The sequence below is a fragment of the Notothenia rossii genome (assembly GCF_949606895.1).
Source record: "Notothenia rossii genome assembly, chromosome: 4".
NCBI classification, from domain to species: domain Eukaryota; kingdom Metazoa; phylum Chordata; class Actinopteri; order Perciformes; family Nototheniidae; genus Notothenia; species Notothenia rossii.
In genome coordinates this window covers 18,945,896-19,006,843 of record NC_136902.1, presented here as the reverse complement: position 1 = coordinate 19,006,843, position 60,948 = coordinate 18,945,896, and the positions used below count along the sequence as shown (strand labels likewise).

The following is a 60,948-nucleotide window of genomic DNA, read 5'->3' as shown; positions in this document are numbered from 1 at the left end:
AGGCTCAGGGTGACAGTTAAAGGTCAGTTTAACTGTCAACAGTTAAAGGACCCCTATTATACTATTTTTCATCTCGGATATATACAAAATATGTCTCTGAAGTGTTTGGTTCCAAATACCAAACAGATCATTGTAGCATCCCATAATCCCCTCTGTTTCAGGCCTGTTTCAAAAGTGCTGATTCTCTGTGTTACTTTAGATGAAAATAAGGAGACACTCCCCATGCCCCCAGGAGGAGATTTAGGTGATAAGGTGTGTGTGTGTGTGTGTGGGGGGGGGGGGGGGGGGGGGGGGTGATTGGTTATTGGCTACACAAGCTAAAAAAAATCATGACATCAAGTGGCCAAAATCTGATCAGCTCATTTTCAGACAGGTTTTTAAATGGATCAGGACGAAAAGTGAGTGAATCTTTTTTCCTGAAACTTTCAGAATCTCTTTGTGAAATATGTCAATCTACTGGATTTGCACCGCATCTTGTAACCAGATCATCTATTCATATAATATTCTGCTAGCAAATGTTAGCATGCTAAGATGCTGAACTTTTATGAAGACCATCGTTAATATACATTAAAAAAAAACTCAGTGTGATGGACAGCCAACTTTGGTAATGATCTTAAAGCTTTAGAAACAAGGTAGTAGGTGTGTGTTCTGATTGTAGAGAAGGGACAATTCCTTTGTCTAAAACAGACACTAAATAAGATGATGTATTTAAATGGTAGGTCTCTGCGACATTCTCTGCTATGGAAACTATTAATCCTGGTGTTGTCAGACTGAGGTTAAGCGAGGGGTTGACTGTGGTCAGTGGTTACTGCACTCTCCTGTCAAGAGCCAAATGAATAGTCTTTGGAGGCATCACTGTTTACCTTGGAAGAGCAGGTTGTGTTCTGAGGGTTTCACCGTGTACTGTTAACTTGTCCAATGTACTATTTGGAATATTTTGGGATTCTACTGTTGTACCCGTCATGAATAAATACACATAAACCCCTAATAAAATGACTAGACATCATATTAACGGTCCTGTTGTTCACACACACTCTCGACTTGAACATGAAAATGCACACACTTTGAAAGATTTAGCGCATATTCGTGTTGTAACTGACCAAATAGAGAGGGTCTGTCTGCAGGTTTCACCCCACAGTGAAAATCCTAGTTTGGCTCAACACTCAGCCAGTGGGACCTGCTTTGCTACGCTGTGAGTGTGAAGATGTACACGGTGCAGACGACATGTGCAAGCAGTTAATGTGCGTACAAACAGTATTGTTTGTACAGGGTGTAAAACGGGTTCATTGTCATCTTCTCAGAGTTCATGTTTGTTTTCATACATAGATGCTAGTGGAGCTTCGCCAAACATGGTTGGCTCCGGAATGAACTGTCTACCAACCCTGTCTCTTGTTTGGAAATGACCCAAGGTCAGTCTGATTCAGTCAGGAGAAGGCTTAAAGCTGACAGTGGATCACAAATTCATGTGTCAACCCACATGACTATCTATCACATGTGTATGAAACTGTATTCCAGTATCTGTTTTTTGCCACCTGTCTACCTTCCATCTCCTCCACAAATGTCTGTTTTCCACCTGATGTTAGCAGACAGTTATGAAAGGGTGAAGAGACAAGAGGGAGCAGGGCGGGTCTGTGTTTTTCATGGTGCTAAGAAACGAGGACCTCTGTTAACAATGTGAGAGTTTATTTTTTTTACCTCTACGCCTCCTAGATATTCCTTTTCCTCCTGCTCTCTCTTCATAGCATCCACTCTGAGTTGAGGGCAAGTGGAATGTGGTTAGAGAAACTGCACTACAGCTTTTTCTACATGTATTTATGGGGATAAATCGTCTGTTAAACAATTTCTTCCACAGTTTCTTTCCTTTGGCAATACCGTCTCTCCTGGACTTCAGTCTTGAAGATTTAAAAGTTTTGGACTTATTTCTACAAGAGCTCAAATTGAGTCAACTTTTAACAATGCAGATGCCAGTGATATGGATCAGGTTCATTTGTCTGTGTGGCACAGTTTTTTGTGGACACAACTCTTTACACGACATGGATTTATACTTGGAAACCTCTTCTGAGTCACATGAATTAGAAACGGCAGCCGTTCAACAAACAGAAGTTGATAGAGGAGTGACCTCACTAGATACATATGCTTCGAGTCGAACCCTCCCTGCAGGTAAGTTTATTTTTGATTCTTTCAAGAGCTGCCTGTCTGCATGATCTGACTAATACATGCTTTCAAAACTAAAATAGCTTGACATTATTCACATAGATTGCAGAGTGAATTTATTTTTCTTATGTCTTGAATTTGTTTGTTTGGTCTGCTTTATGACTGGTGAAGAGGAGAATGGGATTGAGCATCTCCAGATGGAGGCAAGGCAGCAGAGGGAGCATCAAGGAGACAATTTTAGGATGCTGGAGTCCAGACAAAGGAGAGGTGTCTGGTGGATGAGGAAGCACGCAAACGCAGTGGAAGCCAGTGCCTATAGAATAGTATGAAACTTTACTATTGACACATTATTATCCTGGTTAAATAAAGGTAAAATAAAAATTAATGTATATCTTCCATGTGGGCAGTTTGTTTAAACATATTACACCTCTGTTGTATGCTGCTTTGCTCCTTTGTTGAATCATTTGAGTGACTTGAGTAATTGCAGGCAGGGCTGGGGGAGCCTCTGACGGGCTGGAAGAAGCGCGGGAAAGGAGAGGAGACCAGCACCCTCATGACTGAACTGAAGGAGCTCCATGATGAGAAACAACGACTGATGGATCAAGGGAATGCAGGAGAGGGAGAGGAGGAAGAAGAAGAGGAAGAAGAGGAAGAAGAAGAAGAGGAAGATGATGATGATGATGACGATGATGATGATGATGATGATGATGATGATGAGGTTTGATTTTGTATTAATGATATTGTTTTGCTTTTGCCCTTTGAATAATCCATGAAAATAGTTTTCTTGCTGTAATTTCTTTCTTAAATCTTCTGCATCAGGAAGAAGAAGAAGAGGAGGAAGAAGAGGAGGAGAAGGAGGAGGAAGAAGAAGAAGAAGAAGAAGAAGAAGAAGAAGAAGAAGAAGAAGAAGAAGAAGAAGAAGAAGAAGAAGAAGAAGAGGCAACGGAGATCCCCAGCAATCAAACAGAAACATACTCCACTTTTACAGAGTCTCCTCTTAGAGAGTGTCAGACTGCTGACAGAGAAATCAGCTGCAGGGGCGTCGGCATGACTCACCTGCCAATCATCCACAACCTGCTGGCCACCAATCTGGACATGGCGGGTGTGTGTGTGTGTGTGTGTGTGTGTGTGTGTGTGTGTGTGTGTGTGTGTGTGTGTGTGTGTGTGTGTGTGTGTGTGTGTGTGTGTGTGTGTGTGTGTGTGTGTGTGTGTGTGTGTGTGTGTGTGTGTGTGTGTGTGTGTGTGTGTGTGTGTGTGTGTGTGTGTGTGTGGGGGTGTGTGTGGGTGTGTGTGTCTGTGTGGGTGTGTGTGTCTGTGTGTGTATGTGTTTGTGTTTGTGATGGATGGTACAGAATAGAAGAGCTGTGATATTGATTACATAAAAAATTGTTAATTATTAAGTAATATTATTTATTAAAGAGTCCAGTTGCTCTAAGTACAACGTTGATGCCATTAGCCATTTTATTTTATCTTTTGAAAAATCACTTGTCCAATCAGTAATACAAATGATTTAGCAAGAAACAAATAATAAATTTTAAAATAAAAGCTATAAAAGTTATTTAAAATGCTTCAAAGCAAAAGTTTGTGTACAGATTAATACATGACATGACCTGTGAGAGAATTGAGTGTGAGATGTCGTATACAACCACTACATGTGCCACATCATATATCTTACTATGTGATTTGTCTTTAAAGAGAACAACATCAGAATCATCACTCCACAAGATTTCTCTGGCGTGCCGAACCTGGACACGCTGGACCTGAGTAAAAACAAACTGGATGATGAGGCGTTGAGCAGTAACCCGCTGTCTGTGAGTAACACCTCTCTTATTCACTGTCATTTTCCACAATCCAGTCTTATACTCATCTGCCAACACATCACATCTATAAAGCGCGCATGTCTAATCATGCTTGAATAAAAAAATCTCACTTGCTACATTATGGTGCTACTGGGCGATACCTGCTCTTGCTTAACAGCTATTTTCTGAATTGTATGAGTTATAGTTTTGTGTGAAATTGATGCCGCCAAAACCAGATCCATCCATCCAACTTTAATACTTGTATCAGACCTGAAACACCAGTCCAGCCTGCTTTACCTTCTGCTATGGGAGTGTTACAACTGTAGCTTTTCCATTGAATGAACATGCTTACTGTCTTCAACTAAGGGAGTGTTACACATTTAAAAATAGGAGAGGCATAGCCCACAGGTAAACAACCAGTCATGTTCAATGTAGGTACTCAGTTCGTGTTTTAGTTTTCTTCATGAAGCTATAGGTGGTAATCAAATCAATCAACACTTTTCTGATTGCCAAGTGCCTGAAAAAGTTTATTTTATGCCAAGACAGGGAAAATAAATGTCACATTTGTATTTACAAATAGCTTAAATTATATTTTAAAAGCTGTATTTTACGCGGAACTGCAGTTTTTACTTTGACATATCCACTAGGGGTTAGATTCACAGATTCAATCAACATTATTTTAGACACAGAAGTTAACATGTATTTAATGTGAACCACCAACATGGATATAAAGCAGGAAACACAGTATTAAAAGAACGGCCGCTGCAGTAAAGCTCTGCAGCAATTATTTTGCTTTCATAGGTGGCAAATTGTTCTGATAATGACACAAAAAGCTCCCTCTTTTGGAGAATCTGCATTTTGCTAAACGTGAATGAATGACTTTCTGAGTAACAAAACAGTTAAAAACTTAACTTTGCATCTAATTAAAATAAAAAGCAGGCTGTATCCTGTATCCTGTATCATTACAGTAATAAAAGAGCACGGAAAATGACATTAATCCTTTTCTAAGAATAACCTCGGGTCTAACCTCTAAATGGCCACAGGCCGAGCTCGGATCCTGACCACACCGAGGCAGCCCACCACACTCTGACCAATCATCTCACGCTAACATCAGCGCACTCTCACAGCATTGGCTGGACAGGCCTGTTGGGAAACAGCTGCAGCCAATAATGTGGAGAATAAAAGCAAATTATTTTTGGATGAAATCTTTTTTTCTTCTTGATTTTTCTGCTCACGTAACAGTAATGACAGAGGACTGATGGACTGGCTTGAGGGATGCTGCAAAAAGATTCAGTCCACTGCTTTTAGTTGACACACATCTACCACAGTGGCTTTCACTGAGGAGCCACACAGAGCGGCTTTACTAAAAATACAATATGATAGATGACATAAAAGAGATTCACAGATTTGGTCAGTTTCTGTGAACTCTGGGATTGTGTCCTTCTCGGCAATTCGGGATAGAAAATTATGGATTTTGAAGACAAGTATATATTTTGTTTGTTTTATCTTTCTGACCCCTTTTTTTTTGCTGCGTGTCATACAGGACTTGACCTTTCTGAAGAAGCTGAACCTAGATGGCAACAAGCTAACAAGGATCCCAGCGCTGCCTCCATCTCTGGAGCAGCTCAGGATCAACAACAACCAGCTCAGTACACTCACCCCTCGCTGTTTCAAAGGTATAGGATTGTTTTTTGTGTCTCTTTAAATGGAACAGGAACATATTTGAGGACAATAATATAACTTCATATTCCTCTCTAGGTTTGACAAACCTGTTGATTCTGGAGCTGGAGGAAAACTTCCTCCATGAAGGCAGTGTGTCGCCGCTTACTTTCAGGCCACTACAGAGACTTCTGGACCTCCGGTTGGACAACAACCGCTTCCGTTCCCTTCCTCTGGGCCTTCCTCCCTCTCTGCAGGTGCAATGATATCACTTAACTGTAAATCCTCCTTAAAATATGTTAGGATTAGCCAAACGAGGCACCTGGGATTAAGACTTGTGCTCATGGTAGAAACTGACACTGTCCCAAATGACACATCCTTGTCATGCTGTGTGTTCTTTATTGTAGGAGCTGGAGATAAAAGCAAATCAGATTGAGGAGGTGACAAAGGAGGCACTGAGAGACTGTGTCCATCTGAGAGTGCTGGACATGAGCCACAACCTGCTGCATGAGCAAGGCATCGCTACCAAGGCCTGGTCCCGTCTCAAGTACGTCTGTCCATCCTGAGCTTTTGATTTTTTAACAATAATGCTCTGCAGTTTCTCCATCAGCCACAAGAGGGTGGACTGGTGTTGTTTGGGATTCACTTCATAACTCTTTTGTTATCAATGTTGTTGTCTAAGCAGTTATCAGTGAATGGGGTTATAGTTAAAAGATTTAAAATAACCATTTCCATCATAGAAAAAACATTTTTATTTAAATTTCCAGTTTTAACACGCGTACAGGAGACATCTACAATAATTCCCCTGCCCCTCCCTCTCCACCCCACACTCAGAGATCATAGATATATAATTAAAAAAATAAAGTAGATTACACACTGCTACATCAAAGAGAAAACAACACAACACAAAAACAGGTAATGAAAATAAGTAATCTGCAAGACTGTGGAAAACCGACAAACAAACAGCTTCAGCATTGTACTATCGTCCTACAATAAAATACAAAATAGGCTGAAACAGATTTAAGCCTAGGGGTATCCCCGTTCTTTACACTGGTTAGATCATTAAAGTGTGTCAGTTATTTAAATTCCTACAACTTGGGATGTAAAAATGATCATGATCAGTACTTGTGATTTATTTTGCTGAGGTTTTGACTGGGTTCACATTTAAAGAAACACTTATTGTCCATACTCTTCTTCCCCCCCCTGTAAGATAGAATGGACACACACACACGCACACACACAAACACACACACGCACACACACACAGACACACACACACACACACACACACACACACACACACACACACACACACACACACACACACACACACACACACACACACACACACACACACACACACACACACACACACACACACACACACACACACACACACACACACACACACACACACACACACACACACACACATACACACACACACACACACACACACATACACATACACATACACACACACACACACACACACACACACACACACATCACAGAAGTTATGACAGCTGACCTGGTGTACTCGGATGAGCAGGCGTGTGAGGGAGAGCTTGAGGGCAACTGTGTGTCTGTTTGTGTATGTATGTCTCAATGTGTGTCTATGGTGGTGTGTGTGTCTGTTGTTTAAATATAGTGAATTCCTGTGGGCTTTTCTCTTTGCTCCCTGGGATCCTTGTGAACCACAGTGGGAGCTTCAGGGAAAAGTGAGTGAAAAAAGAAAATTGTTTAAGAAAGACATGAAACTGGAGAGACTTGTGCAGACTGGAAGATTTATTTAAAAGAGAAAATGTGAAATTGGGAGAATATATTTAGAGTAAGTTTAGCTGAAGAAAGAACGAGATCTGGAACACAAATGGATACAGTAAAAGACCATACCAGAGAGATGATGTGACTAGGCAGCGCTCTGAACCTTCGCTTGACTTGTGACTCGAATGTATTTGACATCTGACATTTGACCTCATTAGTCCTACCATTGGCTCTGCAGGCTTAAGAGCAGGTCATTAATTTAAAAAGCTTCCCTGAGCAGAGACAAGTGAGTAGAAACACATGTAACTTGACCTGAACTCCAATGACACAGCAGGAGCAGAAACTTGAAAGGGCAAAGGTCATTACCTGAGTGGCGTTAAACCATATTCCTCCCCGTGGTTGGATACTATTTCATTATGTACACATAATGATTACATCCAGGAAAAAAGCTTGTGGAGAATATATTCAGCTCTGTAGAAGTGCGAAGAGAAATATACAGAGAGCGATTAAAACGCAATGGGAAGTAAATTGTTAACGATAAAATAAACTGCAGTGTGCTGGTTCTGGTTAGTGGGGCGCCTCTGTTCCATGTCACACACTCACTCAGTGTTACTGTTGCCTCCTGATGGGGTTCAGGGATTGGACCCGTGCAGCCTCGGAGGTAGCCGTGGAGGTTGCCTGATGTTGATCTGGAGAGTGCAGTTTTTACCTGGGATTAGTTTCAGGCAGAATGGGCTGACTGTCAGCATCTCTGCTCATTATCTGCCTTTTTAACACATCTCATCTATGGTCAGTACTGGGTTTGAATGCATTTATTAAAGCAGAAGTGTTCCGATTTTCTATATCTATAATCCCTTTTTTTAAACTCAGGAAATGAATCCCAGTTCTGTCTTAAGTTTGTGTTCCTCTGTGTGTTTACAAAGGCTTCCAGTGTGTGTGACAATTGTGTAAAAATGCACTTGCTTAACAACCAGTGGTGGGAATAATTACAGTCAGATAATGCCGTACAATTTGTAGGTTCTTATACTTGAGTATCACCATTTTATAGTTATTATACTCCACAGCTTTTTAAGGAATATTATTATATTGTTCTTCTGCACTTGAGCTTTAGTTTGAAAGTTACTTTGATATGGCCATTTTACAAAAATGATATACATTATAATATATACTAGATTTGAACTGAAAAAACAACAGAAAAATGGTGGCATTGGTAATAATTAAACTATAATTATTGTAGGAGTTCCAATAAGATGAAATAAGATAAAAAACCATAAACAAATTATAAAAAAATAATTAAAAATCTGTGAACAGAATATCAAATCAATATGTTTGCAGATATAATATATAATAGTGCACAGATATAAAATATTATTGATACATAAATGGATTAAATATTGTTCAATTAATTGTAAATCTTCAATCTACTGGGAACATTTAAGCTGGTTAAAATCAGTTTCACCTCGATAGACTACAACATGGAAATATTAATTATATATAAAAAAGTTATTAATAATCATTAAATCTCACAATATACAGTTGCAAGGAAAAGTATGTGAACCCTTTGGAACTACCTGTATTTCTGCATAAATTGGTCATAAAATGTGTTCTGATCTCCATCTAAGTCACAACAATAGACAAACACAGTCTGCTTAAGCTAAAACCACACAAACAATTATATGTTTTTATGTTTTTATTGAACACACCATGTAAACATTCACAGTGCAGGGTGGACAAAGTATGTGAACCCTTGGATTTAATAACTGGTTGACTCTCCTTTGGCAGCAATAACCTCAACCAAACGTTTCCTATAGTTGCATATCAGACCTGCACAATGGTCAGGAGGAGTTTTGGACCATTCCTCTTTACAAAACTGTTTCAGTTCAGCAATTTTCTTGGAATGTCTGGTGTGAATGGCTCTCTTGAGGTCATGCCACAGCATCTCAATTGGGTTGAGGTCAGGACTCTGACTGGGCCACTCCAGAAGGCGTATTTTCTTCTGTTGAAGCCATTCTGTTGTTGATTGACTTCTGTGCTTTGGGTCGTTGTCCTGTTGCATCACCCATCTTCTGTTGAGCTTCAATTGGTGGACAGATGGCCTTAAGTTCTCCAGCAAAATGTCTTGATAAACTTGAGAATTCATTTTTCCGTCGATGATGGCAATCTGTCCAGGCCCTGAGGCAGCAAAGCAGCCCCAAACCATGATGCTCCCTCCACCATACTTCACAGTTGGGATGAGGTTTTGATGTTGGTGTGCTGTGCCTTTTTTTCTCCACACATAGCGTTGTGTGTTCCTTCCAATCAACTCAATTTTGGTTTCATCTGTCCACAGAATATTTTGCCAGTAGTGCTGTGGAACATCCAGGTGCACTTTTGCGAACTTCAAACGTGCAGCAATGTTTTTTCTGGACAGCAGTGGCTTCCTCCGTGGTGTCCTCCTATGAACTCCATTCTTGTTCAGTGTTTTACGTATAGTAGATTCGTCAACAGAGATGTTAGCATGTGCCAGAGATTTCTTTAAGTCTCTAGCTGACACTCTAGGATTCTTCTTCACCTCATTGAGCATTCTGCGCTGTGCTCTTGCAGTCATCTTTACAGGACGGCCACTCCTAGGGAGAGTAGCAACAGTGCTGAACTTTCTCCATTTATAGACAATTTGTCTTACCGTGGACTGATGAACATCAAGGCTTTTAGAGATACTTTTGTAACCCTTTCCAGCTTTATGCAAGTCAACAATTCTTAATCGTAGGTCTTCTGAGAGCTCTTTTGTGCGAGGCATGGTTCACATCTGGCAATGTTTCTTAAGAATAGCAAATTCAAAACTGGTGTGTATTTTTTATAGGGCAGGGCAGCTTTAACCAACACCTCCAATCTCGTCTCATTAATTGGACTCCAGATTGGCTGACTCCTGACTCCAATTAGCTCTTGAAGAAGTCTTTAGCTTAGGGGTTCACATACTTTTTCCACCCTGCACTGTGAATGTTTATATGGTGTGTTCAATAAAAACATGAAAACATATAATTGTTTGTGTGGTTTTAGCTTAAGCAGACTGTGTTTGTCTATTGTTGTGACTTAGATGAAGATCAGAACACATTTTATGACCAATTTATGCAGAAATCCAGGTAGTTCCAAAGGGTTCACAAACTTTTTCTTGCAACTGTATGCTAATTTAGCTCTTGCGGACCATTTTGATCGTAAGAAGAGTACTTTCGGTTTTAATACTTTATGTACGTTTTGCTGATAATATATCTGTACCCTATGATGCCACCTTTAGGGAACAACTAGCACATGTAAAATTACACACACAGACGCAGACACAGATAAGGCTGTTTGCCATCTTCTCCCGGCTCTTTATGAACCTGTCGGCTCAAATCACAGTCTCAAATGCCTCCATATCTTCTCTTCAAGTCAATCAAAATGTACCAGTCATCACCTCCCTGCTGCCAGCTGACAGCCTCACTCCAACTCCAGATCTTCACTGACAAAACCAAAGCATGTTTTCAATTACTTCCTCTCATGAAAGCTGCACAAACATTTATCCAAAAATGTAACGTCATGGGTAATATGTTTTCAATTGCAGTTTTTATTAACGCTGTCAAACATTTTTATTGGTAAGATTTTCACACTGTTGATTGTCTGCTTAAATGACGTAATACTTTATGATGTTCTACAGCTCAATATAATAGACTTGTAAATGTGTCATCAGCTTTAAAGTTATCTAGTAAAACTTGACCACAGTATTAATGAAAAAGTGACACAGAGGTGATGTCTTATCTCATTTTATTTTGAGTTAAAACAGATTGTGTTGTTGGCTGATCAGATGATAACTTCAACTGTTAGTTATGTTTCTATTAGTTCTGTCATTTTGACAGCGAGGACCTTTGCGCATATGTATCATCATCGCTGATGCCTCAGACCCACTGCATGTAAGCACAGGTTCTGGCCACAAAGATGCTTGTTATGTTATAAACTTGACAGGACTCGTAACCAAAGCTCTTTTAGCTTCGCACCATCACAAATTGGATTCTTAAAAAGCTTGGACAAATGGAGAAACAATAAGCTCACAGTCACACACAACCACTAAAAACAAGAAAACTATCCAAAGTGAAAACCTTTTGAGTTTGATTTAGGTTTTGTATTAGTTTAAATTGGTTCCTCTTTGGTTACAAACAACATGGCAGAGTTTTCAGTCTGAAAAAGTAAGTAGACCACATACAAATACTTACTTTAGATGGGCAGTCCTCATTGTGTTCCATTGCAGTGAATCATTAAGGTAATGTTCTGTTTAAATAAATCCATATGTTCTTTTTGGTGTACTCCTATGTATCAGTTTACCAGTATGTTCATAATTAGGTGCACACAGAAGCCTGCGCTATAATGACTTGATGTAGCTGAAGGCATGTCGACTATCATCCATCCATCAATTCTTTATTTTCAAAGCCGAGCCTTGTTCTCTTTATCCTGCATGGCACAGTTACTCTGCCGGATACATTACCTTCTCTAGATAGGTTGCCAAAGTGTAATCCGGCTTGTGTAGTGCTGGCAGGTTGGACTCAGATGGAAGTGTATAAATAAGTAGTGTACTCCTGCTTCTTTATTGTGCTGGTTCCCATTAGAACCCAATAGCCTGAGGAGGAGCAGAGGACAGCTTGATTACTCCTGGCCATGCTTTTCAGAAAAACATTGATCCGCAAACATTTGGTTATGTGTAATTGGTTCGTGCCTCTCTGTAAATGTTTTAGAAGTGAAGTCATATTGTGTTCTTGGAGACAGAGTGCATGTGTGTCCCTATTTGCTTGTATATAATATATACTAGCAAATAGGGACACATTTATTTGCTCGTATATAATAGCAAATAGTGACACACATGCACAAGTATTGTTTTTGAATAGGCCTTTTTCAATTGACACATTTTCTAAACATAATATTGGCGTATAGCTGTGGCTGGAAGCATTAGGGTTTTTTTCTTCAATTATTTTGCATGCGCAAGGAGGTGTGTGTGTGTGTGTGTGTGTGTGTGTGTGTGTGTGTGTGTGTGTGTGTGTGTGTGTGTGTGTGTGTGTGTGTGTGTGTGTGTGTGTGTGTGTGTGTGTGTGTGTGTGTGTGTGTGTGTGTGTGTGTGTGTGTGTGTGTGTGTGTGTGTGTGTGTGTGTGTGTGTGTGTGTGTGTGTGTGTGCATACATAGGTGCCAGTGGGTGGTGTGTGTCCCTCTGCTCATTAATACCATGTGGAGCTAAGTAGCAGTAGACCGCTGTTGAGCTTCCTGGCTAGATTTAGAAAATAAATCGGCAGCACACAGCTGGTCTGAACTGGTACTGAGAAGCTCGTATAGTGATATATCTTCAGGGTTGAAATATCAAGCAGAAACCACATTTTACAGCAATCCACGAATGATAAAATACGTATAGGTTAACCAAAAAGCCTCCCAGGTGTTCAGTGAGCGTTGGCTTGTGTATTTTGAGTCAAATCCGTCACTTTGCTCCCTGTTTGTTTTCAGTTAAACATTTATAGTGGTTTTAACGTGACTCCTTATTACACCGCTGTTAAACAGAAAACCATGTAAACAGCGTCAGGTTTCATAAGGTCTATGGTTGTTTGACTACTGAGGGCCTCGTGCTAACCATGACCTTTCCTGTGATACTGACAAATGATCTGAAGGTGCTTCATGTACCAACATTTTTGATTGATTTAGGGATTTTAACCCCCTTCTCATTGACACACGCCATCCATCTCATGAAAATAAAATCCCTACAAAAACAGCAGTGATTAATGTAACCTGGGAGCTGTAAAGTTCAAGGGAGCCAAGTTAATGCAAGGGTCTTACTGTAAGTTACCTTTACGAGGAGCAGAAATGCTGAGGCACCAAATATCAGTCAGACAGATGCCAGTCCAAGCGTCTCCCTCATCCATTACCCTCCACTCTCTCTCTCCTCATTGGTCCCCATTTCATTTCTCTGTGTAGTCATTGGCTGGCCACCTCAGAGTGTTCTGAGACCATTGGCTGTTCAGTGTGGTCTATGAATGGCAGAAGAACAGGAAATTAGGTTCCTATCCTGCAGTGAGCCCTGCTGTAAACTCACAACAGCTGTGTTGGATCTTTCTGCAAAAACACTGAACCCCTGTACTGCATCTTCCCCTCAGACCCTCGAAATCTGGTCCTCTTTTAATACATCCTTGCATTCTCTTTCCCGTAAACCAACTTTTTCATACCCCTTCTTCGCCTCTCAGCCACAAATTCCCCCTCAAATGACCACATTCTCTCACATTGTACCCCCCAGACCCCATTATTTCCCCCCCTGTTGCCCCCCAGGATTCCCCGGCAGCCTTGCCTCCCACTCTGCAATCCTGACTCCCTTTCCCCCCCCTACAGCGCTATGCAGGAGTCCTGTAACTATACAATGTGAAGCCTGCAGTTAAACGCCGTGGAATGAGAGTGGAAGTGGGCCTCCATTATCATATCAAGTCTAGAGTCTTGTAAAACATGCTCCTGATGTTAAGCAGGTGAAATGTTACCCATGATCACAATCTTAGTTTAGCGTGTCGGCATGTGAAAATGTGTTGCTCAGCGCTTAACACAATGTAAAGCTGAGGTTGATGAGATTTAAATGTTTATTTGTATATCACTTTTTCTTAATGATATAACAAAGTGCTTCACAAAAATGGCATGGCAGTCCCTTCACAAGTTCACAAATATCTACATCATGGTGGCTCTAAAAGAAAACTTGGGGATCAACAAAGTCTACAGTATACATCATCAGGGGACCATGAATGAACCACATTTTTGGTCAATCCAAAGCTAGGACCTAACTTCTGCGAAACATGAATATCTAGTATGTCAACAATTTCAAGATAACCCAGTTGTTGAGATATTTCAGTCGAGACTTAAGAAGTGGACAAAGCAAAAGACCAACAGACTGACATTAGAATTAGAATTTGAATGTGACGGTCTTCTTGTAGATATCTCACAGAAATTCATGATCCTTGTGTTTTTCTCTCAGCACCCTGGAGTCCTTGGACCTGTCCTACAACCGGTTCACCTCTGTCCCGATGAATCTGCCACGCCATCTCCAGAAACTCTCCCTCCAACACAACAACATCAGCCACATCACCGCCTTCACCTTCCGTCACATGCGGTCGAGCCTACAGTCCCTCGGTCTATCCCACAATGCCTTGAGCAATGAGGGCTTAGAGCGGGTCTCTCTTGTCGGAGCGTACCGCTCACTGGGTGAGCTCCTGCTGGACAACAACCATCTGAGTCAAATCCCTCGCTGCATTCGCCAGTTTAAGAACCTGAAGTTGCTGAAACTAGACAACAACCAAATCAGGTAGAGTCACATTTTGTATACATTTGAATGAGTCTAATGTGTTTGTCACAATGCAGGGATAAGCCAAATGCTTGTTTGTTACCCAATCCTGTCCTAACAACATTAGCTCTGCTTATGCAGCTCCCTTTGGAAAAGAATCTAAGGAGCTTGGCAAAAAGCAAAGAAATATATCATGGCACATTCAGTGTCATTTATTCAAGCCAACAGTTTGACATCCTCATCAGCATAAAGATGAAAACAATGACTATTGTTGCCAAAAATATTTCTTTCTTACTGTCTGCAAACTTTACAAGACCATGTGTCCCCTTTGATCTAATGTAGTAACACAAAGGCTCTTGTAGAACTCAAAATACTTATTGTGCATTTTATATGGGGAGACTAACAAAATCACCAAGCGTGGAAGGAAAGTCCTATGTAAAAACTTAAAGTACGTATGTTGTGGTTGCAGGCTGGTGAGGAAGTGGGGAGTGTGCCACCCTGGAAATACTGACTCCACCTTGGCTTCCATCCACTTGGAAAACAATCTGCTGGAGGTGGAGAAGATCCCCCCAAATGCCTTCTCCTGTCTCTCGGATGCTCAGGGACTGGTCCTCTATCCACAAAAGGGGCACTCGTATCACAAATAGGCTGCAAAGTTGGACAAACTAAGATGGACAGATACATTCCCAAATACATGTACATGCATAATCATGGCATACAGCCACTCAATATTTCTGTAGGCAGGGTCTACAGAAAAATATCTCTATCATGTTGTTTACTTAGTCAGTCAGTGCTATCATGTTATCATTGTTATTGTCTTTCTCTTTCACTTCTCACCTTTGATTAGGAGAATAACAGTGATGTGTTTGTATGCAATGTACACAGTAATGGAAAGAATCATTATGTAAAAGGTTAATAGTACATGACGGTTGTTTCCAGATCTGCTCCAAACACCGGCCTATATCTGTCATTTCATTCAAGTAAGTGACACCTTTGAGGAAATGGAGAATAGCTTAATCTAGTCTCAGTCTGGGGCTTGCAGGTGGAGCCTTTAGTCAGGTAATGTAGAAACAATGTGAATGTGTTTTGATTTGGGACACAGGGGGGTCAAATCTTGGGACTGCAGCACGGGGGTCACTGAGAGAAAATTAAAATATCTCGTGACACAGTGGGAACCTAAGGGGCCCATTAGGAAAGAAAATATAAACATCACGTAGGTTTCCTATCACCACATGATTTCCAACATAAACATCCACCACCAGCCGCTCAGCAAAAACACATAAAGCCACTCTGACTGTGAGGGGGGGGGGGAGGTGCCTCAGTTGGGGCCTACAAATGTGTATGAGTGTGTTCAGTAATTGGGGTGAAAATATGTGTTCATGAGAAGACTGGGGCTGCACCTTATTTGGGTTAGCAGTAGGGTTGATGGTACAAAAAGGGGAGGAACATGCTTATCTAAGGCACGGAGTAAAACAAGCTGACTTTGAGGCACAATAAAGCGATTGTTCTTAGAAAGTCTTTAAGCCGATCAGTTAAACATGAGAAGAGCAGCAGTTCACGTGTATTTAGGTCCAATAGAATGTGGCTGGAAGACAGAAACAGAGAGCTGGAGCACATCGACAGATCTTTTGGGAACTAAAGCCACTGAAGCTCTGTCGTCCTGCCAACCTTGTTGACAAAGTGACTTCCCGGACCACAATGTTCTCTCCTTCTCTATCTTGGTGTCTCTCGCCACATATCTCACTTTCCATCTTTTCCTGTTTATCCCTCATCCTCTTGCACAGTAAAATACAATCCCCCATTCTTCTGTCTCAGCATACAGTATCTATGATCTCAGCCCCTTGAGTCTTGCGGTGTGAATGAGAGCCATGCCTGTTACATTTCTGTATTTTATATTGCCTTAATGCAGTCTTGGTGAGAACATAAGAGCCAAAAGAAAAAGACAAACCCTGTTGCACTCTCCGTTATTTGTTTTATGACATTAAGATGCCCGTTATTCACAATGTAGTGAGCTGCTTTACACCAAATCCTGATAAAACAAACAAATCTGTATTTGCAGTCTCACCCACAGATACAAAATATATTTTATGAAGGCTGATGGAAGTGCACTAGTGGCTTTTAATTTTTTAATCCACTCGTGCAAAGACACACTTAACAGTATGTCACTTAGAGTAATGGATATACTTAAAATTACAAAATGTTGTACACGGTGTACAAAGTCCAAATGCACAGGCTGCGTTGACTATCTGGCTCCAGGTATACATTTTCAACAGAGAGCAAGGCCTCTGAGGCTCTAAATGAAGAACAGAAGGTCCCCTGCAGACGCTAGAGTTACACACTCAGAGGAAGAAAGGGAGGGAGAGATCGACAGTTAATAAGAAAGAGAAAAAACGAAGCTGGGTTATTGAGAGGCAAACAGCTGACAGTCAACAAGGTTATGAGAGCACATGCATGGTTTGAATGTGTAATATAAACACACACAGAAACACTTTTATACATTTCACTCTCAGCCTGGCCCTGTAATCACATGTTAGATTTCTGCTTTCAGTCTTGTGCATGTGGTGCAGTCTCCATTCTCCATAATTGTACAGTCATTTAGCAAACAGCACATTACTGTCTAAGAAACTACACATTCGCATTTATACTGCAGTTCCAGCACGTAAAGGCAGAGACGATCAAAACTGCATCACTTTTCTTTCGGCAGTTTCACGTCTTTGTAGTCCTGAACAGATGAATGATCCAGCCTTGATCCTAAATCTTTAAACCTCCTCTCCACAGCTATTTCAGATGGGGTGTTTTGTCAAATTTGACAAGCTTGCCACTTCAGCACAATCCATCATAGCACATGTGACACAACTAAACTGTTAAACTGACGTCTCATCACACCCAAAGGATGTTTCGAGTCCGGTGAAGCTGAGGCCAGAGCCTGAGAGGTTGACTTTACTGCGGTGTTTAGCTTTTTCTTCTCCCATTCTCTGTCTGTCCAACCAGGACACAGCAGCTTCCTCTGTTATTGGAGGATGTCTGGCTGATTTAATCAAAAGTACACACACAGTGAAAAGCAACAAAAAGAAGAATTTTCCTGACTTAGGTTGGCATCAGACATTAGCAGAGACAGTGAGGAAAGGAGAAAGCTGGAGGGTGGAAGAGTGAGGACAGTCTCTTTGCAAGAACATGAGATTGGGTTCCAGTGTTAAGGGTCAACTATTTGGGGTCAACAAGAATGTGCTTACTGCAGTGCAAGAGAACGAACCGCTCGGCCATCAGCCTGATGTGCTGATCCTTGATAGCCAGCAACATTAATGACTATGAAGTAAACTTTGATTAGGCTTATATCCAAAACCCCAGAAACAACACTATGGAGCATTTTGTTTCTTTCCTCTCTCTTGCACCCAATCTGAAGCAGCACCTAACCAAGAGCTCAGAAGTGGGTGTGCTAGAGACACGTTAGCTGAACACTTGTAGGACTAAAAAGAGTTTAATTTAGATGCCAAGCCCTCCAGCTATAGACCAACACCATAATCAAGTGAACCACAGCGAGAGAGAGAGACGGGCAGACAGAGAAATGAAGAGTGAGAAACGAAGGGAAAGACTAAATCTACAAAATGAGGGCGAGAGGAAGCAGACTCAGTGAGAGGAGGAATGTTATCTGTAAAGGCCTTTATCAAAACTCTGACTCCTGCCAACACCCCTGCAGGGCATTGATCTGGTGTGCATGCCTTTTCCGCCACTGTGGATACTGCACTCTTTGAGAGAAAGAAAGGCATAAAACCGAACAAAACAAAATGCAGGATTGCCAGTGGTCTCTTGCATTTAAATGATGAGGAAAAATATTAGGATTTGATGCTTGATGCTCAAGGTACTGAAGCAGCAGAGCTCAGGGATATCGTGTAGATAACTGTTCAAGTCTGTGTGGCAGACTTTGTGCAGGGTCGGAAAAGTTCCCAGATGGTGAGGCTTGCCAAACTCGCTGCCTCACTCTGGGTGTTGGCAATATGGAGAGGAAATCAGAGAGTTAGTGAGAAAGAACACTTTATCCTGCCAAAACAACATTTAATAGAAAACCAAGAAGATGCAAAAAGAATATGTTTTATAATCACAGTCCTACAATTACCTTTTCTGTATTATTTTTGGTGGAGCTGGGTGGTGTTCGCCCTCTGTGTTGTGACATTAAATAGTGGCTGGTTAAAAAAAACAGAATAATACAAAATCCAGCAATATGACCAGAAATATCCAGTTTGAGCTTCCACAGAAGTATAAAAGCTAAAAGAATGACATGGGGTTTCCCTGGAATATCTTCACAGACCAACAATGTAATACAATTACGATGAATATATGAAATATAAGATAGAAAGAAATAGTGAATGATAGATAGAAAACCGGTTTTCTTCTTCAGGAACATACATGCTCTTTACAGGGCCACAGTAACGTTGCTCCTGTCAAATTGTCAAAGTTGCTCCTCATGCTGCCATGTGCTAGCACATGTTTTGCTACAATTAGTTAAGGGGTAAAATTACAATGTCTTTCATCTAAATTGCCTTCAAAAGCAATTTGTCTTCAAAAGCAATTAAACATGGCAGTTACAGACCTCAGACACAGTTGAAATACAGTGCACTCTCTGTCCTTATTTCCTTACTAGACACCACCATGTTATCACTAGGACATTTTTTTATATAGTTATCCAGACTGTGTACAGAAATAACAGGAACCCCAAGGAAAATGGTTATTAATAATATATCTTACCCAAAATCAATCACATCATATTTGCATGATTTTACTTTAATAATAAAAATCGAATTAATGATTATAGGAGTAATATAACACAATTCGTCCTGTAGCACTGTATAATAGAAGTGCTGCACTCAGGCCTCTTTCCCTACACACACCCCCCTCCCCCCTCCTCCCCCGTCTCTTTCCTCAATCCAAAAAAGGGGAGAAAGGAGGCTGGCTCCTTAACTTTATGGGCTTGACCCCCCCTGCTCCCAGTCATTTCGTCGGTTGGGACCGGAGCGAGAACACACGGTGACGGTCCTTAGTGACGGAGGAGCTGCGGCTGGATGCATGAGGACCAGAGAGAGACAGTGCAAATATCCCTCAATGTGATGAGAATATAAGACTTTTTTTTAATTCTGTAGGATAAACTGACGCACAGAAGGAGACACCTTGATTTTTTTGGGGACTTAATATCGTGTTTTTGATCCACAAGGTAGGGGTGATGGGTCTTTTAAAATTATGTAATGTGTTATTCAGTTTTTTAATATGCCACTTTTTTCTCCATAGACTGAATTTCACTTGACAATATAATAATAACAGGACAAGTATGCCTACTGTGCCTTCATGTCTTGATACTTTCAAGTATTACATTTAACCTAATGCATGTTGTTCACATTTTGTATACTTTGCTAAGATTCATGTCGCCAACTTGTATACTTTCAGTTAAAGTTCTCACAGTGTTTGTAGTGTGTACTTGGGTAGGTTATTTTATTTATTTTCCTCCTCACGATTATTATATTTCAAATAATATCCGCATCATAAAATACAACCTGTTGCATAGGGCTTTTGTTGCTGTAGTTATCCGATCAGCTGTTACTCCTGAGTTACAGCAGATGGCGCAGCCAATCTCCGCAGAGCGCTCACAGTGAGCGGTCATTAGTGGCAGAGAGGATAATTAAGCAACACTTTTTCTTTCCACTCACTTTATCCTCTAATCAACGCGACCCTATTCTCTCTTATCAGACTGTAGATTTATGGGCTCTATAAAGTCCATCCCTGCATCATCATTTAGGGAGAATAATTATAGTGAAACGTGCCAATCAAGTAAATAGCTCCTTCTGGTTCTCATCTGCGCTACCCTAATATTTAGGCTCTGTGTACACAGCATTCCTATTTTGAATTATGTCTGGGAATTTGAGAAACGTTATTTGCCAGGGAGATAATTACAGCTTGCTGTGTTTTTGTGTTAACTAATATAAGGCAAACAAACAAACAATTTGATTGACTCTCTCTCTTTTCCCATACTCTCCTGTGCTGATGAGTTCATGAGCAGCATTTGTCAACTACCGTTAGAACTAAGTCACCTTACTGTAAAAAGACATTGCAAACAGTGTCTGACTGTGGAGTGAAAATGATGGTGTACATCTGTCTGTTTCCGGACTTTCCATCCTGCCTGCCTATTAGCCAGGCTGTGGGTTGACCACCTACACCTGCCTGTCTGTCTGTCTCTCTACAGTAACTACCTGTGTGTCATTTGGTCCAAGTTTAAACTTAAACTTAATTATTTCTCTGTATCTTCTTTGATCAGTTTTACTTCACTTTTATAATGTTATATTGTGTCCTATTTGAGCCCTGCCTCTGTTTTGACAATAAAATGTGGTGCTTGTTCCCTTTTGGTAAGTTAAAACATAATGTTTACAGTGTCTATTCAAAGCCCACTTATAACTTGCAGACGCTTAAAAATGCTGCACATTATTTCAATGGGACTCATCTGTCCATATGGCATGGATCCTCAGGTCAATTGTCTTATTTGGCCACTTTTTTGCTTGCCTCTCTGTTCTGCTCTGGGTTGGGCTTGTCTCTGCGGTGTTGAGCAGCTAGCCACCACATCCAAGCATCAGAGAAGCTGCCAAACAGTTCCTTTTTTAGGCAAAGCAGTCACCAAATTACAGCCGCTGGGGCAGTTAACTCCACCCGAACGCTCCTATGGACCCGCCTAGCACCAACAGCCTGTGTGTGTGTGTGTGTGTCATGAGCAAGTGAGGGAGTTCATCCAAATGACCAGATCACTTTCGAGATGGACTTCAATTCTGTGACCAAAATACAAAAATAGTTTTCATGTATGGGAAGGTCTATGTTTGTGTGTGTGTGTGTGTGTGTGTGTGTGTGTGTGTGTGTGTGTGTGTGTGTGTGTGTGTGTGTGTGTGTGTGTGTGTGTGTGGGCAGAAGCTTGCAATTTTCATAAGCAAACATTTTTGTGATTTTCTTTTTCTTTTTATTGTGTTATAGTTTATTTCAGCTTGGATCAAGTTCAGAAGAACATGATGGGTGAGGACAACAATAGTAAACACTTACTGAAAACAAATAAACATCCCATGGAGTGACCCCATCACCACCAATATAAGATTGTATTTTATATATAACACAATACTAAGACTTTTCAAATGTAGTTGTGCTCAGTCAGCACTGGGATCACTTTGTGCTTCCTGTGATGTTAAACTGCACGGAGTGTTGACGTGGCGGCTGCCAATACACCACTGATGTTGTGCCAGCTGGCACTTTTGTCGTGCTCTCTGCCCCACCTTAACTCTTCTCTGCCAATGCAATTGAAGGAACAGAGCTAATGTGTTCCTGAGTATGAATACATGGATAGAATGAGCCAGCATTTTATGCCTTGATCGATATTGTAAGGCTTAATGGATTTAGGCCTCTGTGGCTCATGGAGTTGCCAATTGGTTTGACATTTGCTTCAGACAGCAGCTGTGAATAAAACGTGCCGTGATAAAAGGGCTTGTAATGATTTTACAGTAAAAAAACTTTCTCTGGAGAGAAAAAGGTGGCAGCACTTCATGTGAGGCAAAAGAAAGTCGGGTTGTGTTTATGACTGTGTGGGAGGTTATAGTGAGTTCATGGGAGACCAAACACGGTGTGTTGTATCTTTAGATGATTGTTCTTGGCAACACAAAGAGCATAGTTTAAATATATGTTTGTTTAGCTTGCAAAGGCTGCCTTGTGGGAACTCTAGTGTCATTGTGCTGGATGTGAGGGCTGACAGGTACCCAGCACTTGATGGATAGTGCATATAGGAAATGTAAAGCTAATCTCAGTCGCGGGTTGTGGGAAACTCAAACAAGAGATACATTTGTTGGGCGCGGATTGTTCCCCAGATGGTGCTGTCGCTGACACCGCTGCATTTTATTGTAAAGCGGGATCCTTCCACCCAAGCATCTATCCTTGAATCCTGTCTCATATCTGGCCTGTTTCTCTTTCCCTCCCATAAATCCATAAATCCTACATGTACCTTGTTGAATCCGAGAGTAAGCCACTGGAATTCATATCTTCATAAAAGTGTCTGCCTTCTGTTGCCTGTTATAACAGCTTTAACCACCTTTAGAGGCTCAGACAGTCAGCCAGTGTGTGCGTGTGTGTGTGTGTGTGTGTGTGTGTGTGTGTGTGTGTGTGTGTGTGTGTTTGTGTGTGTGTGTGTGTGTGTGTGTTTGAGAGAGAGCTTAAACACCTTTTGCACAGATGGGGAACTTCCTCCTTCTTTTCTTCGCTTTATTGAAAAGAAAATCATTGCTGCACAGGAGCGAGAAGCAGCCACCTTGTTAAATGTTAACAGAAATAGGACAAGTTAGACCGTATGGCCTGTATATAGACACCAAAACATTATAACCACGTCATTATGGAACAAAACGTGAAGGCATTTAACAGCCTTAACTTTTCTAGGGAGGACTTAAAGAAGATATTTGAACCTGGCTGCAGGGATTTGCTCTCATTCAACAGCAGTCTGGCAGTTGAAAGGTCTAGACTCTGAAAATCCAGACTCCAAAAAAAGTATGCATTGGCAGTAGTTTATCCACCTTTCTTTGGCCATATAGTTTAGAAAAAACAGTCTTGAGTTTATGTACCCCGACACCTCCTTGTATCTTTTGCAGCTTCCTTTCCTACATCTCACAACCAGCGAATTACAGCTCACTCATTTTTATTCTCGATGCACTTGCCTGTCGCCAAACTCACTTGCAGCACCTAGAAGACAAACAAAGTGAGCGAGACCATAATAGCAGTCCATCCATCCATCCATCCATTAAACCACTCTTGGCCTCTGGATGGGATAAGAGCCAGTAACAATTAAGTTGAAGCCTTTGGTTTGTTTTCGTCTCAGACCGGATGTTTGCAGCTTTACTGGAGGCAGATGAGAGGAATTGATATGTGCACAGACCAGGGCCAGATGAAAATGGTTATTACAGCCAGTGAGGCTCAAGATTGTGGGATGTAGTTTAGTCTTGTTGTCATGTTTATAGTGTTTATAGTATCCTTAGACATCATTCCTGGATGATGATAGTCTATTCTTGTTCCTGTCTCCTTTTTCTCTCATCCATCATCCTCAACACCTCTGTCTACACATCTCCATCTACTTCCATATCTAGATAGAGCAAAGGGGCTACACCTTTAGCTGAACAATGATCTTAGCAAATCTGAGCAAAGCACAAGTTACAGGAATTGTAGGTGTATAAATACATCTAGTGGTGCCTTTTGTATATTCCAGCTCTGTTGTGTGTCCTTATACGGTGACTATATATGTATTTGCTGCATTCTTCTGGCCAAGCCAAGGCCAGTGGTGTTTTTTCTTTTCTGCATAATGGTATAATTTTGCTGCTATTTTTATTGCAGGGAGCAGACTGCAGGGGCCGGTTGTTCATGCTTCCAGACCAGGACCACTTCATGCACAGGCTTTTTATTTTACTGATTGTTTCAGTGATACTTGTATTACTTTGAATGTAGCAAAAAACCCTTAAAGGTGCTGCGGATTGCATAAAAAACATTCAATTAAATCCTATGTGATTCAGGATTCAAACGGATCGAAATAGTGAGTAAGAGTGGAAGCTAATTTGATAAGCATGTGTAGGATTCACCCACATACTGTGATGCATGGACCCTGACCACACTCTTTTTTGGTGGATTTTTATTGTCATTTAATTAGCATCAGTTGAGACAACATTTTTGTACGACATGAGGAATGAGAAGAATTTCCCCAACTGTAAAAGTCCTTGAAAAACAGCCTCACAAACTTTATTATTGCAGTCTCTCCCTTTTTGGCCATTCAAAGTCTTGTAAACAGTCAGTGCTGCTAGAAATACCCCACGACATTGGGTGAAATAGGCAGGACAAAAAATCCACCAAGTGTGTGTAGCATTTAGTAGACAAAAGGCTTCCAGAAAAGTAAGTAACACACACTGAGAAAAGATGCAATGGGTCTCACATTGTTCTGATGCAATTGAAGTGAATTACAAACTTCCGAGCACACTATCCAAGAGTTGGCCCTTATCATTCCTCCCTGGTTTTTCTCCCCTGCTAATTCTTTTCCTGGATCTGTTGGTCTCGAGAATTCTGAAATCCTGATCCTGCTTCCTAAGAAAACGCGACCATGTAGCGACAGGATCTTTTAACTTCCTTGGAAAGTCCAATCGCATGCTAACCATTTGCATCAACACTCCTCAGTGATCAGTGAAGGGAATTCATACCACAAGGTTAGAAATTATTAGGTTTTAAGTCACCCAAGGGTCCAGTGTTGGACTGCAACATATAGGATTAGCCTGATTTTAAGAGTCAGAACTTCCAATTGAATAGACCAATTGGCCTTATAATAATTCGTTTTTCTAAGAATTATATTTTAGGTTAAGTGGGAGGAGGTGGCTTTGCTGAGTTGTACATTAGGCCAGTGTGTGCGGGGCAGGATAAACAAAGCAAACAAATGGACAGACACACATGCACTTACACACACGTGCTCAGATGTCTGGTGACCTAAATCATCAGTGTGAATGTGTCCGCAGCTATGACATCATGGAGTGTGTGTGTCATGACATGCAAACACATGTGCATGCACACAGACACTCTCACACTTGCAAACCCAGTTTTCCTTTTAGTGAATGGTGGCTTTGTTTAACTTCTCGGTTGCAGGAATAAAGTTTTCCACAGCTGAGGTGATGTCCTCCACACTAGCCGATTGGTCAGTGGCAAATGACTTACTCTCTTGGGAATGGTCTCGGTGAGCAGGAAGCAGACAGTGACATTTTGTCGGAGTGGTTTAAGAGACTTTCATTCCCAGAGTCCATTCTTGGAGAGATTCCCCAGGGAAATGAGTCCATTTCTCCACGCCAGCCTCCAGCTCATGGTCTGCCTGTTAGGTGTGGTATAAACAGTAGGGCTTTATAATTGAGGTTAAGCAGACCATTTCATAATATGTCAATGTCCATTTATCACTGACCACTCTTCTTAGCTTTGAAGTTGAAGACCTCATCCACATGGCTGGATTGACAGCATCTCCTACTCTTTGTGCATTGTGTATGAACTCTGTCACACTCATACTACCTTATACTCACTGAAGATTACATGGCAGCTCTGAAACCAATCAGGATTTCAATGTTTTGCTGAAATAAATCTATTTGGTCCCAGGTTTTCTGTCCATCTGCTAGTATTTGGATTTCTAGATTAAACACTTTCCAACATTTAAGGCCTCTTGGGGTCTGGAGTTCAAGCCAGTCCTATGATTTCTTTCTTCCTGTTATGACATCCAAGACATTTCAATGCAATATGCATATCTTTGTCTACTATCATGATGAAACATAACAATTATAAAAAGGAATGCAATACAGTTGAAGCCTCCAATGACAATGGAACTGAATGAAAACCTCTTAATAAACTGGCAACTAAAAGAGTATGCAACAAAGTTGAGTTAAACTGATATAGTTCTTCTTTCTTCTTGTGTTTCCTCAGGTAGTGGAAGATGTTGCCACACTGCTCCCTCCTGCTGTTGCTATGCGTGGCTCGGCTGCTCTCCACCACCTCGGCCCTGCCCTTTGAGCAGAAAGGCTTCTGGGACTTTGCAATGGACAGCATGGACAGCGGCGGTTTGATGACGATGATGAGGGATGAGGAAGAAGGCTCAGCCGTAGAGGAGATCCTCCCCCCCGACACATCCATGTGCCCCTTCGGCTGCCACTGTCGTCTCAGGGTCGTCCAGTGCTCTGACCTCGGTCAGTGAGAGTGTGTGTGAGAGAGAGAGATCATGTCTGTGGTGTTTTGTCATCATTTCTAAGTGTGTGTGTGTCAACAGAGTTCAGACAGAGAAGCAATGAGTTGAAAGACGGAGTGAGTGAGCATGACCCGAGCCTTGCATGACTCTCATAGCTCCAGAGAGTAAAGTCCCCCTTTGGTGTGTTATCTCAGAGAGGAATTTTTCTGGTGTATTTTGACAAGGAAAGGCATGTCTTTGAGGGATTTTGTGTTCCAGACTTTGTGTGTAGATAGGCTACTGGCTGAGAGACGAGTTGAGAGATGGTTTGAGCAGGAAAGGGAAAAAGACTGAGGCTAGAGAAGGAAGGAGGAAGAGAATTTAAGAGAGTTGGAAAGGGATCAAGAGAGCAACGTAAAGAGACAAACTGAAAAAAGTACTCTTTGATCAGAGGAGATGAACGTTTATAATCCTTTCCCTCTCTTAAAAGGAGTTTTTAGTTTTTTAGTTTTAGGGTCGTAGACAGGATGTTTAATGGAAAACCCAAAACAGGAGGGGCGGAAGGATGGGGTTTAACGATGGAAGAATGATAAAGATAAAAGTTGTGTTAATGTGTCAGGATAACAAACAGGGTTATAATATTCACATTGAGGAGTTCCACTGAAAAACATGAAACTATGTTGTTGTTGAAACTAATACAAAGAAAAGGAAATTCCATCAAATCAAGCTCAAGATTTTATTTTCATAATGCTTTTGGAGTACGTCTGTGACTCAATTTTAGTCATGTTTCCATATAAGTCAATCCAACGATTTCCTGCCTGTGGATATTATAAGTGCATGCTATTCCTACTCGGTCTATTCTTACAGGACCAAATAAACGACCTCTAGTCTTATTTAGGGATATAAAGATTCCTCACATTATACTGGCTATATAACTCTAATAGGCTGTCTGTGTTTGGACATAATGGTTTTGTCGAATCATCATTCAACAAGCTCTATATATTTACTGTCTCTGGTCTCTCTGCTGTGGGTAAATGTGGAAGCGTATAATTTCCGCGATGTCAAGTGCTTATTTAGAACAGATGTATTTTAGCGGTGGCGTCTGTCTCCTCTCAGCGTGCATCGAAGGATGATGTCGGGTATTTGTGTTGGGGGACGCTGGGGTTTAGGAGGGTGCTAGTTTTGTCAGTTTGTGGTCAAGGCTTTGAGATTGTGGTAGATACGGGTGACACTCTGTGGTTTGGTTTTGTGGGTTAAAGGGATTCAGTTAATCAGGGTGTGTGTCAGATTTTTTCAGGTTTGTTTATCATGTATGTTGTGCTGGCATTCACATGTGAAGGTTTCCAGCTGGCAGGATGCATTTCCACACCTGACGGTGTTGGCTGGAAGGTAAATATTTCCTACCACATGAATCCACCTGGTAACATTGAGCATCTTTAGAGTTCTGTTGCTAACACAGCTGCTGAAACAACTTTATTACACTTCGGGAAATCATAATCTGGTTTATAATTTAAACAGATTAACCAGTTTGGAACTGGAAGTTTCTTCTACATCTTTGATGAATTTATCTCTGCTCCCTGAAGGCAACATCTTGCTTAATTTCCTGGATAATATAAAGTTTCCAGCCTCCTCATCCACCAACAGATCTCTCTCAGCGCTGCGGTGACGTGGTTTGTACAGATTTTCAGAGGGAACTGTTGAGGGTTTGATCTTATAGGGTGTGGCACAGTAAAAGCCAAAGCCATATATCTAAACTTAACTCTAGATGGACAGCTCTGGGCAGAGTCCTTCGGGACCCGTGTGGTTGGTGGCAAACTGGATCCCAGTGGGACAGCTGGCGTCCTTTCTCACCAGCAGGTCTGGTTGCATCATGGTCGCCGTCCAGATGAGGTCGGCCCTGTTCGGGATTCGCTTTACAGTTGCCTGTCTGCGCCACTGACCACATCTGATACACCCATCCACGTGTCCCTGTGATGTGGTGTTGCTAATGATCACTGGTTGCTGTGTTTGTGCGTGTGCTGAGTCATTTTTCCAGAGAGATCCCAGAATTAATGCAGGTGTATTTCTTAACGCTGTCTGCTTTTCTTAGCCTTTTCTTAGCCTTTATGAATGTATTGCTTGGTAAACAAACACTATTCACAAGCAACCCACAACAGCTCTGGGTGTTTATGATTGTCACTGATGTCGTTAAACTGAACAATTCTTCATTACTTCTTAGCAGGTGTTTTGGTCACAAAGAAACCAAAATGAAGACGCTCTGCATGGAGGCTTCACCACTCACAGATTAACACACAGCTTGTGTTTCTCGGTTTTAAAGTGTCAGGGCTGTGTCTGTCTCCCATTTATGGAATGTGTTACTTTGCTGATGGTATTTAAGTCACATCCTTTGTGAGAACGTCTGTCGTGTAGTAACCAGATGGAGAACATCTGGCGTCCCCATCTGGTATGTCTCTATAAGTGACAAACCAGTAATGTGCCGCTTTGACATCGCTGTGTGACCTCCATGGTTGTGTCTATGTCCACCTGTCATTAAAATAATAGATGAGGAGGCCCAAAGTGCTCATTTGAGATTGTGTGGGAGTGTGTTTGGGTTCATGTTTATGCCTGATGAAGGTTTAAAACACACAGAGACTATTTATTTTCTCAGAGTCTGTGTCTGACTAAGTTATCCTAAGAGCTTGCCTATTCCAAGAACTTTGGTTTTAGGGTGTTGGTTCTCCCATGGAAGCATTTAATAGAGTATGTTTCCCTTCTGTGTTTTTATTGGTCTCGTGTTTAGGTCTGACTGAAGTACCACAGAATATTCCCCGGGACACCAAGTTCCTGGACCTGCAGAACAACTATATCACCGAGCTGAAGGAGAATGACTTCAAAGGCCTCACAAACCTATATGTAAGAAACACTTAAGAACTCACTTTCATAAAATCCTTCTCAGCATTAGCTCATCAACACTTCTCAAACATGTGTAAACAACTCAGCTTCTATTGGCGTCAATAGTGTGAGATATCCTTATAACCCTCTATTTCCTTGAGGATTTAAATGCTTAGTTTCCTTTCTGTTTTGCTCTCAACCACCCTTCTCTCTGAGAGCTTTAATTGTAAGAAGTTTGAGCCTGAAGCCAAATGGGAGTATTCAAGCTCACATCCTTGCCTCTCTTAGCAGAAAGTTTTTGCTCACTCCTGACCCAAATTTAAAAGCGCTGACCAAGAGCAATATTAAGTCTGGCAGCGAGTAGGAAACTCACATCATGACATTATACAATAACATCTTTATTAAGGTCTGTTTACCTTAGCCTCATCTGTCTCCATTTTGCAGCCAGTGCAGGTGTCGAGACAGTCTGCTGGGTGATGGACTGTGGCTGGATCTTTATTAATTCACTAAAAAACATTCAGTAGAGACAGAGGAGGAAAAACAAGCCCTTGTTTCATATTTGTTTCTAATTTCCTGACTGTGTGGGTGCTAAAGCGTAAGTTTAATTTGGTTTCTGCATGGTTTCTGTTTTTCTAGGGCCTATCTTTGAGAAATAACCTGATTTCCAAAGTCCACCCCAAAACATTTGTGCCTCTGAAGCACATGCAGAAGCTGTACTTCTCCAAGAATCTGCTGACCGCTGTCCCAAAGAACTTGCCCGCCTCTCTGGTTGAGATCAGGATCCATGAGAACCGCATCAAGAAGGTGGCAGCTGGTGCCTTCGCAGGACTGGTGAACATGAACTGCATAGGTCAGACATGACTTCAACAAATCTAGGCATAACTCACCACTGCCTTTGCCACTCTATAGAAGATTAAATAGTCTGTATTTTATTTAGTGCCTCAAATATTCCTTTTATCTTTCAGAAATGGGCGCAAACCCCATCCAAAACAGCGGTTTTGAGCCAGGAGCCTTCAAGGGACTGAAACTGAATTATCTGCGCATATCAGAGGCTAAACTGACTGGGGTGCCAAAAGGTAATCATTTATCTATGGCTAACATGCTAACATCATTATGTACAATGGATAGTTCCCCAATTTGGGATATATGCTTATTGGTAGCACTCTCATGCCTGTACGCTAAACATAACAATATATATTATTCAGAGTTTGCTGATCAATCTCAATCATTTTCAAGATAAAAGCTTTAACATTCATGATACAGAATTAACTGAATTACTTGCAATTAAGTTATTTGAATACATTATAATCTACAAACAGAAACACTAGAATAACTGCCATGTGGCGTTTGCTCTGCCTTAAACGACAGTGTTACTGCTATTAACTTTTTTTAAATAGTTTTGAGCATCACAAGCACAGTAACATGACTTGTGTCACGGAATGTGTTACATTTTGATCAATCTGGTTTGATAATGTCAAATGTTTTTCTAGAAGCTCTGGTAGGCAGATATTTTTTTTAACATTCATACCGAGCCAGGCTAGATATTTATCCTGTTCTTCATCCTTATGCTAAGCTAGGCTAATCAATGGCTAGTTGTGGCTTCATGTTTAACTGACATTTAAATGGTATCATTATTCTGATATCTACTCTAACTAGCTACTTATATCTATATATAATATATCTTATTAGTGTTATACAATAAATGTATAGCTATGGGAAATATCAAATCTTACCCTTAAGTCTTACAGGTATAGTGTCTCTCTTTCAGATCTCCCAGACAGTCTCCATGAGCTTCATCTAGATCACAACCAGATCCAGGCTGTGGAACTGGAGGACCTGAGCCGCTACAAAAACCTGTTCAGGTATCTTTTGCACTTAATCACCACTTCATTTCTAACCATAACTTTCTTGTGCCCTCAGGTATTTACTTGCATGTCTTTGAAGAATTATCCTGTGGTTTGAAATGAAGAAGAACATTCCAGACAGCAGTGCCCCTCAGGGGGATTTGTATGAACTACATTGAGATGCCACTAAAAGTAGCACCTTATGCTTGTGTGGACTTTCCCCCACAGTATTCTCTTAAAGGGGACCTATCATGCAAAATGCACTTTTTGATGTCTTTTATACATAAATATGTGTCCCCGGTGCGTCGGGGAACTCGCGCAGCGTCAGAAAATAGAACCATCCCTATTTTCCTCCGTACCCAAATCTCTAAAAACGGGGGTACAACGGAGCTGATCCAGATTTGCGTCCGATATGACGTAATATCGGAAATGTGTACCCACGGCACTATCCGAAAGTTGCTATCAGAAACAATGCCCGACTGTTTTGGACGTAATATCGTCGGTGTTTACATTAGCATCGCTAACACTCAGAGCTAACCTTTACTGAAGAGCATGTGTGTGAAGAAGCTGGATATAAAAAGGAACTCACCTTGTGGTATAACCGGCAAGAGAGAAAACCTTTGAGCTCCATACTGTTTCAGAAATAATCCTTGATAATCCATGATATGGCGTTTCATCACCGCAGTATTTAGTTTAGACAGTAGCTGCCCGGTCCCGCATGAGCTCAGCCCCCTCCATTTTAAATTTGTATCAATTTCTTTCTTTTTTTAAAGCTTTATACCCAAAATAAGCACTTTTGAAACAGGAAGGGAAATAGAGGGATATGTGGCATGGCTAGAATGGGTGATCTGTTTGGTATTTTGAGCAAAACACTTCATAGACATGTTTTTTATATATTTGTATATATCTGAGATCTATGCTATTGTCTAAAGATAGCATGATAGGTGACCTTTAATAAACCTTTTTACAGCAATAAGTTGCCAAAATAAGAAAGCACAGGCATTCCTCTCTACACTGTTGCTTTATCACAGTCCAGTTTTATTTAACTTCCTTTAAACACACATCTAATCTCTAATGTAATAAATAGTGGTCACAGGAGCCAGGCTGCTGTGGAATGAATTCTCACCTGGCTTCACATCCATTTCTTACATTATATCAGGGAACTGGAGATACTCAGGCTAACATTAGTAAAACAGTTTAGCTAAATGTATCGTGCATTGGCCTATTTTCTGCCTATTTCAAGTTTTTCCCCTTGTCTCACTTTTTCCAGGTTGGGCCTTGGCTATAACCATATCCGTAACATAGAGAATGGCAGCCTGTCCTTCCTCCCCCGACTGAGAGAGCTGCATCTGGACAACAACCGCCTTACTCATGTTCCCAAAGGCCTCCCAGATATGAAATACCTACATGTGAGTCTTCCATGGAAACATTTTGTTTGCGATCTGACTTTGAATATTTCACAGGGCGCTCCACTCACCCTACATCTTGCTGCTTTTTAGGTGGTGTACCTCCATTCCAACAACATCGCCCAGGTGGGCATGGATGACTTCTGCCCTAGAGGATTTGGGATGAAGAGGACTTTCTATAACGGCATCAGCTTGTTTGATAACCCTGTCAACTACTGGGAGGTGCAGCCTGCTACGTTCCGCTGTGTCAGCGACCGGTTGGCTGTTCAGTTTGGCAACTACAAAAAGTAAAGACAGGGGGATACAGAGAGATGGAGAGAGTAAAGGCAAGGTTATGGCGGAGGAGAAGATAATTTAAACAATGAACAAAACTTGAGGGATGGAGAAGGGAGTTCATATTTCAGATTATTATCTTTATTATTACGGTTGTTTTTGGGTGTTGGCAAGGATGGGCAACAAACTGATGAAAGTCTAAAAAACAATCACATAACTTGAAGGGAGTGGAAAGTGAAGCGCTTGCATTATTTCACCTGAGTTTTCAAATGCTTTAATTTAAGGTTTTTAATGTTTTGCCATTTGAAATGGATGAAACAGAGGAGAATGTTTGAGAATAATGTTTTCCCACCTGCCTTAATCGATGGAAATGAAAATTTGTGAAGCATTTTATTCCTTTTTTCCCACACAATATTCCTTATTGTGATAGAAGATATTTTTAATTAAAATTTAAAAAAAAATAGATAAGCAATGCATTTTAGATGTTTTATATATACATATAAAAAAAGGTTCTCTATATGACTGTATGTGTCTGCTATTTTGGGAGATATATCATATTGTCCTTTTTTCACAGGTCTGAAGCCATTTGGCCCATTATTAAATTAAACTGTCATAATAAACAACTATCAACTTCACAGATTAAGGGCTATTTCCTGACAGTTAATTAAATGGTACAACATGTAAAAACCATTATTCAAGTTTACATGTTTTAAAAAAAAATTCTGTTTATATCATGGACTTAATAAAAAGGGCAATAAGTACATTTTGAGGTTCCCCTTATCAGTGTTAAACACTTTTTTCTTTTTGAACTGATTTAACTGAACCACCAGGATAGCCTTTTTAAGGCGTCTATTCTGTACCTACTAAATATGCTGTCTGTTTCCTATATAATACAATACTCCTTAAAGGGACACTAGAGGTAGTGGGGGTTTTGCCCCATTTAGAGAAAACACACATCTGCTTTGCTTTGAGAAAATGTAGGCAGTGTGTTCACATAGTGCTACAAACAATAGTAGTGTTGATGCATTGTTTTGCACAGATTTTCTATTATGCTTTATCTGCTTCAGGGTATTTTAAGGGTTGTCCTATTTACATTGGTAGACCTATGTGGAACTATACTCTAGCCGTTAGTATTCTGTACTGTCTCTGTTCTATAATCTGACAAGCTACTGCTGCATGTGAATAAAGACATTATTAACCTGCTGCATAAAGTTAGAAAACAACTGTTGCCCAGGGTTGGATACTGTTTGAGAAATAAAGAAGAAGTATGGAAAACATTTGATGAATGGATCGAAAAGCCTCAGCCGACATGTAGCCTACAACACGGTAACATTATTATGAAGCAGATTTGTTATTTGACCTAAATGGGACTTGTTTCTAAACTTTAAAGAGAGTTAATGAAATGTGTAATGTTGTGGACTGAATAAAGGAAGCCACTATAAACATTCAGATAATTTAACTATATTTTACAAAATGTTGTACACCGAGTGACAAGTATATAACAAGTAAAAATGCATATTTATTATCATAATTCGGATTATTATTCAGCTGATGCTCTATGTTAGATACTTCATGTTTAAACAGCTTGGGTGATATTTGGAAGTTATAGGCCTACTGTAGCCAAATGATGTAGTTTTCTATTGAACGAAAATACATTTTTGCTGTGTAGCCTATTAGTGGGTGAACCAATTCTATTTTACGCTGATAATCATCGTTCATTTTATATGAGCAAATATGTGTAGTTTAATCCGCGAATCATCATCAGTGATACGATATCATTTTCAAATGTGGCGCTCAGCACGTCACGGCGGAGCCCCCTCTCCCCCTGATGGAAGGATCCGGTGAACAGCCGTCTTTCGGTGAGGCTGCAGCGCGCACTTCCCTGTGTTGACACCGGACGGATATGCGGCGATGCTCTTGCGTGTGAACGCGTTTGCAGCGCTCTCTAGGAAGCAGCTACGGAGAGATTTCGCTTCGGATGAGAGATTAGGAGGACGAGCCATCAGCATCCCAGGAAAAGGTTATCTTTTAGTCAATCTGCTCGGTGTCAGCGGCCCATCGCCTGTCAGAGGAAGCCGGGGGTTGGATTTGAAATGTCGCAGGGATGTGCTGGTGAGTCGGCTGGTGCGCAGAGCTTCGGTGCAACCTATCATTTAATTCAGAAGCATCCTTTGTGGCCGACTGGAGAAATAATGCAGACAGTGATCCTGTAGAACAAATGTTATTGTCATATTTGGTGACGTAAATATTGTACGAGAGAACAGGCCTGGCTATATGTTGATAGGCTAATCACCTGGTTTGAAGGCTATCTGCTCTGATAACCATGGCGCTGTATTTGCTCCTCTGTGATCTATTTTTAAATAGCAAATGGATTCTTGTTTCCTGTCTCAGGATAGTCAACATCAGCTCCAGTAATGAAGCCACAAGGCTTACTATAGCATGTAATTGTTTGGACAAACAGAGACATGTTATGTTGGATTAATTTCATCTGCAGCTATCAGCGTCCCTTCCGTAGAAGCAACATGGAAATGTCACAGCTGAAAATAATCCATTCTAAATTAAGAAGCCAACATGACATTTGTTTGTAGCTGCTTGTCATTCTGCAGCTTATAATAGCCCACAGTAGATAACATACTGAGACAAATCTGCTCCTGCATTGTTAATCACTTTTCTCTTCTTTTTTTTTTTTTTTTACAGAAAGCTTAAAGATGAAAGGAGGCAGAGGTGGAGTGAGCCCCTCCTGGTCCAGGACAGGTTTTCATTAGACCTTTGTGAAAGCAGGTACCCAATATATCTTATTGTTATAAAAATAATGAACTCATACAATACATATCATAAAATATAGATATTATCTTTCCTTCTCAGGGACGGCTGTGTCCAGGAGATGATGGAAGTGCAGTCTGTGCTTCATCACTGCCCATTCCTACAGATGGACACTCACCTCCTGCACACCTGAGCCCACACTCAGTGCTGTCTCCTTCCCCTTCTCTCCTTCTGCCTCCCCTTGCTCATCCCACCTCTCCCTAGTCATCCAGCTGTTACTTGCTTCCCCCTCCCCACCACTTCTTACAAACCTCCATCCAATTTTCCCCACGTTTAAATTTCACCCTTCCTCTATGACTTTATGATGGCGTGCTACGGACGCTCTCTGGACTCTCCGTGCACACTAGCCTTGCTGGTGGGCTTCCAGTTTGCCTTTGTTCTCTATTTCTCTCTCGGGGGCTTCAAAGGCTTGGTGTCGGTCCTGGTGCATACCACAGACCCGGAGTTTGATTACTCTCGACCTCACGACGTCTATACCAACCTCAGTCATCTGGGAGTACCGCCTCCCCCACCTCGCAACTCGGGCACTGGACCCCCTGCCACAGGCCCCCCACTGAGAGACTGCCAGATCCCTTCACCACTGCTTGGTGAGAGAGTGAGAGGTGTTAAATATGTGCTGTTAAATGTAACACGTGTGTACAAAAATGTGCACAGGGAAGCAATGTGTGTCATTTTGAGCGGGCAATCAATCAATATGCCAGAAACTCTTGAAAAAATAAGTGTTTGTTCCTGCAAGCCTCCACAAAACATCAGTTCACAAACATTCACACAACTATAGTATATTCCAAGTCTTATTTGTTCTGTCATAGGCTCTTTACCTCTGAAACACTTTGTGTTATTTACTCTAAAACCTTACTGTTTATACTGTTTAAAATCTTCCGCTTGAGCAGTGCATTTCATTTTAGTAAAAATGCATGAGTTTGGAAAGTAGTGAACATAAAAAAATAATGAGACTCCGATTATACTGCACAAGTTGTGTGAGAGTTTGTAAATAGATGTTTTGATATAGTTTTGTTGTTGTTGAAGGAGACCCTTATCTACTTATATTAACTTTTGAATTCTTCGTTCATCGGGGAGGCATGCAAGTAAAAATAAATGTTTCTTTAAGAATTCAAGGTAACGCGGGATGAGTAACTGATATACAAACTATCATTTTATGGGTCAAGTATTCACACTTATGCTTTCCTCTCCTGCAGTCGGACCTGTGTCTGTCAAGCTTTCCTCTCCTCTGTCTCTAGAGGAGATCAAACAGAGGAACCCGTTAGTGTTGCCAGGCGGACACTATCGGCCTCCAGACTGTGAGCCTCGCCACCACACGGCCATAGTGGTGCCGTACCGGAACCGGCAGATCCACCTCCGTGCTCTCCTCTACCATCTCCACCCTTTCCTGCAAAGACAGCAGATCCACTACAGCATCTATATAGTGCAGCAGGTCAGGTTATGCATGAGTTTGTGTTGTTGTGTGTGAATGCTGGCTCCAAAGTTTAGTATCAGTATATTTTTCAGAGTGAATAGGTTGCATCTTATTAGAGTCTTGTGGTACCTATCTTTATTCAATTCAAAACCTTAATTTATCCAGGTGAAATCCCATTGAGATCATTGATCTCTTTTTCAAGGGAGACCTGCAGATAGACAGATTCATACATATACGTTGGTTTGGTTTAGCTTGGAGATATACACTCCAAATGTGTCTTAAATCTCAAACTCTACATGTATGGCAGATATTCCATTCCAGTGCCTGTTGAATTCCAACACAGTGAAATGTTTTCAGTAGTTTATAGAATAACATAACAAATATTTTTTTTTACTCAAACACATACCTATAAATAGTAAAACCAGATAAACTTATAATGCTGCACTGGTCTCTTCATTTGTCCCAGAGCTGTATGTCTCTAATATTCCCAATGGATGAAAATTGGATTTATTTTAGGGTGCTTCTTGTGTTTCTTTCAAAAATGTCAAAAGGCCCACTGTGATTTAGGTGTCCTGGTTACTCTGGATAATTCACTGTTAAGAAAAATAACAGTTTTTCCCTGAAGCTACTCCTATTTAAGAAACACTGAATCTCACAGGCAGGTGTCTTTAAACCTTAGCAAAATAAAAGCAAAAGTATATGCATGGCTAGATTTTTTGATTTTTTTAATGTCGGCTAAATTGGATTGACTGAATATCTGAAATAATATTGTTACAAACAAAGAACATTTAGGTGTAAAAGTATTTCGTTTCTGAGGCTTCACTGTAGATAAACTGTAACCATAGCAGCACAGTGTGAGATTATTTACTCACACAATGTGTTCTCTCATCCTGTATTTGTTTTAGACTTGTTCATTTATTTGTGGCTGTGTCTCTCCCTTTGTCTGCTTCAGTGGGGGAACAGTACTTTTAACCGAGCCAAGCTGCTGAATGTTGGGGTGCGAGAGGCGCTCAGAGATGAAGACTGGAGCTGCATCTTCCTGCACGATGTCGACCTGCTGCCCGAAAACGACCACAACACCTACACCTGCCACAAACAGTTCCCCACACACCTTTCTGTGGCCATGGACAAGTTCAGATACAGGTAGCAGCAGCACAGTGTGTGTGGATGGACTTTAATATTAAAAGGTCACCTATTATGCAAAATCCACTTTTTAATGTATTTTATGCTAGAAAAAAAAACATGTGTCCCCTCTGTGTAAAGAGATTCTGAAAGTTTCAGGGAAAAAGATTCGCTCACTTTTCGTCCTGATCCATTTATATAAAAACCTGTCTGAAAATGAACTGATCAGATTTTGGCCACTTTATGATGTCATAATGTTTTTTTGGCTTGTGTAACCATTAGCCAATAACCAACCAAGGTAACTCCCCCCCCCCCAGATATATCCTGAATATCCTCCTAGAGCACCATTGTGTTCGTTTTAACCAAATATCTTTCAGAGGGGCGTGGGGAGTGGCTCCTTATTTTCATCTGAAGTAACAGACAGAGAATCAGCACTTTTGAAACAGGGCTGAAACAGAGGGGATTATTGGATGCTACAATGCACGATCTGTTTGGTATTTCGAGGCAAACACTTCAGAGACATGTTTTTTATATATCCGACACCTATAATATATTGATGAAAAAGAGTATAATAGGAGACCTTTAATGTTTTGTGCAGAAATAGTCGTTTTTAAGATTGTTCATTGGTAATGTGACCCTCCCAGGCTGCCGTACACACAGTATTTTGGTGGAGTGTCAGCAGTGACCCCAGACCAGTACATGAAGATGAACGGCTTCCCTAACCAGTACTGGGGCTGGGGCGGAGAGGACGATGACATTGCTGCCAGGTAAGGCGGATGGAGATGTCCACATCCTGCATGGTGACAACACTAAACTGCATGTTGACCTGTGAGATTTGCACGGGGGTTTAGCATCAGAAATACACACGCAGCTATTTCATCTCCTTCGCTTCTTATATTTACTTTGCTTAACTCATTCTGTTGTTTCTCATGTTTACAGTTTATGTACCACATGTTTTCCTTTTCTTTGACTTTTCTTTATGTGTCCTAACATCGTCTTTCATCTTCACGTCCCCTCCCACTGCTGTGGCTTTGCTGTGTGTCTCTTGGAGTGGGCTCAGTGAGTATGTTCGCATGGACTAGCTCACAGATTTGGGCTGGGCTGCATACTTTAAGAGTTTTTTTAGGCAGTTTTTATCTCATTTCTATGCTGCGGTCCCCTCTCTTCACTCTCTGGCTCTTCTACCATTTGCTACTCTGTTGTTAGAGTCATTCAATGAAACAAGGAAACAACATTTATAAAGCTTGCACTAATTATTACATGAAACAAAACTTGTACATTTATCCCATACCTGTTGTAAAACATTGCCTTTTGTGCATGCTGTTTGCAACTTAAACAACATTAGTCACCCCATGTTTTCATTGACTTAGATAACTGGGGTGTACACAAGAACCAGAGATGGGAAGAGGGAACCACAGTGTTTTCCCCGCCTTTTGGCCATAAAAGTATGTTTTCCTAATACATCACCCACAATTCTAAGTTTATTTTCTTAATTTTTCTGCTTTTAAGTGTATCCATTAGACTGGCTAGAGTTACTAAGGTTGAGTATTGCTTTGTATTATAGAAAATATCATAAATAGTAAGGTGCCAGGCTTTGTTGATATTATCCAGACACAGTTTCTGTGCCTGTGAAGGGGAATCTTGTGTTCCTGTTGACACTTGTTTTGTGCTGCCGATCCAGAGTTCGTCTGTCAGGCATGAAGATCATGCGCCCTCCAGTGGCCATTGGTCATTACAAGATGATCAAGCACAAAGGAGACCGGGGCAATGAACAAAACCCACGCAGGTACATATCTTTACATAAAGATCATGACATATTATATAATTATTTGGTCAACTTCTTTTTGGTCAAAACTTTTACAATAATGTTTTTTTTTCCCTCGGGCAGCATGCTTATTTGTTTTCAGATAAATGTTATTGCCCACCATGCTTAAAAAAGAAGATCTATATAATTAAACAATCTTCAACATCATTTGTAATCCAAATCCTTGATATAAGATAAAAAATACTATTTAGCCCACACTTTTGGGGAGATATTTTAATGTAGTATTGTTGATTGTTGGTTTTTGACTTAATGGGAATTACGCTTGCAGAGAATTAGATCAGGTTACTTTCATGGCAGTCCATTAAATATGAATCTAGAAACCGTTAACTTAATTTAGCAATAAGACTGAAAACAGATGGAGACAGCTAGCCTTCCTCGGTCCAAAGGTAACAAAATGAGCTAACCAGCACTTCTAGAATTCAAGAGTTAACACATTATATCTGTTCTGTTTAATTGCAATAGAAACAGACTTTTGTTTAAAGGCCAGGCTGCCTGTTTTCCCCTGCCTCCAGTCTTCATGCTAGTTAACCATTTCCTGGCTGCAGTTTCATTTAGTACACAGACATGAGAGTGCTATCGACCGCCTCATTTTATTATATGCAACTTAACATAATTCCCATTATGTAAAACTATTCCTTTAAAGTTTGCCCCTGAAACACAACCTATGTTTATCTTTCTAGATTTGACCTTCTGAAAAGGACCAGACTCAACTGGCGCTCTGACGGCCTCAACTCTCTGACCTACGAGCTCCTTTCAAGAGAGCTGGAGCCTCTCTACACCAACCTCACCGTGGACATTGGAGAAGACCCCCGCGTGCCCCCGGGGAAAGCACCCATCCCTGTGAAAACAACCACTTCCATTCATCAAAATAGCAATAGCAATTCTGGGGAGGCAGCCAAACAGGAGAAGAGGCAAGAGAGCAAAGGGGCAAACGTGACTGTGGCCAAACCTGCTGCTGAGAAAACACAATCTGCCAAGTCAAAGGCGGCAAATCAAACATCAGTAGGGCAGACAGGTGTGGTGAAATAGGACGAGGTGTATAAGAAATGGTCTGCATTACATCTGTAGCATAAAGTGGCTTCTTCCTTGATTTTGATCTGAAAAACTAAAAGCAGTGTAGATCTGTTCTGTTGTGGGACATAGAGGACACCAGCTTTCTGTACACAGTGCAGGTTAGGGATAGTTGTAAAAGGATCAAATGAAAAAGCCCCAGTTTTTTCTTCAGGGGTGCCTTTAAGAACACGCCGAGTCACCTCTGGGTTTATCATCCACTGAATGTTACTCTGGCTATCGTGAATGACACACGCCTGTGGTTCATGACTTATATGCGGCCAGGAGACAAATGGTGAATAACTCAGTCTTACCCATGTAGAGGTCCAAAACAAACTAAATGAAAATGAGACTATATCAATCTCTGCTCTTTTCCAGACATTGCAAGTCGTAAGCAACCCATGTGCTGCCAGCAGCTTCACCCAGTTTGCTCCTGAAAAACTGCTGCTGTCAGTGCACCCCACACACTGGTGGGTTTGTGTTTCTGTGCCTTCTCTCTTTTATGCGCGTTTTATAGACTGGTATAGTTGCTTCTAGACTCTGACCTGGAGTTAATTTGACCTTTCCTGCCCTACAGGGAAAATGTAAGACAGCAGGGAGGCTAAAGCTGATCCTAGATCGGGACAAACGATTTGTTCCAGGACTGCCGTTTTATATTTGTGTGCATAGATCAAGCGCTGACAAACTCCATAGTTATCAGACAATTCTAGAGTTTATATTTATATAGAGGGACTTTATTATTTGTTTACTGATTTGTTTTCCTTATGGTCTGGTGCCTCTCTCTCTCTGACATTTAGTTTATAGACAATCAAATCATATCATATGGGAAGATAACTCAGTATCTAACCACACAACATAGTGAGGAAATATTATCATGACTATCTGTACACCTGTCATATAAACATAGACTTGGCATGATAGTTGTTGTCTAGTTTGACTATACTCTTGATACATGGATAGACCTGTGCTTCTGATATAACCTGTGATTTTTATTATTTTTATTATAGATTAGTCAAGTTTGGAAAAAAAGCCAACTTGCAGACAATACTCTAGGCAGGAGACTACACATTTGCCAGTTTCAGATTGTATTTTATTAATAAAAAAAGTTAATAGTTACAATAAAGCACTGTGTATAGATGTAGGTCAGCCCTAAACCGGAAGGCGTGATGTCTTCGCAGAGGGTCTCAGTATATTATGAAAGACCCTGGTGCTTTTAAAAGCTATAAATGAGTGTCCTTCTTTATTCGCTTGAGTGAAGCGAGTGAAGCTTTTGTATCTGGAAGGAAAGGAGACGAGGAAGAGGGAAACATGTATGAAATGAAATATTTCATAATTATATTCTGAGGGCTGACAAATTAGGACATGCATGTAGTTAATTTATGTTGACAGATCATTATCATCTACTTTTTATATCTCAGATATTCACCCCCCATAATATTAATATGGAATGTATTATTGAGTTTAGCTTTAGTGAAGGGAGAGCTAAGTCTGTGGATGTGGACTTAAATCAACCACTCATAGGAATTGTCTTGCTGCTATCAGACAGGGGAAATGGTTACCTGTATGATTAATCAGCTTGAAAAATGACATAGTGTGATACTAATGTTCTGGTGTGGAGTTGTGTTTTATCATAGTTGCAAGTAATGTATTACTACTTCTAATTTGAATGTATTTTATTCATTTATTAAGTCACTGATAGAGATTAATGCACAAATGTGTTTGTGTATCTGTTTTAGTTTTTGAGACATCCCATTCCATTGTAGATCTGATTATTTATCTCTTTAAACAATGCCTCCACGTCTTTTATGTTAACATAGTGCCTCATACAATTAGTCCATGTTACTGAAGGGCTGACGGCATACTGCTGGGTTATGTGTGAGCGCCCTCCAGTGGCACAACATTGCATAGCGCCCACCAAATGGAACCAAGAACTGAATGAAACTGCAGTGTTGTGACATGAATGTTAATCATTAATGTTTGCCATTCACAGGTTTCAGCCAATCAAATCTTGGCATTGCTCTGTGTGGGGGGTTTCTCGTGTGCGTAGTATCACATGATTGATCCTTAAAGGAGTAGAGCAACTCTCTGATTTCACTGGCTTACACAACCAAAATCTACATGTTTATGAATGGATATAGTTTTATAGAGGAAATCTGTCTAGTTTAGGATACAATGATACTGTAGGGTTTTACAAACCAATACAATGAGAGATAAGGCCTGATTTGTAAGCTTTATATACATAATAGTTTAGTTGCATATCAATAGATAATATATTCTCCATGTTTCATATTGCCTGGGACAATGCCTGTATGACATGAAGCAGCGACACACTGAAAGCTTTTAAGGACGTAATGTTATCTCAGCAGATTAATCAGCACACTGCGTGCTTATCTGGAGATTGTTCTATATTTAATAAATTGGCTAGTTTTTATAAAGATTGTTTTCGCATAAGTGTTGGAAATCTTTACTGTGTAGTTATATGCAAGTTCAGTAAAGAGCATTGGGAGTTCATAACACATTTTTTTAAAGAGTTAATTTGATCACGAGGTCATTCCCTCATTTGACACATGTTTGAGAAGTGTAATTACAGAGAACCATCTGACAAGGATTGGATGTTTTAGTATTTATGGCAAATGAGACGTAGTTAATACACCACATTACTTATGATTAAGCACCGTGATATTTGAATCATGCAATGATACTTGTCATCTTAAGTTGCCTTATTTACTGACCTTGTCTTGAAGACGAAAGTGTGTGTGTGTGTGTGTCTGTATGTGTGCTTGTGTAATGAGCAAGGTCATAAAAAAGGCAACCGAAGCAGTGATTTATGATGGACAGTGTTGTGACAGAAAGCAAATATGTATAACAATAAAAACACATAATCAATCATATTTTGTTACTGAGTCTATTTATGCGACGTGGGATTACACACACTTAAATACATACTACATTATAAATACACAGAGTGATGCACTTATCCTCCCACAACACTCAATGATACGCTCTTCACGAATACAGATGTTACTATTTTGATGAATGCCTCCCCAGCTTTACAGCAGAGATCATAGTCAGGCTTGTTGGTAGATTAGAGTTCATATACTTATCATCAACACATCGAAAACTGCACTAACCTGTTACATCACCCTGTATATTGCGGGCCCCTGTGTCCTACAGTATGTGGGCATAAAGAGCAGGATTAAAAAATTGCATATGAGATCATACCTATAAATAGACACTAACCTCCAGCTCTCTACGTTCGATCTGTTTCATAATCTAAAAAGCTCTATGAGTCATGGATACAGGGTTAAAACACAAAACTGTGGACAAAAGAGCACTTTACAATCAATCCCAATGCAAGTACTACAAGCTTCAGGAAGCTAGTACACTGTTGGCACTGCTGGTCTTTTATACTTGATATTACTAACAGGTTTTACAGATATTTTGTTTGCCTGTGATAGCTGGCGTGCATCACCCACACAAAGGTGAAGAAAAACACCCACTGGCACTCTAATGATGTAAAAATAACATAACAGTCAAATATAGGATTTCCATGTTTGTTATATTGTGCTTTTATTTTGGCACCTCTTACTAATCAATCGCTCTTTAAGGTCTTCTTCTTCTTCTTTTTAATTGCAAATCGCTTCCACTTGGAGCATATATCGCCACCTACTGTTGAGTTATTAAATGTTCATACTAAATACTTGTCCTCAGACCAGGGTTGCGTTCCAATAGTCCATTTAGCTTAGGAACCTTCCTAACGGAGTGAAATGACCCGGAAGTACGTCAGTGGCAGCCATGTTAAGTGCCGTTCCAATTCTCCAAATGAAAGGAAAGGAGGTTTCAAACTTCCTTTATAACCTCCTTTAGCTTAGGAACCACTGGACCTCCCTTACCGAAAGGAGAGGAGAAAATGCTGCCCCACAATGCTTTGCAGCCGCAGCATTTGCGTCGCACAACAGTCGGCCGTTCACGGAAACAAACGATTATGACGGAGAAATTATATCATGAAAGTTACGGTGCTTATTAAGCATTTTAAAACGTATGTGGTAAGTTGCCAAAGTGCTTTGTTTTGAACGTTCATCAGTATTATAATCAAAAACAGAAATATGAACGTTAGTTTTTACTGAAATGATCAAATAAAGTCAACATTTCACTGAGCTGTGTGGGGTTTGTTCAACTTTTAAAATATGTTTGAATGGTGATATACACAGTGATAGGTGTTAAAGACTAACGTTTATAATAAATACATTTGTATTGATTTTAAGATATTTTCATACAATCATACGTATTGGGATCATTTGTATTAATGTGGACCGGAGGGAGAGGGTGACGAGCATACATTTCACTTTCCTTTTTTATTTCAATTACAACTTTGGTCATGAAGAATATGTTTCTCTGTTGTCCACGTTCATAAAGCATAAAACAACAGCATCAGAGCACGGTGCAGAGTCTCTAGATGAGTTTACAGTAGTCCCTCGTTCTTATTAAACATCAATGTAGTCCGTTGTATAGAATACTGTAGTTTCCATAGTTTCACCACAGCAGCAGACGCACACAATGACGTCCGTTGGCGCATCATAAACACGTCAGATAGTGAAAGTGTATTCGGATTCTCTAAAGCAAGGGTTCCCAAACTTTTTAGCCCGCGACCCCCAAAATAACAGTGCCAGAGACTGGCGACCCCCCACTATCACGTGGTGACTGGAAGATAATAAAAAAACGTGTGCACAGGACGCACGCACTAATAGGCGTTTCCAAACACCCGCATAACGGCAACACACAAGAACAGAACAGCCTGACAACCATGATATGATTTTACATATAGCAATTTAATATAAGATAACAGCAGAACTCATGAATCAAAGTAATCTCCATGTGAATTAGGAGTGAACATTGTTGCGGTGCAAACTGTAAAAATATATAAAGGTAATAAACATATGAACATTGTTGCTGTGCAAACTTTAAAGACATAAAAGGTAATAATAACTAATAAACATATGAACATTGTTGTGGTGCATACTTACATTTGGGGAATACGCTATGTTTCAGCGTTAATCTCACCTAATGAGACGGGTGGGCAATATGCATGGAGCACAGCAAATCCATCCTGGGCTTAATTTTGAAGACGGCCACTCGGAGATCATCCTCCACGTTTAGACGAGATCTGTATTTGTTTTTTATGTATGTCAGTGCCGAGAAAGTCTTTTCGCACAGGTATGTGGAGCCAAACGGCGTCAGAACGTCCATCGCGGCCTTGGAAAGCTGTGGGTATTCCCTCTCGACTGAAATACAGAACTCAGCAAGCGTCTTCGCATTACAAGCTGTCTTTAATGTGCGGTCACTTGACAGTTCAGTCAGTGCGTCCTCCATGTCGGATGACAGATGACTTGCGGTCGTTAAGATAAATGGTGATCTTATCCAGTTATATTTTTCCGGAGCTGCTCCCTCTGGGAAATACTTGTTCCAAGTGTTCCAGGAGGGCTTGCAGGTGGGTAGTGATAGACTTCTTCACAGTTAACACTAAGATCATTTTCCTCTATGAATTCCTCCAGCTCAGGAAACATGTCAATCCTGCCCATTTCAACTCGCGCAGTCCAGCGATCCACTTTCCTCTTGAATGGGCCGATTTTATCATTCAAGGACATGATGCTTGTGTTTTCACCTTGCAATGAGAGGTTAAGTCTGTTCAGTCTGTCGAATATGCAAGACAAGTATGCCAGCCTTGTTAACCAGTCAGGGTCTGTCAGGTGGTCAGCTAGCTGTGACCCATGCTCCGTGAGAAATAAGCGCACCTCGCCCCGCAGTTCATACAGGCGGCTGAGAATATTTCCCCTTGAAAGCCACCTGACTTCTGTGTGGAACAGCAGGCCCTGATGCTCTGATCCCAGTTCGTTGCAGAGATACAGCCTGGTATTGAGTGGACGGGATTTTATGTAGTTGACCATTTTTATCGCCGTCTCAAGAACACTTTTAAGCTCTGCGTTTTACTCGCTAAAGCTTCTCTGTGGATAATACAGTGCGTAAGGATAATGCGCCACTTGTAAGACTCTTGCTTTTAGTCCTCTCTTTTTCCCCAGCACCATCTGTACACACACCGATGCACTCATCCCAAGACAGTCCCTCTTCTTTTATTTTGTTGTCAAGTTTTGTGACAATGTCCTCGCCTGTGCACTTTAGCTTGAGCGAAAACAAGCAGTTGGGCAGAGTTTGACATATCTGTGGATTCGTCTAACTGCAAAACATATCTCCCTTTCTTCACTCTGTCAATCAGCTGACACTTGATATCCTGGGCCATGTCCGTGATGCGCCGGGATATGGTCCCGTAAGACAGCGGCACTGCTTCCAGCTCCCGTGCCTGTTTATCCCCATGCATTACACTACTCATAGCGATAGCAGCAGGTTTAATTAGGGTTTCCCCGATTGTGTGTGGCTTTTTTGCCTGTGCAATTAAATATGCCACCTCATATGATGCCTTTTGAGCCTTGGTAGGGATTGTTGCTTGGTTAGTTATAACTTTCTTTTGGCCTTGCAATTCTCTCTGCTTTCGGCGGGAAAAATCTGCTGGTTTAGTAGCAAGAGAGGGGTGCTTCGTGTCTAAATGTCTGAGCATTTTTACGGGCTTTAAGCTCTCATGTGCAAGAACCTCAGTGTACACTACACATTGGGGATGTTGTGCTTCATTGATAATGAGGCATGTGAATCCGTACTGGATGTATTCCTCTCGATACTTGCGACACTTGGATGTAGGCTGGTCGTCTGACTGCTTATGGACCGCCTTACGGTTGTCGTCTCCTCCTCCTCCTCCTCCTCTTCCCGCGCAAGAAGTCGACGGTCTTTGTGATGGCGGCTCTCCGCTCTCCTCCGCTGCCTTCTCCGTTGGCCTGTCTGCCTTCTCACTAGTTGGTATTAACCAACGTTTCATTTTGAAAAATGTATTAAAGAGCTGTTCAGAAGAAATATACTAGTATAGTTGATGTGCGTTTTACGTCTCTGATATTTACTGTGGTGCTGTAAAGTGACCTTTGAGCTGCAAATGACACTGTCGTAAATCTGTCAGAATCAAAATTCCTTTATTTGTCCCGCTTACCTATTAAACAGGCTTATATAATACAAAATGTCTATGCACACGTTATTATTATTAATAATAATACAAATAATAATAATTAAAAAACATATTTAATTTCTTTACATTTTTTTTAAAACACCTCAGGGGTCACATCAAGAGGATTCTGAAATCATCTCGCGACCCCCACTTTGGGAACCTCTGCTCTAAAGTACCGCAGTCTCTTCTCCTAAGTCCTCTTGAATTCTCCTATTCACTATCCCTTAACCCTGTGACGTTTCACTCAGAGGTCAAGGAATAGGAGATAGGGTTAGAATTTAGGAGCTGATTTTTAGATTATCGGAACGCAACCCAGTGCTTTTGAGGAATTTGAAGATTAGCTTGTTTGCTTCATTTCTTGATTTACTTTCGTATATTGACTTGAAATCCATATCCTTGACGTTGAGTTGTTCCAGTGCAGTTTTCAGAATGAATATTTGTCTGTTATAATCCGGGCAGCTAAAAAAAACATGATGTATTGTCTCTGGTTGTTGGCAACCATCACAATTGCCATTTGGATGATTTCCAATCAGATGCAGTGATGAGTTTAATCCTGAGTGTCCCAATTTGATCCTGCTGTTAATGCTCTGTTCTCTTCTACTACTCCCCCAAGTGCTTCCTGTTCCTACTTCCCTTTGTATCTGGTATAAATGTCGTCCTTTGGTGTTACTGTCCCATAGCTTTTGCTATTGTTACTTGATAACCACTTTTGTAAAAGATTTGACTTCTGCTCTACTGATGGGTACCTTAATATCAATCTGGTTTGCTTTCAAACCACATTTTGCCAGTTGATCCACTACTTCATTCCCTCTAATACCCACATGCGCTGGAACCCACACAAATTGCACAACAATTCCCGGATGAACTAACCTAAACATGATGTGTAAAATGTCATGTAAAATATCCTGACGACATTCTGAAGAGAAATTGTTTATACTCTCCAGAGCTGCACTGGAGTCAGAGCAAACGACCATTCGCATTGGCTGTATTTCCTCTACCCACTGAAGTGCTAGAGAGATAGCCATCAGGAACATAAAATGCCCAACTAGTTAGACCATTTTCTGGATTTTGGATCCATAAATATTTGTATAAACTGCCCATATTGTTCATGTAGAACAGTGTTCACATAAGCCTGTACATTGATTTTGTTTTTCATTGATTGTAACCGTTTCAATAATGATAAATCTACTATAGGTTGAGGTAGCAACCATGGTGGAACAGCTGATAACAACACCGTCGCACTAATATTCCATTCTTTAACTTTGAATTCCTTACATATTTCCGAAACACAAACACAAAAACTTTCTTTTTTTATTTTGTTACTTTCCCAACTTGTTTGTACAGTTTGTTTAGTAGGGTGAGTATCTTTATGGCCCTGTAGATTTGCCCAGTAATGAACAACTAACTGTTTTCTCCTCAAAGAAATTGGTATTTCTCCGACCTCTACCTGAAGTGCAGACACTGGTGTAGATCTGACTGCCCCACAGCATATCCTTAGTGCTTGTGCCTGGACTCGATCTAATTTTTGAAGAGAAGAATATGCAGCTGAACCATACACTATTAGTCCATATTCTATGGCTGATCTTATTAAGGCTGTGTATACGTTCCTCAAAGCAGCTTTATCAGCCCCCCACTTAGTGCCTGCCAAGCACCTCATAACATTTAAAACCCTTTTACATTTATCTACTACTTTATCAATGTGAGTACTCCATGTGACTCTCTCGTCCAACCATATTCCCAGAAATGTAAATGTCTTCACTTTCTTTAGATCTTGTCCATAAAGTTTTAACCTAACCTTAACCCTTTTCCAAATAGCTCCATCATCTGCAAAAAGTGACCTACCAATATCAGATCCTACTTGTGTATATATATCATTGATCATAATAGAAAATGAAAGAGGACTGATGACACTCCCCTGCGGGGTTCCATTTTCAACCTCATGCCTTCGAGAATATGAATTGCCAACTCGGACTCTGATGGCACGGCCAAACAAAAAATCAATAATCCAATTATATACATTACCTCCCAGACCCATAATGTCCAGTTTTATTAATAATCCTTCCTTCCACATCATATCGTAAGCTTTTTCCACATCAAAGAATACAGCTACAACACACTCCTTGTTCGCCTGGGCTTTCCTGACTTCAGACTCCAGGCACAGCAGTGGATCTAAAGTACTCCGCCCTCTTCTAAACCCACTCTGATAAGGAGTCATTAGTTCATTTTTCTCAATGTAGTATGTCAGCCTTTCTGATCATTCTTTCCATAACTTTACACAAGTGCGATGTCAGAGCTATAGGTCTATAACTGCTTGGAATGGTTGGATCTTTCCCAGGTTTTAGGAATAATGACAGACTCTTTCCATATTATTGGCAGCTTCCCTTTCTCCCAGATCTTATTGTACATCTCCAGCAGCTTTCCTAATGCAAAATCACTTAATTTGGTCAACATTATATAACATACATTATCTTTCCCAGGAGCAGTCATTTTACACTTACTTAATGCTCTTCTCAACTCTTGATTAGAAAAAGGTATATTTACAACACTCTGCGATGAATGTCTTTCTTCATATACATTAGGATGCTCATCTAACACTTCCTGCCTCCTGATCTTACCTTCTTCTGTCAAATTTTCCGAAGAATGAACTTTGACAACATTTTTAGCTAGAATTTCTGCCTTCTCCATAGCACCAGTGGCAATTTCCCCTCCATTCTCTAACACTGGCAGGTTACTCTGCTGTCTTATTCCCCTCATCTTCTTAACCATTCCCCATACTTTATCTAATGGTGTAGTTCTCCCAATACTTGAACAGAATCCTCTCCAACACTCCCTTTTTGCTCTTTTAACAATGCTCCTCACCTGAGCCTGTGCCTTTTATATTATAATAAATTGTGTAATGAATGTGTTTTCTTAGCTTTCCAAACAGCCTGATTTTGTTTCGGATTGCATCATTACATTCTTTGTTCCACCACAGTACCATCTTAACACATTTACTAAGTTTACCAGTTTTATTCCCAATAGTTTGATTAGCGCTTTTAATTATATTTGAAGTAAATTGCTCATTTATTTCATCAATACTTCCAGCCATATCAATCTGATCAAATTCATTATCACACAATTTAGCAAACATCTCCCAATTTGCTTTAGAAAAAGTCCATCTCATGATACCGTCTAGCTCAACCACATGACTTATATCAAACTTGATTATAATCGGAAGATGATCACTCCCAATACTGTTATTTGCCAATACTTCCCAACTACTACCAGAAGCTAATTCACTTGTTACAAGAGTTAGGTCGATCGCAGACTCTGTTCCATCTCTAAAATTGAGTCTTGTACCTTGCCCATTATTTAAACAAACTAATTCCTTTGCCTCCATTAAGTCCTCCACCACCTGTCCGTTGTAATCTGTTGACCTCCCTCCCCACACTGTATTATGTGCATTAAAATCACCACACCATATTAATTCATTTCCTTGGCAAAGACTGTCTAATTCCTCTATTTTGAGTTTATTACATGGATTATAAAAATTCAGGACACTAATTTTCCTTTTATTAATCCAAACTTCTACACCCACTATTTCTAAATCATGACTGTTCTTAAATGTTAGCCTACTATAAGACATTACTTCTCTGATAAAGATTGCACATCCCCCTCCCTGTCCATCATTTCTATCTTGTCTTATAGCAGTATATCCCCCAATTATGAAGTCCAAATGAGTCTTCAGCCATGTTTCTTGAATACAAATAACGTCTGGTTTTTCTTTTAACTGATATATATAGGTCTTGAATTCTTGTCCATTTGCAATAAGGCTTCTAGCATTCCATTGCAGAATGATAAAAACCATTAATCTATTCACTAATCTGTGAATCATCATTATTGGTGGCTAGCATATCATGTATCATTTCAACGGTTATATCCTTTATCCCCAAAAATTCACCTCCTGCTTCCACTATTGTTTTCAGTCTTGACCTCTTTTTTGTTTGTTGCAAAGCAACATTCACCACTTTTCCAATAAAGGCCACAAATGTGTACTTATTAACAATCAATGCATCCTCTCCTATCACACACTGATGTGAACACTTTGTGGAGCTTTCCTTTGCCTGTGGGAGTTTGGGAAAATCTTTTGAAGAGAACATACTTGCTGCTACTTGGGATTTCCTAGCTATGTTTAGAGAAACCTTTTCTGTTGCTTCAGCAAATGAGACTTTATTTTGCACTTTGTATCTCTGCACCTCCTTGGCCTTTTTCTGCACTTCGCAGCCCCTCTTTAAGGTCTACTTCTGGAGGGTTGTTTTCATGGAGTGCACACCTGAGAATGCAGCCACAGGACTCCAGCTGATGCCAATGACCTCGTTAGACTGAACCAAGTAGTCAAGGAAACGAGGGGGTAAAAGGTTTGTTTGTTAAACTGGCTTTGGTTTGGCATATCTTAAATTTGTATTCTGTATTTATTTTTATTTTGTATATGGGAATATGAGTAAGGTTACATTAATATATTGATTAAATGTATTGTGGGAATTTGCCCTTCCCTGTGTAATGGTGCTGGTAGAGGCTATAGTATATGCCAGGTTGGAAAGCAGTGTATATCATTAGAGAAAGGTGCTGCTGCTGGAATTAGCTGCACTTGTGAAACAGCGTTTGTTGTCCATCAGCCTGCTACATGTTGGTGGAACTTTTTGTAACTTGTGTAAAATCCTAAGTGAAAATCTGAACTCTGGGAAAAATCCCTGCCTGACGGTTAAAGTTCAAGTTAGTCTATCACAGCAAAGCAGCTTATTGTATCATTATTTATCAACCCAACATTTTATTTGCAGATGAAAGTTAGCCTCTATGACTAAATCTGGCACAATTAACATGAAGTGCTCATGTTGATTAAAGTGCATTGTCCCGTCTTAAATAAAAAATAAATAAGAGTAAACTCAACTTAAAATGACCAACTGTGTATACAAAAATGTATATCTGCTACGAGGTATGCCATGTCGAACTGAAACAAATGCAGTGACTAAATATTCTTAAAAGGCATGTAATAAAAGAGAGGTTTAAAAACCACAATATATTGAGACACTATCTACAAAAAACACCCATTATGGAATGGATAGAAGTCTATGTAATGTTGGATCTAATGTTATAAGACATCATGGCATAATATCATCCTCTAAATTCGTCACACCTGGACGTTTTTCTGCGGGACGTTTTGCAATGCTGTCACTCTGTAATGGCAGCAGGGACAGCATAGTTTGCACTTTCACTCCAGTAGACTGACACACTGGCCTGCTGGAGTGAAGGTGGAAAGCAGACGCAGAGGGCTGAGACAGCCTTTAGTCACCTCCTGTTACTGTATGGCCTACGAGACACGTTCAACCTCTCACACGCTCAGCATTACACTCCCACAAACGCATTCAAACAGAATGATACACTCCCACAGACCATTACACATGGATGCTCATACAAGTGCGGCACATCCGTTACACATTAACTGTCACAAATAGTGAAGAAACAAGAGACACAAATCTAGCAGAAGGATCTAGGAGAAGTATTACATATATTACACTGTTCTTTCTAGTAGTCAATTCCTAAATAATTTTCTTAAAATAAGTTGTGTTTAAGGGTTCTCCTTCCTTTTCCCCCAAGTTGTTAGTGTATAATTTGACAATACAATATCCACTGAAATGCCCCTGCCCCACAGGGTGTTATTATTCTAATAGCTTATTGCTGCGACATCATTGTTAACATCTACTAAACTTTACCCAACGTCTAGTCTGCACACACAGTTTTTAATTAAAATAATGATGTCACGCTGAAATAAAGGGCAACACAAAATAGGCCGTTGTGTCTTTGGTATTAAAGTAACTTAATATTAGCTAAATATCTAACTTTAAATACATATGGGAACAATCAGATAATGGCTTTTTATGTGTCATAGTCATCCAGTGTGTTGTGACTATGACACATAAATGCCTATAAGTGGTTGTATAGGAGCTTAAAATAAGTTTCTCTATCAGTCACTCACACTTTAGTGTGAATCATTGTCACGCATCAATGCAAAATTCTGCCATGACAGTAGGTCACAACATTTAGTTATATAACCACTCTTAATTTTCTGCTCTGAAAATCATCATATCATCGGATATGGAAATAAAAGATATGAGAGGATGTATCAAGATCCTGAGGCATCACACGCATTGGGGGCTTAATAATGAGGAGGAAACTGGATCAGCCGTCAGGGTCGTCAGCGTTGGACCCTCATTCCCGTCTCCTCACACGGCTGCTCAGCTGCTCCTGTCATCCATATTTGCAGCCTCAGTGGACAATTTCCTCAGCCGCGGGCCCTCTCAGTGCTCACAACAACACATAGATCAAGTGAATTAATTCTGCTTTTGTGGCAGCGCACTGGAGATCTAGGTCATGCAGTCATGGCTCTGTTTTTTTGGTGTGGCCACCTAAAGCCATGTCAACATCCTCATATCCTCCTGCACTATCTGACCTTGACATGCCCAGGTGATTTTCCACAGAGGTGTGTATGTGTGTCTGAGTGTCTTCGTGTGCCGACATGAATGTATAAGTATGTGTGTCTACATGTGTATGTGTGTGTTTTGTTGTTGGGGGCATAGGTATGATAAGATGTGCTATGAAAAAGAATGAGATGCTGTCTATACATAGGACTTGCCTGCGGCTATGTATGCATGAAATAGAGAAAGGGAAGATAGAGAGCACAGGAGTGGATGTGGGAGGGTGAGCAGAGTGTGAGAGGCAGAGGGAGGATGACAGAGAAGGGAGTAGGGTAGGAGGGAGAGCATAGGAGAAGAGGAGGAGGGAGGGTGCAGTGAGGGGACTGTGACGCAAGCTGATCGGCTCTGTTTACTGCTGATTGGCCGGGGTGGCTGCCAGTCACAGGAGCTGGGATTCAGGCACTGCTAGGAGAGCAGATTATGAAGCGGAGCTCAACCAGCGGCAGTCTCCTTTTATTGTCTCAATGGCTGCACACGCATTCCTCCTCTGCTCCCTCGCCTTGCTGTCTGCTCTCAGCCGGCCTGGGCTCTCCTTCACGGACGAAGGGATGGAGCCGGGACTCACCTACGACGAAGTGCCTGAAATCCTAGACAGAAGGTAAGTCCATCTTCTCTATGGCTGTGAACAGAGGAGGGGTGTAGAGGTGGGGGGGGGGGGGGAGGGGTATGGAGAGATGCATGCGGGGATGCAGATGTGTTCTCTTGGGGTCTTTCTTTACCTCTTTTGCCTCCCTTTTCCCGTCTCTAATAGCCCCTTTGCTGTAGTGGGTGAATGCAGGCAGTGCTGGTGTTCCAGAGAGAGCTGAGCTGCAAGGCTTTGTTTGTCTCAGTGTTGCGGACTGCATCAGACGCTGCTCATCGATCACGGATGGGGCTGTTGTCTCTGTACAGTAGTGTTGGTCTGGCAGAAGGGGAGCTAAATAAGGCTGGGGCAGTGGGTCTGCAGGAGAGAGGTAAGGAGAGAGGAGAGAAAAGGGGGAGCAGTACAGAGGGAAGGTAAACAAGGATGGGACATGGAGGAGAGGATGCATCAGGGATGGTCTGTTGGGGTCTGTTTACTGATGCAGTCATCGAGAGAGAGAGAGGGAGAGAGAGGAAGAGTTGAGAAGGGAATTCTAGCTGGCCATGTCTGCAAAATGCACATGCAGTCCTGCAGGTCAAATCTGAATAAAAGATTCAGAACTCAAACCTGGGGGCAATCACAGCAGTGTCAAAGGACTGAGTCCCCAGGCCTTTGCTAGCAGCAGTTCCTGACTGCTTATAGAGACATCGAGGCAATGTATCTGTGCCAAAACCATCTAAAGCTCTTGAAACTATGCCATGCATCATGGATCACACAATCCTCTACAGCGCAACTGCCTCCAAGCCATAAAATGCTGCCGTTTCTTCTTGTTCATGACTTGCCTTGTTGCACCTTTCAGGATAGACTTCAGAGAACAAAAGATTATTACCGCCATGTTTTTATTCATTGCACAAACACTCTGATCTTTACACATGTTTGTGAGTGTAGGGCACAGATAACTTGGATTTAGAATTCAATATACAACGTCTCATGGGATTGCTGTCTTTCCAGCTCAATCTGGTGTTTGTGAAACCCCGACAGATCCCTATCTTAACTTTTCACCGCAGTCTCTTCCGACTGAGAGCGGCTACATTCATTTCTCCTGAGATTTCAAGCCTGTTCATAGAATCAAACTTTGTACGTTAGTCTTGAACGTAACAGTTGGAACAACCGGCCACAGCTCCTTTCTCAGCTCCGACTCACTCCAAGATGTTGTTATATAAGAGCAGCCTTTCATGCCTTTCATTTCAGAGACCTTGTAGGGTGCATACCATTGGTTTGAAATGCAGACGGAAAGGTACAGTGAGTTAGAAGTTTCTACTGTCAACAGTGGGGATACAGGAAGTAAAGAGAAAATATTCACTTTTTCTTTGGTTACGGACATGAGAACTGGACTATGATTAATAGCCAAAAGCTTTGAAAAGTTATTAAAAATACTTCCTAGAGATGCCACTCTGTGTTAGATATACCTTAAATCAGGGGTCTGCAACCTTTTTGACCAAAAAAGCCATTTTGTTCCCTTTTCCCAAAAATATTTTTGTCTGGAGCCGCAAAACTTATTTCATAGCTTGAAAGCTTATAAAGTTTGTATTTATTGTTATATCATAGACCTCTAATAAGAAACAAAGAACTCCTATAAGGATCATTAAAAATAATACACAGGCCTACTTTAAAATAAATTAAACACTAGGGGAGTCCTCTGCACATTTTGAAGGAAAAAATATATAATTAAAATGGGCCAACTTTGAAATAAATAAAACATATAGCTGCACCATAGACTGTATATATAAAGAGCTGCACCCTAAAAAGAGTTAAAGGTAGGGTAGGTAAGAATGGAGAAACCAGCTCGAGTGCGCTAGAATTTGAAAATACACGACCGGAAAAAATCTGCCTCTTCCTTCAGATTTCTTTACAGAGCCCCTCCTCCAACACACACGAACGCTCACATGACCAAGTTCGTGCACAGATGGAAGGCTGAGAGGCAGGTAGGCCCATCTATGGGTAGGCCCGTAGGCCATCCAGTTATTTTAGCCGGGCCGGCTAAAATGATTGGTCGTGCTTTTTACAGTACTACGGCTTCCACAAAAATTGTTTTAAATTTTTTTTATTGTCAAAGCATTTAATATATTCATTGCTATCGGGACGTTAAGAGTATTGCATTGAATATAACAAAAAGTGTTTTCTTAAATAAATTACATACCCCATTGAATTATGACTGAAGATCGTCAGCTATCTTCCTCTTCCGTTTTTCTCCTCGATACGTAAAGGCTGCAGCACATTTGACAACTTCTCTCTACATATCAAACATACCGGTAAACCAGCATCGTTTGCTGTGAAAACATGAAACTCTGTCCTCGCAGAATTAAATCCTGTGTTCCTCTGGTACTTTTATTTTTCTTTGATTTATCCATAGTTCGCTCATCGAGCCGGGGGTCAGATTATTCACCTGCAAGAAAGGCGCTGGCGCGGGACAGTAGCAGGATGTGACGCATATTTTAGTTTACCTAATTAAAACCGTTTTGTTTTTTATTTATTTGTCACAGTATCACCTCAAAATACAAGATACGAAACATTTTCAACCGTGCAACAAATATAAATAGTCCTACAAATACTTTTATTTGATTTCCTTCTTATTTTTAAGCTCAAGGGAGCCAGAGCAGAGGGCTTAAAGAGCCGCATGTGGCTCGAGAGGCGCGGGTTGCCCACCCCTGCCTTAAATCAATCACCATCTTTAAAATACCTTCTAGAAAAATGTGTAAGCAGTACCTTTTCGAAAAAGGATGTCTTTTGATTATACGTACCCTTATTTAAAGCCACAATAATTGTAGTTAAAAAAGGTCATTCATAATTTGACTAATGTTCATTTGTCTTAAAACTTTAATAATCTCTAATGTATTAATACTCCTAAAACAATCCAACTACACGATATCTCCGCTGATAATCTAACTACGGTTCTATAAAGTGTGCAAAGACTGAATTCTAATTTTGGAGATTACCTCTTTAATAATCTGGGCCGAGACTATCAACAGTGCAGGCAAAAAGACAGAGTAAGAGGGAAACTACTACAAAATTAGATTTTTGCAGCTGCTAATTATAAATGTTTGCATTATTTAAAAAAAAGAAGAAAAATATTGATGCTGTTGTAGGCTTTAACTGCTCTAGAGGGAATAATAAAATGGATGGATATGAAACAAAAAACATTATTGATGTATTAAAGTTGTATATATACACAAGTCACACATTTCAATAACAATAGAATCCCCCTTCAATTTCCAATGAAACCAGAGTTTAGAAAGCTCAGTAAACAATTACACAAGTCCATTAGATGTGACCCAATTGCTAGAGCCTGTTGGTTACAACACACTCAAATTACATTATATTGTTCACACTGCCAGATAAGAAAAAAGAATGGCCACTGACGTTTACAAAGACTGAATGGGGTCAGGACAATTATACCAGCCAAATAAATGTGCATCATACCATGTTAAGTTGTTCACAAGCTCCAACATAATCATGAAACTCAAGAATTAAAAACACTGAGTGAAGTATACAGTCAATATTATAGGTAATAAGTCAAATATGCAAGGCACACACACTTGCATTTATATGTGCATTTTTTTTTTATTGATCTACTCAGCATTACGTAGTCAAACAGTGTCAACGTTTCGAGTATTTGCTCGCTGTTTTAAAGGTTTATCCTTTGCATTGTATGGTCAACAGGTTAATACGTTTAACCTGAAACTGTTAAACACTGAAAAACTGACCCAAATATAGGCACGGATTAGAAGACAAATATAGGATTGCCAGTGAGAGATTAATGAGTGATCCCTTTTTTAGGGAAAGATTAAAGGGTTATAAGACCACCTGCTAATATGTAATATATTAAAAGGTTATATTGTGACAAAAGACAAATAATCATGAGTAGAAATATGTTTGCAATTTCTTGTTTGATTGAAGTCATGATGTGTAACTTTTCACACCAGCACTGAGGCGCTTGATCTCGGATTAGGAAGACTAAAACAACAAACATTCACCTCTTGACCCGGGGTCAAATCTGGAGCTGCAATCAAAGCTACACTAAAAGCAAAGCTGTGAGTGGCATTTTAGGACTACCAAAGCTCAATCCGTGCTAATAAATCTATTAATAGGCCTGTACTTGTACAATGTAGGATTAAGAAACGATTTCCTGATTATTGGGTCCTGACTAAGACCCAATAGTTCACCTCAGTCATTATTTACTTTTTAATGAATTCAATTAGAATATAGTTGACAAGTAAACCAAAAAAAACATTATCTCTGAGATCAACATTATTTCACAAAGTTCACCCGATACATTGGGAAATAGTATCAGAGCTGGGTTTGACATTTCATGTAGACATAATATAAGGAAATATGAGTACAAGAACACGTCACTGTAGTCTGATAAACTATTGATAAACACAATGACAATGGTTCTAGCCTAAGAAACTAACATGTTATGGTTAAAGGTCTACATTCAATTGCTGAATATTACCTTTTGTTTTCTGCTAGTGTTGTTTTAATGAACGACAGACATTATTTACTGATCAATTAAACTAACAACAAGCTATTAAACCCCAGGAATATACCGGTGCAGTAGGATGTAGAGGTTTGGATGGACTCAACCTGGTATACAATGAGTGCAGCGGCTCAACACTCTGGGGTATCGGAGACAAAGAGGGTTTGTTTACAAGTTTGGGGAGAGGCACCACACCTCTGTGCTCATCAGCACACAGCAGAGAGACTCAGATGAAAGATGATTATCAGCTTTCCATTTAGCAGCTTGAATAAGGACATCCAGTGAAAATACATTGACATTCCATCTGTAGCATTATGATTCTCATTACTTTTAATATTTACAAGCTAGACAATTACTTATCTAAAAAGAACTGTGTTTATAATAGACTGAGGATCCCCTTAATATAGTATTGGTCATTCCGACATCTAAGTGAATGTTATTGTTTGTGGACTTGCCTGCGCATGTATTAAGGGTTATGTGCAGAGGGAGCGAGGTGAGCCAAGGAGTGGCTCTGGCATGGCTTTGATTATATAAAGGGCCTGTTCAGCACCCAGGCACCGTGTGACAGGCTGAGCCAATGATGGGGCCGCAGCAGTCCTGGGTTGCTGACCTCGCGAAACTGGCACAGGAACAAACGGCTGGGCTTTAGTTAGCGCTCACACACACTCCTCTGGCTCCTTTCAGCCAGCTGAGGTATAGGTGCAGAGGAAGGAGTGCTTATTCACTTGTGTTTAGGATGGGCTGAGGCGAGGGGGGGGGGGCTGAGGTGCATATGCAGCTTGTTTACAAAGACACAAACTGTTGTTAATTCCCAACCGTAGCTGCGGAGTGTTTACCTGAATTCATAAAAATGTAAATCAGAAAATGTTGATGTATGGGGGGAGTTTTAACCGTTATGTTTTCATAAGATTGTAAGGTTTAAAATATCAGTGCAGGTGATAAGTGAGCAGCGTCCGAGTACCTACAACGCTACTGAGGTTTCAGTCACAACTGCCAAAAGCACACTGCTTTTGGCAGCTCATCATATACAAACATGCTTACCCAGCATTCACCCGGGCAAATGTAAATATTTAGATTTACTATATTAGTAAAGTGTTATATTGTTACAAATTAAGTAATATATGCAGACATCACATATAAGCAAGTTCATAGGAATGTACACACACACAAACACACACACTTCCCAAGGAGTCTATAATTTA

General features: G+C 40.6%; 4 protein-coding genes and 1 long non-coding RNA gene across 5 annotated transcripts in view; 4 read left to right on the top strand and 1 right to left on the bottom strand.

Annotated features, from left to right (window-relative positions):
* The first annotated feature begins 298 nt into the window (after window positions 1-298).
* On the top strand, window positions 299-16,471 carry LOC307038341 (extracellular matrix protein 2). The gene is made up of 12 exons (XM_079679728.1): window positions 299-398; window positions 1,327-1,409; window positions 1,853-2,160; window positions 2,326-2,477; window positions 2,642-2,872; window positions 2,974-3,256; window positions 3,850-3,965; window positions 5,497-5,629; window positions 5,712-5,869; window positions 6,020-6,159; window positions 14,372-14,698; window positions 15,147-16,471. Exons 3-12 carry the CDS (start codon window positions 1,956-1,958, stop codon window positions 15,322-15,324), a joined length of 1,923 nt encoding a protein of 640 aa, XP_079535854.1. The 5' UTR covers window positions 299-398; window positions 1,327-1,409; window positions 1,853-1,955; the 3' UTR covers window positions 15,325-16,471.
* A 3,191-nt stretch (window positions 16,472-19,662) lies between these two features.
* Window positions 19,663-34,076, top strand: bgnb (biglycan b). Its single transcript, XM_079676754.1, has 8 exons — window positions 19,663-19,883; window positions 26,168-26,427; window positions 29,185-29,297; window positions 29,913-30,126; window positions 30,242-30,352; window positions 31,045-31,138; window positions 32,391-32,529; window positions 32,620-34,076. The coding sequence occupies exons 2-8, from the start codon at window positions 26,178-26,180 to the stop codon at window positions 32,815-32,817; spliced, it is 1,119 nt and encodes a 372-aa protein (XP_079532880.1). The 5' UTR covers window positions 19,663-19,883; window positions 26,168-26,177; the 3' UTR covers window positions 32,818-34,076.
* A 538-nt stretch (window positions 34,077-34,614) lies between these two features.
* b4galt3 (UDP-Gal:betaGlcNAc beta 1,4- galactosyltransferase, polypeptide 3) lies at window positions 34,615-43,924 on the top strand. The gene is made up of 8 exons (XM_079676753.1): window positions 34,615-34,911; window positions 35,497-35,580; window positions 35,665-36,209; window positions 36,819-37,054; window positions 37,989-38,179; window positions 38,803-38,925; window positions 39,840-39,944; window positions 40,664-43,924. The coding sequence occupies exons 3-8, from the start codon at window positions 35,924-35,926 to the stop codon at window positions 41,010-41,012; spliced, it is 1,290 nt and encodes a 429-aa protein (XP_079532879.1). The 5' UTR covers window positions 34,615-34,911; window positions 35,497-35,580; window positions 35,665-35,923; the 3' UTR covers window positions 41,013-43,924.
* On the bottom strand, window positions 42,786-48,023 carry LOC307036430. The gene is made up of 2 exons (XR_013807349.1): window positions 46,095-48,023; window positions 42,786-44,201 (listed from the first exon to the last, which is right to left on the bottom strand). It is a non-coding gene; the product is annotated as an uncharacterized lncRNA (long non-coding RNA).
* A 6,994-nt stretch (window positions 48,024-55,017) lies between these two features.
* Window positions 55,018-60,948, top strand: part of atp6ap1lb (ATPase H+ transporting accessory protein 1 like b) — a 13,901-nt gene continuing 7,970 nt past the window's right edge. Inside the window, exon 1 of the mRNA XM_079676084.1 lies at window positions 55,018-55,245. Coding sequence (XP_079532210.1) covers window positions 55,112-55,245 — 134 coding nt within the window. The 5' untranslated portion in view covers window positions 55,018-55,111. The remainder of the gene's footprint in view (window positions 55,246-60,948) is intronic.

Bases quoted from the DNA above. Each gene is read 5' to 3' on its own strand.
- bgnb (XM_079676754.1), top strand. From the start codon at position 26,178: ATGTTGCCACACTGCTCCCTCCTGCTGTTGCTATGCGTGGCTCGGCTG. The intron at 29,298-29,912 runs GTAAGAAACACT...CTGTTTTTCTAG, and splicing joins AAGGCCTCACAAACCTATAT to GGCCTATCTTTGAGAAATAA. The intron at 32,530-32,619 runs GTGAGTCTTCCA...GCTGCTTTTTAG, and splicing joins CAGATATGAAATACCTACAT to GTGGTGTACCTCCATTCCAA.
- LOC307038341 (XM_079679728.1), top strand. From the start codon at position 1,956: ATGCAGATGCCAGTGATATGGATCAGGTTCATTTGTCTGTGTGGCACA. The intron at 3,966-5,496 runs GTGAGTAACACC...CGTGTCATACAG, and splicing joins TGAGCAGTAACCCGCTGTCT to GACTTGACCTTTCTGAAGAA. The intron at 14,699-15,146 runs GTAGAGTCACAT...TTGTGGTTGCAG, and splicing joins CTAGACAACAACCAAATCAG to GCTGGTGAGGAAGTGGGGAG.
- b4galt3 (XM_079676753.1), top strand. From the start codon at position 35,924: ATGATGGCGTGCTACGGACGCTCTCTGGACTCTCCGTGCACACTAGCC. The intron at 37,055-37,988 runs GTCAGGTTATGC...TGTCTGCTTCAG, and splicing joins GCATCTATATAGTGCAGCAG to TGGGGGAACAGTACTTTTAA. The intron at 38,180-38,802 runs GTAGCAGCAGCA...TGACCCTCCCAG, and splicing joins ATGGACAAGTTCAGATACAG to GCTGCCGTACACACAGTATT.